This window comes from Diaphorina citri, unplaced genomic scaffold (genome assembly GCF_000475195.1).
Source record: "Diaphorina citri unplaced genomic scaffold, Diaci psyllid genome assembly version 1.1 scaffold339, whole genome shotgun sequence".
Taxonomy (NCBI): Eukaryota; Metazoa; Arthropoda; class Insecta; order Hemiptera; family Psyllidae; genus Diaphorina; species Diaphorina citri.
In genome coordinates, this window is record NW_007377774.1 from 5,726 (window position 1) to 72,204 (window position 66,479).

The 66,479-nt window shown below is 40.1% G+C and overlaps 2 protein-coding genes and 2 long non-coding RNA genes across 4 annotated transcripts; all 4 read right to left on the reverse strand.

Annotated features, from left to right (window-relative positions):
• Positions 1 to 34,272: 34,272 nt before the first annotated feature.
• On the reverse strand, positions 34,273 to 37,414 carry LOC103507739 (4-hydroxy-2-oxoglutarate aldolase, mitochondrial-like). The gene is made up of 6 exons (XM_026822531.1): positions 37,319 to 37,414; positions 36,503 to 36,661; positions 36,031 to 36,127; positions 35,280 to 35,428; positions 34,564 to 34,712; positions 34,273 to 34,408 (listed from the first exon to the last, which is right to left on the reverse strand). The coding sequence occupies exons 1-6, from the start codon at positions 37,322 to 37,324 to the stop codon at positions 34,273 to 34,275; spliced, it is 696 nt and encodes a 231-aa protein (XP_026678332.1). The 5' UTR covers positions 37,325 to 37,414.
• Positions 37,415 to 39,683: 2,269 nt separating this feature from the next.
• On the reverse strand, positions 39,684 to 40,457 carry LOC113466828. Its single transcript, XR_003391111.1, has 2 exons — positions 40,407 to 40,457; positions 39,684 to 39,809 (listed from the first exon to the last, which is right to left on the reverse strand). It is a non-coding gene; the product is annotated as an uncharacterized LOC113466828 (long non-coding RNA).
• Positions 40,458 to 41,381: 924 nt separating this feature from the next.
• On the reverse strand, positions 41,382 to 60,406 carry LOC103507745 (protein split ends-like). The gene is given in 18 exon segments (XM_026822532.1): positions 41,382 to 41,515; positions 41,676 to 41,956; positions 44,303 to 44,532; positions 45,149 to 45,366; positions 45,435 to 45,530; positions 47,168 to 47,310; positions 47,656 to 48,584; positions 48,586 to 49,705; positions 50,083 to 50,113; positions 52,477 to 52,781; positions 52,910 to 52,928; positions 53,404 to 54,131; positions 54,134 to 54,542; positions 54,976 to 55,080; positions 56,418 to 56,564; positions 57,014 to 57,319; positions 58,100 to 58,342; positions 60,288 to 60,406. Coding segments are annotated over 17 exon segments (5,289 nt in total). The 5' UTR covers positions 58,232 to 58,342; positions 60,288 to 60,406; the 3' UTR covers positions 41,382 to 41,425.
• LOC113466827 lies at positions 55,470 to 56,063 on the reverse strand. The gene is made up of 2 exons (XR_003391110.1): positions 55,947 to 56,063; positions 55,470 to 55,608 (listed from the first exon to the last, which is right to left on the reverse strand). It is a non-coding gene; the product is annotated as an uncharacterized LOC113466827 (long non-coding RNA).
• Positions 60,407 to 66,479: the final 6,073 nt, after the last annotated feature.

Sequence of the window (66,479 nt, forward strand, 5' to 3'; positions counted from 1 at the left end):
TCGCCCCGGGCGGGAATTGAACTCGCGGCCTAGCACTTACAAGGCAGACGTGCTACCAACCAAGCTAACTAGGCTGGCAACTAGCAATTTTACTGTTTTTAAAGGGGACTTACTTTGCTTTCCGTGTCCGCTTTAAAGGGGACCAACACCAAGGCAGACGTGCTACCAACCAAGTAAACTAGGCTGGCCTCTATCAAAAAGTAGTGAGTCAATAGACCCGGCGCCGGCGATCCGAAAGAAATACCTAATTAGAAATTCGATGGCTTTTTTTGCCCAATATCTTTAACCTTTTGACCATCTTCAGGCATATCCTGTAGGTACTTGGCACAACTGTACAGTGCCAGGTTTCAGTCTTGGCTTTGTAATCCGACGCTTACGTTACCTAGGGGTCTCAGGTCTCAACCAAGGTGATATCTGAGTGGTTCGGTTATTTTAAACCAGATTGTCCGTTTAGGTATACGGTGTGGTGTGGTGGTTACAAAGTTTTCTACTGTCTACGGCCTGAGTCAATATAGTTTGTACCGTAGCTGGAGATGAAACTTTTGGTTATTGGTGTACAAAATTTGTTACTTTGAAAAAAAGTTCGTCTACAAAATTGGCGCTGAAATGTCCTGGATCGCAAGATGAAGATAAAGAAGAAGAAGAAGAGAAAAAAAGAAGAAGAATCAGCGAAATAAGAAGGCGAACTGTAGAACTAGGTGCCTATATAATAATAATTGTATAACTTATGTGGAGCATCGGGAACCAACAGTGACAAAATCTGGCATACCTTCTGGTATCCGAAGGCCAAGGCCAGATTCAGGTGTTATCAACTAGCTATGAAACATCTGATACATGGGACTATATGAGTCTGTATTGTAGCATGCTCATCCCTTAGTATGCCTCTCATCAGATGGGCGAGAAGAGACACAATACTTCCCATTTAGGTGCTGGGTTAACACGAGAACACCAGAAAGTAACCCCCTCTCATCAGATCGGCGAGAAGAGACGCAATACCTCCCATTTAGGTGCTGGGTCAACACGAGAACACCAGAAAGTAACCCGTTGAACTATTTGCAAATGTAGAGTGCTCAATTTCTTGTCGAAAGTAGGCATCAAACATTCAAACTCCTATGTATTTGCAAATGTAGAGTGCTCAATTTCTTGCCGAAAGTAGGCATCAAACATTCAAACTCGGGACCTTTCGCATTGTAAAAGTTTTGAAACGACTGTTTGCAAGCTCTACAATATTTCTACTTACTACAAACTCTACCATCGGCCCTGCCGAAGACTCCACTTAAATAACATCTACAATTTCAGGAGAAAACTGTTAGCTTGTCGTTCTTGTTCCTCTTTACATTTCAACTTACTACAAACGCTACCATCGGCCCTGCCGAAGACTCCACTTAAATAACATCTAGAATTTCAGGAGAAAACTGTTAGCTTGTCGTTCTTGTTCCTCTTTAGTTGTTGAACTTGTTATTGTTGTTGTTTTTATTGTTGTTCCTAACCTGGTTCTCTTTATATTCCAAACCAAAGATGTTTCGCGTCGGAATGACAACAAGACACTACCGTATTGTTCGTGTTACCACACAGAACACAAAGTACCGTACCACCTTCCCACAGGTCGTTTGCCAGTGTCATTGTCACGGAATTTGATTGTCACCGAGTCTTGTCTTTAGCATGTCTTCAATCTGTAGCATGTCTTTGATGTGAGAGAATGTGTGAATTGGTACCAGAGGTGGTGGAAACTAGGCTGACGATGTTGTCTGCATTCTTCTTTCTCCTTCTTCTTTTAATCTAATAAGTTTAATAGATATAGGTTTACCCCAGTTCTATTTGGGGTCTTCTTCTTCGTGGTTGTCTTCTTCTACTCTTTTATTTTACTGGTCACTCCTCTCCTGAGAGAGAGAGAGTATACCAGATTTTCTCAATTAGGTATAGGTACACGACGGGTGTTCCCATTTATGTTTGAATTGACATGTCAATATCCAGTACTGTGACGTCAGGCTGTCACGGAATTTGATTGTCTCCGAGTCTTGTCTTTAGCATGTCTTTCATCTGTAGCATGTCTTTGATGTGAGAGAATGTGTGAATTGGTACCAGAGGTGGTGGAAACTAGGCTGACGATGTTGTCTGCATTCTTCTTGCTCCTTCTTCTTTTAATCTAATAAGAAGTCTAATAGATAGGTTTACCCCAGTTCTATTTGGGGTCTTCTTCTTCTTCGTGGTTGTCTTCTTCTACTCTTATATTATGCTGGTCACTCCTCTCCCGAGAGAGAGTATACCAGCTTTTCTCAATTAGGTATAGGTATGTGTGTTCCCATTTATGTCTGAATTGACATGTCAATATCATGAGTGATGACGTCATGAGATTCATTTTGTAAATACTTAAATATAATATTGAGATAAATGTTTAGCCTACATGAAAAAAGTATATCGCAAATACCTACATATGTTGACCAACATCCGAGCTCATTTTATCCTTACCTGATCGGTCTCCTAAGATAAGAATAGGACTAAATAAGCCATCATCAAAATGATTAAATAAATAATCCAGCTGGTGAGTAAATGTTGATTATTTCCTTAGGAAACCACAGTCAATCTTGTTGTCGTCAAGAAATCACACAGATCTAAATGTAGTGATAAACCAAAAGTATTGGCCTATAATTAGCAGCACCTCTCCATAAGCCACTGTTCGGATTCTTGCCACCGCTCCTCTCTCTCTCTCTCTCTCTCTCTCTGGATACAGGCCTGCTACATATTATGTATAGGTATACCAATATTATAGAGGTACCTACATAGCTTTATTAGGGTATAGGTACTCGTAGGTACTGGAAGATTGTAAAAATAGCATGTAGGTACCTATGTACTTGGTTGAAGTGTTTCTGTAATGAGTATTTTTCGACAGGTACACCTGATCAGGTCTGTGCTCATCAGGTATGGCTGAAAAGGTCCGTCTGTCAGGTCTACCTGATAGTGTGCGTATGTGTGCTCATTAAGTGTCAGGTATACCTGATCAGGTGTAAATGTCAGGTCTACCTGATAGTGAGTGGTGAGTGGCTAGCCTTATTCCGTCGTCAGTTGGTAATTTCTGATCATATGAGTTTTGATGGTAATCCGTTTGGGGAATTTACTTTGATGTCCGGTTGGCCGACTGTAATTCATTTGACTCTTGTTAGGAAGGTACGTACATAGGTACATGAAATTATTTTGGTTGGATTCCCAATTTCTCAACTTTATCAAAGCGACCATCCTCTCTCATATTTTTTTGGTTGTTTGCTAGAGATTTAACGATATTGTATAACTGCTAAGGTTTTTTAGTGATCCGCCTCCTCACATTAACCTCACCCAGCCTGAGAGGGGCCGGAAAAGCCAACAGTACCCGACGGCCCAGATGGTCAACCATCTGGATATTATAACAGGGCCGTATGTAGAGGGCTAGGTGGCCCCCCTCAGGCATATTTTGGCTCCTAAATGTAGTAATCTTAATACACGTAAGGACCCATGTAATTGGTCATGACACTCATGACCCTAAGGGAACTTATATCCTGAACCAAGTACCAAACTAACCAAACTTGGATGATATTGGACTGTTAGGTACCGAAAAAGTATACCTAAAGAAGGATTTAGCTATAAAAAAATAAGAGTAATGCAATTAAGGCGAAAAATAAAATCAGGAGAACCATTGCATAATGTTGAGCAAAATACTCCGCAAGGTATTCATGGATACTGTTATGTAGACTTTGTAGACCGATTCTGTGGTATTGGTTTCTGGAATGTGGATCTGCAAGAATCCTCTCAAAGAACGTGGTAGGTATTTCCAAAACGGGGAAAAAGTTACGACTCTTTCATAATCTTAATCCAGAAAGATTACTCGATAAAAACAGTGTCTAGTCAGCATAATATACCTAGGTACATAATTATGTATGGCTGGCTAGCTAGCTTCTAAGCACTAAGTCGTGGGTTCGATTCACGGCCGAGGGTGGATCTTGTCTCTTTGCTTTAGAGACTTCTCTTCGAAATAATTCGATCCCTGAAAATAGCATTTACAGAAATGGAAGTTTTTTTTTAATGTTGGATGGTAAAAAAAGACGTAAAAAAAGACGGTAAAAAAAGACTGGAAAGCAGCATCTGGAAAGCAGATGCTGCTTTTCAGAATTCGTGGAGAACCAATGCAACTAATACGTAAGTACGTAACTACTTATACGTATATGCAAGCATGGTGGTTTATTCATAATGTTATTTATTTACTGGCCCTCTGAAATACCTCATGTTTCCTCCTGTGCATGACACTCATGACGGGTCACCGGACCATATGCAGGACATGCTGACATGCTCAACTTCCTTCCGATATACTGGAAAACCTCATATGGCCCCCCCCCCTTATCCCTCTCTCCCTATAGGAAATCCCGTCACAGGTCGCTGACGAAATTCAAGGTACAAAATAATGTGAAGGAACTCTCTGTTTCTATCTCTCTCTCTCTCTCCTACTCTCTTTCCTTCTCTCTCTCTCTCTCTTTCTTTATCTTTCTCTCATCTACCTCTCTTATTCCCTTCCTCTATCTGTCTTTCTGTCTCTTTTCTCTCTCTCTCTCTCTCTCTCTCTCTCTCTCTCTCTCTCTCTCTCTCTCTCTCTCGATTAAGATTATCAGAAGGGATTCTAGTTCTTGGTAGATTAGATACCGATATTTAGGGTGGGTTAAAAGTGGATCGAATGGTAACTTTCTTTTTGGGAAGTTGTGTCAGCAGTCAGCTTACTTTGAATTGAACTCCAAGATTATTTAATTTAGTTTTAGAAGGTGCCTTACCCGTAAACCAGAATGACTTTCTAAATCCTGCGGAAAAGCAAGCCTAATGAATAATGGCGCGTTTTCACTCACTCGGCATTTGCCGATCGACATGATATTTTTCCATTTGTTTAAATGAAAGCATTACCTATAATATGCCTTTTTTTTCTCTCTCTCTCTTTCCTTCTCTCTCTCTTTATCTTTCTCTCTCTCTCTTTATCTTTCTCTCATCTATCTCTCTCTTTCCCTCCCTCTATCTGTCTTTCTGTCTCTTTTCTCTCTCTCTCTCTCTCTCTCTCTTTCTCTCTCTTTCCCTTCCTCTATCTGTCTTTCTGTCTCTTTTCTCTCTCTCTCTTTCTCTCTCTCTCTCTCGCTCTCTATCTCTGTCTCTCTCTCTCTCCTTCCGTCTTCTTGTGTCTGTCTCTCTCACACATTACTCTTCCTCTCTTCCCCTCTCTCTCTATCTCTCTCTCCCACTCACTCACTCAAACTAGCTCTGTCTCTCTCTCTCACTGTCTGTCTAATTATTTGGAATAATTATACTCTGTCATAAATCGTAACTCAGGTAAGTTAGGTTATTCTGAGTCCGTCTTGTTGTGTCTGTCTCTCTCACACATTACTCTTCCTCTCTTCCCCTCTCTCTCTATCTCTCTCTCTCACACTCACTCACTAACTCACTCAAACTAGCTATGTCTCTCTCTCTCACTGTCTGTCTAATTATTTGGAATAATTATACTCTGTCATAAATCGTAACTCAGGTAAGTTAGGTTATTCTGAGTCAGGCACCCATCAGGTAGATCTGAACCAGAACTCTAATAGTCCATGGGCAGACACCGTGACCAGTTGACTTGCACTCGGAGGGTTCTGGGTTCGATGCCCGGATGGTTCGGTTATTTTAAACCAGATTGTCCGTTTAGGTATACGGTGTGGGGGGCGATTGTCGATTCCCCCGATTTCATACCGATTCCCCCGATCGCAAATTTTGAAGCCTCAAGGGTATGCTTCTATTCCCCCGATAGTGGAAAAAAAAGGTATATGTCGATTCCCCCGATGAATAGAAAATTAAAAACGGGGGAATCGAACACCGGAAATAAGACAAAATCAAAAAGTCGGGGGAATTGAATGCTGTCCCGGTGTGGTGTGGTGGTTACAAAGTTTTCTACTGTCTACGGCCTGAGTCGATATAGTTTGTACCGTAGCTGGAGATGAAACTTTTGGTTATTGGTGTACAAAATTTGTTACTTTGAAAAAAAGTTTGTCCACAAAATTGGCGCTGAAATGTCCTGGATTGCAAGATGAAGATAAAGAAGAAGAAGAAGAAGAAGAAGAAGAAGAGAAGAGGAATGTTTGGTTATTGGTGTACAAAATTTGTTACTTTGAAAAAAAAGTTCGTCCACAAAATTGGCGCTGAAATGTCCTGGATTGCAAGATGAAGATAAAGAAGAAGAAGAAGAAGAAGAAGAGAAAAAAAGAAGAAGAATCAGCAAAATAAGAGGGCGAACTGTAGAACGTAGAACTAGGTGCCTATATAATAATAATTGTATAAATTATGTGGAGCATCGGGAACCAACAGTGACAAAATCTGGCATACCTTCTGGGAAGAATCAGCAAAATAAGAAGGCGAACTGTAGAACTAGGTGCCTATATAATAATAATTGTATAAATTATGTGGAGCATCGGGAACCAACAGTGACAAAATCTGGCATACCTTCTGGTAGCCGAAGGCCAAGGCCAGATTCAGGTGTTATCAACTAGCTATGAAACATCTGATACATGGGACTATATGAGTCTGTGTCGTAGCATGCTCATCCCTTAGTATGCCTCTCATCAGGTGGGCGAGAAAAGACACAATGCTTCCCATTTAGGTGCTGGGTCAACAGGAGAACACTAGAAAGTAACCTGTTGAACTATTTGCAAATGTAGAGTGCTCAATTTCTTGTCGAAAGTAGGCATCAAACATTCAAACTCGGGACCTTTCGCATTGTAAAAGTTTTGAAACGACTGTTGGCAAGCTCTACAACATTTCTAACTTACTACAAACGCTACCATCGGCCCTGCCGAAGACTCCACTTAAATAACATCTACAATTTCAGGAGAAAACTGTTAGCTTGTCGTTCTTGTTCCTCTTTAGTTGTTGAACTTGTTATTGTTGTTGTTTTTATTGTTGTTCCTAACCTGGTTCTCTTTATATTCCACACAGATGTTTCACGTCGGAATGACAACAAGACACTACCGTATTGTTCGTGTTACCACACAGAACACAAAGTACCGTACCACCTTCCCACAGGTCGTTTGCCAGTGTCATTGTCACGGAATTTGATTTGTCACCGAGTCTTGTCTTTAGCATGTCTCTCATCTGTAGCATGTCTTTGATGTGAGAGAATGTGTGAATTGGTACCAGAGGTGGTGGAAACTAGGCTGACGATGTTGTCTGCATTCTTCTTGCTCCTTCTTCTTTTAATCTAATAAGTCTAATTGATATAGGTTTACCCCAGTTCTATTTGGGGTCTTCTTCTTCTTCTTCGTGGTTGTCTTCTTCTACTCTTATATTATACTGGTCACTCCTCTCCCGAGAGAGAGTATACCAGCTTTTCTCAATTAGGTATATAGTTATGTATTTGGGGTCGGCACGACGGGGGTTCCCATTCATGTCTGAATTGACATGTCAATATCATGAGTGATGACGTCATGAGATTCTTTTTGTAAATAAATATAATATTGAGATAAACGTTTAACCTACATGAAAAAAGTATATCGCAAATACATAATTATGTTGACCAACATCTGAGCTCAAATCTAAAGTACCTAGGCAATCCAAGCTCATTTTATCCTTACCTGATCGGTCTCCTAAGATAAGAATAGGACTAAATAAGCCATCATCAAAATGATCAAATAAATAATCCAGCTGGTGAGTAAATGTTGATTATTTCCTTAGGAAACCACAGTCAATCTTGTGGTCGTCAAGAAATCACACAGATCATATTCCAAGAGAAAGACATGCTTCAGCCCAGTGACATATGAATCACAGGCAAAACCAGTTCTGAATGCTCTGGTTATTGATTTGAACTGCATTGATATAATTTAATGCTACCTACCTACATTAAATAATGCTACCTCTACCTACAACCTACAGTAAGTGCCTACGTATATTGTGAGCAATGTGAGTATTCATAAAATTTAATGCTATCCACATCACGCGAAGAATTAAGAAGAATGAAAACGGGATTCCGGATTCCGACAATATGGAACTCGGAATAACTGATTTTAAATACGAAAAAGAAGAAGAGAAGAAAGAAGGAGAAGAAGAATAGGTAAGAAGAAGAAGGAGGAGAAATTATTGATTTGAAACTGCATTGACAATAATTTAATGCTACCTACCTACATTAAATAATGCTACCTCTACCTACAACCTACAGTAAGTACCTACGTATATTGTGAGCAATGTGAGTATTCATAAAATAAATGCTATCCCCACGCGAAGAATTAAGAAGAATGCCATATATAATATAAAACGGGATTCCGGATTCCGACAATATAGAACTCGGAATAACTGATTTTAAATACGAAAAAGAAGAAGAGAAGAAAGAAGGAGAAGAAGAATAGGTAAGAAGAAGAAGGAGAAGAAGAAGAAGAAGAATAGAATGAAGAGGAAGGAGAAGAAGAATAAGAAGAAGGAGAAGAAGAAGAAGAAGAAGAAGAAGAATAGAATGAAGAGGAAGAAGAAGAATAAGAAGAAGGAGGAGAAGAAGAATAAGAAGGAGGAGGAGGAGGAGAATAAGAAGAAGAAGAAGAAGAAGAAGAAGAAGAAGAAGAAGAAGAAGAAGAAGAATAATAAGAAGAAGAATAGAATGAAGAGGAAGAAGAAGAATAAGAAGAAGAATAAGAAGAAGAAGGAGGAGAAGAAGAATAGAATGAAGAGGAAGAAGAAGACTAAGAAGAAGGAGGAGAAGAAGAAGAAGAAGAAGAAGAAGAAGAAAAAGAAGAAGAAAAAGAATAAGAAGGAGAAGAAGAAGAAGAAGAAGAAGAAAGCGTAGAAGACGGTTCCTACTTAACAAGATAATTAAACTTAGCACCATTTTCGGGTGTCAATAAACCCACTTCAAATTGAATTGTTCATTTATTTGTTTCAGTTTACAAAAAAATAAAAATAAAATAAACGTGCTCTTATTGTCGGTTAATTTTTCGGGTACCTAATAGGTCCCACATAACCAAAATGGTTTCTATCCACAGACAGAATCGCGATAGAAGTCAGGATAGGATAAGGATTATTCAGGATAGATTAAAGATTATTTAATCCTGAATCGAAGTTTAGTACCAACTAACTTAGTCCAGCTACTCACTATCAGGTAGACCTGACGACAGGTACACCTGATCAGGTCTACCTAATAGTATCTGTGCTCCTCAGGTATGGCTGAAAAGGTCCGTCTGTCAGGTCTACCTGATAGTGTGCGTATGTGTGCTCATTAAGTGTCAGGTATACCTGATCAGGTGACAGGTACACCTGATCAGGTCTACCTAATAGTATCTGTGGTCATCAGGTATGGGCTGAAAAGGTCCGTCTGTCAGGTCTACCTGATAGTGTGCGTATGTGTGCTCATTAAGTGTCAGGTATACCTGATCAGGTGTAAATGTACAAAAAAATAAAAATAAAATAAACTTGCTCTTATTGTCGGTTAATTTGGTTATGTGGGACCTAGTAGGTCCCACATAACCAAAATTGTTTCTATCCACAGACAGAATCGCGATAGAAGTCAGGATAGGATAAGGATTATTCAGGATAGATTAAAGATTATTTAATCCTGAATCGGACTGACCATAGACGCTACCTAATACACAACTTATATCAAAAATTCAATAATGCAATTCACGAAAGCGAAAAAACCACAAGGAAACGAAAGTTTATTACAAATTATCGGAACAATACAAAATAAAATACCTACTCATAAAAAGAGCAAAATCATTGCTCTTACTCGAGGCCAGGCAGAAATTTGTAACAAAAATTCAATAATGCAATTCACGAAAGCGAAAAAACCACAAGGAAACGAAAGTTTATATCAAATTATCGGAACAATACAAAATAAAATACCTACTCATAAAAAGAGCAAAATCATTGCTCTTACTCGAGGCCAGGCAGAAATTTGTAAAGCCCATTCTCTGAATCTGAATTATGTTCTAAACTCAAAACCATGCCATGTTTCTAAATTCTAAGAAAATAAGAACCCATGTAATTGGTCATGACACTCATGACCCTAAGGGAACTTATATCCTGAACCAAGTACCAAAATAACCAAACTTGGATGATATTGGACTGTTACCGAAAAAGTACCTAAAGAAGGATTTAGCTATAAAAAAATAAGAGTAATGCAATTAAGGCGAAAAATAAAAATCATGAGAACCATTGCATAATGTTGAGCAAAATACTCCGTAAGGTATTCATGGATACTGTTATGTAGACTTTGTAGACCGATTATGTGGTATTGGTTTCTGGAATGTGGATCTGCAAGAATCCTCTCAAAGAACGTGGTATTTCCAAAACGAGAAAAAAAGCTAAGACTCTTTCATAATCTTAATCCAGAAAGATTACTCGATAAAAACAGTGTCTAGTCAGCATAATATACCTAGGTACATAATTGTGTATGTATGGCTAGCTTCTAAGCACTAAGTCTTGGGTTCGATTCACGGCCGAGGGTGGATTTTGTCTCTTTGCTAAGACTCTAAGTCTTCTCTTCGAAATAATTCGATCCCTGAAAATAGCATTTACAGAAATGGAAGTTTTTTTTTTAATGTCGGATGGTAAAAAAAAAAAAAAAAAAAAAAGGAAAAAAAGCTAAGACTCTTTCATAATCTTAATCCAGTAAGATTACTCGATAAAAACAGTGTCTAGTCAATAATATACCTAGGTACATAATTATGTATGGCTAGCTTCTAAGCACTAAGTCTTGGGTTCGATTCACGGCCGAGGATGGATTTTGTCTCTTTGCTAAGACTCTCAGTCTTCTCTCCGAAATAATTCGATCCCTGAAAATAGCATTTACAGAAATGGAAGTTTTTTTTTAATGTCGGATGGGAAAAAAAACGTAAAGAGAAAGGTAGATGCTGCTTTCCAGAATTCGTGGAGAACCAATGCAACTAATATACGTAAGTACGTAACTACTTATACGTATATGCAAGTATGGTGGTTTATTCATAATGTTATTTTTTATTTACTGGCCCTCTGAAATACCTCATGTTTCCTCCTGTGCATGACACTCATGACAGGTCACCGGACCATATGCAGGACATGTTGACATGCTTAACTTCCTTCCGGTATACTGGAAAAACTCATATAGTCCCCCCCCCCATAGGTACTGGAAAAGTCAACAGTTCCCGACTGCCCAGATGGTCAACCATCTGGATATCTCACACAACGTTGCTTCAGTGATCCATCGGGAACTGGTGTATGGGTAAGTTTCAGTTTGTGGCGCTCACACCAACACTCAACACTAAAATAAAAACTTACATAGGTTCTCGTTTCTCCACAATTTCCATCTCTGAAGTATAAATAGCACTTCCAAATTCTTGCCCAGCACCTGAGAGCTATGTCTAACTGATGAGTTCAAATAAGAACGAAACGCGTCTTAGGCTGCTCTCAGGTGTTGGCCAAAAGTTCAACCACTGAATCGACCAATCCACGATTCTCAATCGACGCATGGACAAATTCGCCATTAATGACACCAATCTGAAATGATCGATCGAAGAATAAATGGTCCATAGAATCTAGGAAAGACAACCGCGGAATACCTACACACTACCCGGACTGACTCTCAAAATGTCTGAAGAATGAATGGTCTCAGGCTCTCAGGTCTCAGATGATTCATGGATAAGGTATTCCAGACCACTAGTAGGTCAAAGACTTGCGCGGTGTCCAGACGAAACCTGACCATATGAAATGATCGATCGAAGAATAAATGGTCCATAGAATCTAGGAAAGACAACCGCGGAATACCTACACACTACACGGACTGACTCTCAAAATGTCTGAAGAATGAATGGTCTCAGGTCTCAGATGATTCATGGATAAGGTATTCCAGACCACTAGTAGGTCAAAGACTTGCGCGGTGTCCAGACGAAACCTGACCATCCATCAACCTCCAAAGGAAGTGTGGATGACATTTGAACAGTTCATTCATCAAAGTCATCCAGTCCGAACTTGGTAGAATAGAATAAAAGAGATTTTTCATTCATTTCATTGGTATTTATTAGAGTGTATTCATTCATTTCATTGGTATTTATTATTAGTGTGATCGAACATTGAAGAATAGAATCAAATTCTACCGCTTTGGTCTCGTATATGCCTGGTCTTTTCTATCAGTCTAGATTCCTGAAGACTGCCTGGTCAGAGATTAATGAGTTACAGGTGTAACATCTGTAACAATGTTACTCATATCGACCGTAAAATTTGGCGTGCCGTGACCGGACCGGTAATTTAGGGGTAATTTACTATCTCCGCCAACGGCGATAGCACGTTGAGTGCACCGGGTCCGAATGGATCACTGAAGTTACGACTGAAGTGGTTGGTGTCCGGATGGGTGACCATGGCAGTAGCGTGCTTTTGGTTTTTCCCGACCCCACTCGAGCTGGAGAGGTTAATGTGAGGAAGCCTTGATAGGAATCTCATCATTCCGAAAGCGAGGGTTGTTAAGTATCTCACCAGTCTTAACTGTTTCCTATAGGCTAGGCCAGAGAATACTGAATCCGTACAAGTGCCATGTGCCAGAATATGGACAAGAAGTTGGCAACTATCAGTAATCAGAAGTCATAAACGAGTAATAGTTACATGCCAGCTTAGTTAGCTAGGTTGGGAGCGCGTCTGGCCTTGTAAGTACTGGGAAGCGGGTTCGATTCCCTCTCGGGGCAGTTTTTATCCTTTACAGATAATGTTCGTTCTCTGAACGGCTGGCTTTCTCCTATCCTGTTTTAGATATTGTTACTAGAATTTTTTCGCTGGTGTGTTTATGTGTATCTTTTAAATTTCTTTTTCAGGTTATGCAATCGGCGGTACCAATGGGGAGCAACCATTCCTGACGGAAGAGGAGAAGCTGAAAATCATCAGCACACTGCGGCAGGAAACCAAGAAAACCATCATTGCTGCGCTACCTTCCAAGCTAACTAGGCTGGTGGCCAGTATTTTTTCCCCCTTTGAGGCGCTTTAACTCTGGAATATAAGGTCGTTCAAGCTGGCAGTAGATATTTCTTAAACTCTTTATTAACTGATAACTAGATGGTAATATCGAGCCCTAAATCCGGTGATCCTAAATCCGGCCCTACCCTAACCTTTTCAGAAGACCCATAACTTTTGCTTTCATGCATTACGAACATGTAGATCCATGCCACGGGGATTTGAGTGATTCAATAGAAAGTTTCTCTTTTTGAATTCAATATCCAGCTTTATCCTTTATTGAATACATTTTATAATATTCAAAGGTTGGTAGGTGGTGTCTACTTGGTTCTTTCTTGTCTCTTGTGCCAGCTTCAGACTGTCTGACAGACTGACGAAACGTGTGTGGCGGAAAACTTCAGACCGTGATCCCTCAGACGGTCTCGATCTTTTTCTTGATAAGGAGAACCAAAAAGGCAGATATAGTTTGCAGAACTTCAAAGATTCTTTGAAGTTCTGCAAACTCTTCTTTGACTAATTCTTTGAAGTTCTGCAAAATATATCTGCCTTTTTGGTTCTCCTTATCAAGTTGACCCACAGAACTTATATATATAATGACTGCTGAAACCCTCCAAGAGATCGATCTTTTTCCACCACACGTGTTCCAACTGTCTGGTCAGACATATAGCTCTGTCAGACGGTCTGAAACTCTGAACGTGAGTGGCAGAAATTGTGGTCAATAAAAAAAAGTTCAAGGAAAGGAGCCAAGTAAGCCTTTGAAAGTAGCGCGTCTACATCTATCTTTGTAAGAGCTAGTTTGTGGGCTCGATTTTCGCTCGGGGCAGACTTTATCCTAAACAGATAAGGTTCGCTGTCGGAACGGCCGGCTTTCTCCTACCCTGTCTTCTTTCTCCGCTTTTGGGCTGATAAGACCTTAGCAGTTACAGTTCCCTCTATCAACCTCCTAAAAAGGTAACTCTCGAACAAACGGTTGGTCTGATTTTGACGAAATTTGGCAGAAATGTTTAACACAAATCACAAAAGAAATTCACTCGTTATACCTTGGGACGATCAACTGAAGTCAATCCGTTGACTCCCCTAGGGACCGATTCTAGCTAATTGTAGGTAAGTACTGCAGTAGGTATTCATAGGTTATTTGCCTACAAGTTACTAGTCATTTCAAACAAATATACCTAGGCGTAGATACCGCGTAAATATTTTGCCCTACAGAGCAACACGTTGTAAGTAAATTGGTCTCGAGCTCTAGATGTGCATAAGCATTTTTAAGGAAATTTAGCAGAAATGTTTAACACATTAACGAAATTCACTCGTTATATCTTGGGAAGGTTGACCGAACTTAATCCGTTGACTATCCTTGGGACCGATTCGAGCTAATTGTAGGTAGGTATTCATAGGTTATTTGCCTGCAAGTTGCTAGTCATTTCAAACAGATATAGGCGTAGACACCGTGTAAATATTTTGCCCTACAGAGCAACACGTTGTAAGTAAATTGGTCTCGAGCTCTAGATGTGCATAAGCATTATTGTTACGTCACAATACTCAATTTACTCACATTGGTTAGGTTAGGCTGTGCACAAGTTACGACCCAGGCGACATTTTTCTTTCTACATGTAAGTACATATATTTTGACCTCAAATACTTGCTTTCCGTGTCAATGAACCAATAAATGCCATTTATATGATGTGTTCCCAATGTTTTGCCACTTGTATAGTATAGACGTCAAATCATAAATGCTCAAAATCATCATTTGGAACGGATTTAACGTCACTGTATAACTGCAAAGGTTTTTAGTGACTGCGGTTTTACCTCTTAGCCTCCATTCGACGACAAGGTACCCGCCTCCTCACATGAACCTCACTCAGCCTGAGTGGAGCCGAGAAAAGCCAGCAGCATGCACTCCGAATTTATTTAAAAGGGTTGACAGGTATAAGCGTTCCGGGGTACATACGAGTTTGCAATGGTTAGGCTAAAAACAGAGAGGATAAAGCATTGAGCACTTAGAGGGAATTGTTGATAGAGGCAAGTGACGACTTCAAACCGCATACAACTGAGAGCAAAAAGCTCTATTCTCTTTGCTCTCCGATCCTCTCTGTTTTTAGCCTTATTTCTCTGAGAATGTGAAAGGATGCATCTCTAATCTTCAATAGGTATTTAGGTACAGTTGCAGGACTCAACTCAACACCACCGTCAAGTTGTGAAGTGTATTAATATGTGTGTTAGTAGTATGTCCATGTGTGTGTATGTGTTAGTAGTACCTATACATATACATGTAGTTCTAGTATCTAGATTATAACACAAAGGTATCATCTTCGGATCTATTATATTCCCATTCATCACGGATTACACCTGTCATAATATTCTGTCAGCTAAAAAACAAACAACGTGCATTAGATTTGAATCAAGCCTAAGAAGGATATCCATCAGATTCTAAATGAGAAGCCGATGATTCTAAAGGATAACCAGCCAACCATGTACCAGAGGTAAGTCAAAAGTGCAGTTTTGTTAGGTTGGTGTAAGTACATTTCGTTTTCGGAGGAGGTACCTAGTTCAGGAAAGTGCTCCTTTTATCCCTTGGATCTGTTTTTATTAATCTAACAGAGCTAGAGTTGAAAGCCTAAACTCTGGATGAACTGACAATTCTCTGTAAATCTGTGGTAATATCGAGCATAAGTGACCCTATAAATCTATAAGCATTTACAAGGGAACCTTATAAATCCGGCCCTACCCTAACCTTTTCAGAAGACCCATAACTTTTGCTTTCATGCATTACGAACATGTAGATCCATGCCACGGGGATTAAAATGTACCTACTTACACCAACCTAACAAAACTGCACTTTTGACTTACCTCTGGTACTTGGTTGGCTGGTTATCCTTTAGAATCATCGGCTTCTCATTTAGAATCTGATGGATATCCTTCGAAAACACCAGAACACACTCAGAAAACAAGTAAAATCAAAAAATCAAATCAAGAATAATAATAAACTGAATATTAAACAAATTAGGTAGGTACATAGGTACTGATTACCAACTAAAACTTAGTCCAGCCACTCACTATCAGGTAGACCTGACGACAGGTACACCTGATCAGGTCTACCTAATAGTATCTGTGCTCATCAGGTATGGCTGAAAAGGTCCGTCTGTCAGGTCTACCTGATAGTGTGCGTATGTGTGCTCATTAAGTGTCAGGTATACCTGATCAGGTGTAAATGTCAGGTCTACCTGATAGTGAGTGGCTAGCCTTATTCCGTCGTCAGTTGGTAATTTCTGATCATATGAGTTTTGATGGTAATCCGTTTGGGGAATTTACTTTGATGTCCGGTTGGCCGACTGTAATTCATTTGACTCTTGTTAGGAAGGTACATACATGAAATCATTTTGGTTGGATTCCCAATTTCTCAACTATATCAAAGCGACCGTCCTCTCTCATATTTTTTGGTTGTTTGCTAGAGATTTAACGTTATTATTCATTTGACTCTTGTTAGGAAGGTACATACCTACATGACATTATTTTGGTTGGATTCCCAATTTCTCAACTATATCAAAGCGACCATCCTCTCTCATATTTTGTGGTTGTTTGCTAGAGATTTAACGTTATTGTATACCTGCTAAGGTATTTTAGTGACCCGCCTCCTCACATTAACCTCACCCAGCCTGAGAGGGGCCGGAAAAGCCAACAGTACCCGACGGCCCAGATGGTCAACCATCTGGATATCTCACACAACGTTGCTTCAGTGATCCATCGAGAACTGGTGTATGGGTAAGTTTCAGTTTGTGGCGCTCACAACAACACTCAACACTAAAATAAAATCTTACATAGGTTCTCGTTTCTCCACAATTTCCATCTCTGAAGTATAAATAGCACTTCCAAATTCTTGGCCAGCACCTGAGAGCTATGTCTAACTGATGAGTTCAAATAAGAACGAAACGCGTCTTAGGCTGCTCTCAGGTGTTGGCTAAAAGTTCAACCACTGAATCGACCAATCCACGATTCTCAATCGACGCATGGACAAATTCGCCATTAATGACACCAATCTGAAATGACCGAAGAATGAATGGTCCATAGAACCTATGAAAGACAACCACGGAATACCTACACACTACACGGACTGACTCTCAAAATGTCTGAAGAATGAATGGTCTCAGGTCTCAGATCATGCATGGATAAGGTATTCCAGACCACTAGTAGGTCAAAGACTTGCGCGGTGTCCAGACGAAACCTGACCATCCATCAACCTCCAAAGGAAGTGTGGATGACATTTGAACAGTTCATTCATCAAAGTCATCCAGTCCGAACTTGGTAGAATAGAATAAAAGAGATTTTTCATTCATTTCATTGGTATTTATTAGAGTGTACATACATTGAAGAATAGAATCAAATTCTACCGCTTTGGTCTCGTATATGCCTGGTCTTTTCTATCAGTCTAGATTCCTGAAGACTGAATGGATCACTGAAGCAACGTTGTGTGAGATGTCCAGATGGTTGACCATCTGGGCAGTCGGGAACTGTTGGCTTTTCCGGCCCCTCTCAGGCTGGGTGAGGTTAATGTGAGGAGGCGGGTCACTAAAAAACCTTAGCAGTTATACAATAACGTTAAATCTCTAGCAAACAACCAAAAAATATGAGAGAGGACGGTCGCTTTGATATAGTTGAGAAATTGGGAATCCAACCAAAATAATTTCATGTACATAATGTACCTTCCTAACAAGAGTCAAATGAATTACAGTCGGCCAACCGGACATCAAAGTAAATTCCCCAAACGGATTACCATCAAAACTCAATTTCATTACATACATTGAAGAATAGAATCAAATTCTACCGCTTTGGTCTCGTATATGCCTGGTCTTTTCTATCAGTCTAGATTCCTGAAGACTGCCTGGTCAGAGATTAATGAGTTACAGGTGTAACATCTGTAACAATGTTCCTCATATCGACCGTAAAATTTGGCGTGCCGTGACCGGACCGGTAATTTAGGGGTAATTTAATATCTCCGCCAACGGCGATAGCACGTTGAGTGCACCGGTTCCTGGAGGATCACTGAAGTTACGACTGAAATGGTTGGTGTCCGGATGGGTGACCATGGCAGTAACGTGCTTTTGGTTTTTCCCGACCCCACTCGAGCTGGAGAGGTTAATGTGAGGAAGCCTTGATAGGAATCTCATCATTCCGAAAGCGAGGGGTAATTTAGGGGTAATTTACTATCTCCGCCAACGGCGATAGCACGGTGAGTGCACCGGTTCCTGGAGGATCACTGAAGTTACGACTGAAGTGGTTGGTGTCCGGATGGGTGACCATGGCAGTAGCGTGCTTTTGGTTTTTCCCGACCCCCTCAGGCTGGAGAGGTTAATGTGAGGAAGCCTTGATAGGAATCTCATCATTCCGAAAGCGAGAAGACATAAAAAAGACTCTTATAAGAGAAAACCAGCCGTTCCCAGAACGAACCTTATCTATAAGATAAGATACGTGAGCGGGAATCGAACCCGCGAGACTCTTATAGGAGAAAACCAGCCGTTCCCAGAACGAACCTTATCTATAAGATAAGATACGTGAGCGGGAATCGAACCCGCGACCTAAGGGCAAGGATGAGCCAACGTACTATCCTCCAAACAACATAACGTAGGCTGGTTCCAAGTTTAAGTTATACTTATACCGTCTTTTGAACTAGTGAAATTTGTAATAAAATCGACTCAAATCACGTCTACTGCATTCGTTGCTTACACCTAGGTATAGGAGCTTTGGTATGGCACTAACGTTTGTATTAAGTTATACCGTCTTTTGAACTAGTGAACTTTGTAATAAAATCGACTCAAATCACGTCTACTGCATTCGTTGCTTACACCTAGGTATAGGCTAACGTTTGTAGCATTTGTATGTACGAATCTTGCTGTAATCTAGTCTAGGGGTTCCTAAAAGCTCTGATAACGAGGTAAGAGTGGGTACTAAATACTTGAAGAGGTCTATAACTCGACAATCTTGCATGATTTTAACGTTTGTAGCATTTGTATGTAGGAATCTTGCTGTAATCTAGTATAGGGGTTCCTAAAAGCTCTGATAACGAGGTAAGAGTGGGTATACTAAATACTTGAAGAGGTCTATAACTCGACAATCTTGCATGATTTTAGTTTGTCTTTTAGCAAATCCTCTTCTTGCTTGCGTATTGTTAGGTTTGGTATTTGTGGAAATATCTTTCTGAATCGTAAAAAGAGGTAATAAATGAAATTAAATGGTATGTATGTAAGTACAATAAGTACATATTAAGTATAAACACTTGTCAAGTTGTCGCAAATGTCATTTCTCGATAGTCCAACTGGTCTAGATTTTATGACCTGACATAGAATCGAACCACAACTCTACGGATCCAAAGTACTTCCCTAATCACCATACTACTGACGATTCAGAATCTATAAAAGACAAATTGTATTAGCGGACACAAATTATCCGTGGTCCCCCTAGCGTCCGCGATTCCGCGGGCCATCTGGTTCGAACTTTGGATACCCCTGCAAGTACATATTAAGCCTAAACACTTGTCAAGTTGTCGCAAATGTCATTTCTCGATAGTCCAACTGGTCTAGATTTTATGACTTGACATAGAATCGAACCACAACTCTACGGATCCAAAGTACTTCCCTAATCACCGTACTACTGACGATTCAGAATCTATAAAAGACAAATTGTATAAGCGGACACAAATCATCCGTGGTCCCCTTAGCGTCCGCGGACATGGCGATTCCGCGGGCCACCTGGTTTGACCCACACTTTGGATACCCCTGATGCAGTGGGTTTGCAGTATATGAATTGATTTGCCCTATTAACCATCCGCAATGCTGAAAGCGGTTCTTACTGATACCCCTGATGCAGTGGGTTTGCAGTATATGAATTGATTTGCCCTATTAACCATCCGCAATGCTGAAAGCGGTTCTTACTGAAAGGTCAACACGACCTGTGCACTTTGTATTTGAACGCGCCAGAAGTACTGAATCAGTAATCAGCAGAGTTGGTAGGTATTGTGATGGAGTTTGTGTAAGTGACGAATACTAGTGCAAGAGCCAGATGTGGATAGGTACCTTCTAAATTCGTAAATCTACTCTCCCTCTCTCTATCTTTCTCTCGTCTATCTCTCTCTTTCCCTTCCTCTATCTGTCTTTCTGTCTCTTTTCTCTCTCTCTCTCTCTCTCTCTCTCTCTCTCTCTCTCTCTCTCTCTCTCTCTCTCTAACTCCGCGCCGGAAGCGTCCTCTACCACCTAACCCTTAGAACTCCATTATTATGTGGTCAAATTCTCAAATAATCTCATATTATGTGTGTCAGGAAAGATATTTTGAAGAAATATATGTATTAGGGAACTGTAAAGGCTGAAGTCTTATCCTATACTAACAAGCCAGCCATTCCGAGACCGAACCTTATCTGTTTAAGATAAAAAAAAAAAAAAAACGTACTGGTCGGGAATTGAACCCGCGACCTAGAGCTTACAAGATAGATCGGTACTTGCACAGGTCCCTTGGATATTTCAACTTCTTCCAGATATAACTACTCGAATCTGAAGAACGAAACACCATGGAGTACCACACTACAAATCAGTTGTGTAACTCCTTATCACGTATTTTTTGCATTCTAATCCTATGGATAACTTTAAGTGAGTCTCTATACTTATTGGAATTTCATTATTTAAGTAATTCCATTGGCATATATATTGGCACTACTGGCAGCTTGAGATAAAGAACTTGAATCTCTGAAACCAAGAGCTGAGTTCCAGGGCCGACCAAACGGGGGTTTATCTGTGCCCCTGGCCCAGGCTCCTGAAGGGAAATTAGCCCCAGGTAGGCTGTGTCTAGCTCTGTTGAGTCTTACCTACATATCAGGGCCATTTATTTAGGGAAGAACCAGGGGCCGGACCCCCCCTCGGTTTTTTTAGTCCGTCCTTCCTTTATTATTACTAATAATAAAAGGTATAGTGGACGGACTATTGTATTCGCTTCGGTGTCGGTCTGTCTGTCTGTCCGTCTGTCTGTCTGTCAGTCAGTCTGTCCCCATAGAAGGACTTATCCAAACCTGGTCGACCTATATATCAAATTAAAGGTCTTTTTACCAGGATCACGAAAATGGTGGTGCAAATTTTGTCCAGAAAACCATAAAGCCAAAAAACCAAAAAAACCGGTTTTTGGGGGATTTTTTTCACATTTTCTCACACAAATGAGCTCTGATCTCGAAATTTGTCGCGACGACAGACCACATGCGTCTAATGTGGCAGTTGTTTCATTGCTACGAAATAAAAACGGCGGTGAAACACTCATCTTTTAAAATCCAATCCCAAAGGTCTTTTTACCAGGAACACGAAAATGGTAGTGCAAATTGGATAACTTTAAGTGAGTCTCTATACTTATTGGAATTTCATTATTTAAGTAATTCCATTGGCATATATATTGGCACTACTGGCAGCTTGAGATAAAGAACTTGAATCTCTGAAACCAAGAGCTGAGTTCCAGGCCCGACCAAACGGGGGTTTATCTGTGCCCCTGGCCCAGGCTCCTGAAGGGAAATTAGCCCCAGGTAGGCTGTGTCTAGCTCTGTTGAGTCTTACCTACCTACATATCAGGGCCATATTTAGGGAAGAGCCTGGGGCCGGACCCCCCCCCCTCTGTTTTTTTCCTTCTAAATGTAGTGATATACCAAAAGTATTGGCCTATAATTAGCAGCACCTCCCCATAAGCCACTGTTCGGATTCTTGCCACCGCTCCTCTCTCTCTCTCTGGATACAGGCCTGCTACATATTATGTCGGTACCAATATTAGAGGTACCTACATAGCTTTATAGGGTACATAGGTACTCGTAGGTACTGGAAGATTGTAAAAATAGCATGTAGGTACCTATGTACTTGGTTGAAGTGTTTCTGTAATGAGTATTTTTATTAAACTCTTTTATTGCACTTTTTTCACAAAGGTCAGTTTAGAACTTGGAACATCTTTCAAGGTTCGTTATCTCGGATACAAGAGTGGTGTACTTGTAGGTTTGTGCGTTTGTGTTATAACAGGGCCGTATGTAGAGGGCTAGGTGGCCCCCCTCAGGCATATTTTGGCTCCTAAATGTAGTAATCTTAATACACTATTATGACTATTAAGAGCATACCTAAATTAATTAATTTTTTTGTGGATGATGGACATCTTTTTTTTTTTTTTAAGAGGTTTGACAGAGGGAACTGTAACTGCTAGGGCAGCTAGGGTCTTATCGTCCCGAAATCGAAGAGAGAAGGAAGACATGATGGACATCTAACCGGGGTCCCCGACAAGCAAGTATCAAACATAAGACCTTGTTTAGACTGTGGAAGTAAAGGGACTTTTCAGTCGCATTCTGGCCGGACCTATAAATAAGAGGGTAGGTATATTCTATTCTATTCTACTTACCTTCTTCAAGAGTACTCACCAGACTTACCAGTCTATCTAATACTATTCTCACATTTCTAACTATTTTTACATTACTAACATTCTTACTACTGTTTTCAAAGCGGTAAATCAGGCGTTCCCATCCGGCTAACTGTTTTCGTACAACTTACACTTTGATAAGTCATATATTGTGAACTGAATTTCTACTTTGGAGTAATGAACTTTTTAATTACTCATCGCAAGGAGTGAGTTCTCAGTTTTGACCCGAAGATTTTGAATTAAAGTTTTTCTGTTTGTTTGTTTTTTGTTCGTTTTTTTGTTTGTTTGTCTGTCTGTTTGTTTTATCATAACTCTCGAACGGTTTGTCCGATTTTGACGAAATTTGATAGAGATGTTCAACACATAAAGGAAATTCATTGGTTATATTTGGGAAACAATAGGGCCTTTTAAGGAACCTCAGCCCCGTGGAAGTCCTGTTTCTGAGGAATTTTTGCAATTCACTGAAAGCGTAGTGGTCAAGACGCTCGCCTGGTAAACAGGAGGGCGTGGGTTCGATCCCAGCCGAGGCATGGAATTTTATCCTCATTTATTTGTTACAATAGGATAGCTTATAATCCTATATCATTCAATTGATTTAGAGACAGCAGAAACTTCAAAGTAGTTACGATGAAAATACCTACATTATACCTACTTCCTAAACATACTGCATACTGTACCTGCCTTCTATGCAGTTCTGTACCTGTATATGTACCTAATTACCTATACGTACCTACAGGTACACACTTTACAGGTACATAATTATACCAGAGAGGTGATTGGCCTCACACAGGTTGTAAAATACACAAGTTCAACGTGAATAAAACGAGCATTAAATAACATCTGACGGGATAAAATTATGAATTTCCACCGAAGTAAACAGAGCAACAGCCAGCCTAGTTAGCTTAGTTGGTAGTGCGTCTGCCTTGTAAGCGCTAGGCCGCGGGTTCGATTCCCACCCGGGGCGGATTTTATCCTGCTGGGATAATGTTCGTTCTCGGAACGGCTGGCTTTCTCCTATCCTGTCTTCCTTCTCTCTTCGACTTCGGGACGATAAGACCATAGCAGTTACAGTTCCCTCTGTCAAACCTCTTCGAAAAAAAAAAAATCTTCTTAACTGTATTGAGAACTTTGGTATTTGGACATTTCACGGTTCGTTCTCGCTATACATAAATTCAAAAACTGTTCATTTTGAGTAGACTAAGCCCCCCACTCACGATCAGCGATCAGTTTTATCGCATGCAATGATCACATGAGTCTATCGCATGCGATTCAACTCATTGTTAGTGACGGGCTTTAACATTTTTTATCGTCTTTGCCCCTCGCTAAGTTGGTAAGATAAACATCATTAGATAATAAATGCAGAATTTGGTTTATTTTTTATTCAAAGTCTCGTACATGGGGTACCCAGCATGTGTTTATTTTGATAATATCTACATACCTTTATCAAAGTGACCAATAATTATACGACTTATTTTGATAAATTTCAATACTGACCGATTTGACTTTCTCTTTCATTTGTTATTACGGCACAATGGTACTAAAATGTACTCGGATGTCTTCTTGTGTGATGTGTGTGTTTGTAGGTATTTGTATTTTTTGTGTCTGTGTTGTTCTTACCATCACTTGAGCATTATTATTTCACGACACGATATGACGGGGACGTCGGACGATGAGTTCACAGTTCCATTGGTTTGGTATTTCCTTACCATTCAAATGCCAAAAGGTCTCCCTCATTCTGGCTCTGGCTTTCTTTCTTGCGTTCAAGATTCTCTGAAGGAACTCTTCCTTCTAATTTCCTCTCAACCTCTCTTCCACTTAGAGTCAAAACAGAATGGAGCGGAAAGCATAGAGCAGCGAGCAGGCAGAGAGATGTGACATGTGACGACTTCAAACCGCATAGAACTGAGAGCAAAAAGCTTTATGCGGTATGCCTTCCACTTCACTCTGTTTTGAGCCTCACTTAGTCAAAATGCAACATGTAACCCATAACACTTTAATATTACATTGATTCTCCTCTTGGGATCAGGGCTTACAAAGTGGGATTAAAGCGGGATCAGGGCTTACAAAGTGGGATTAAAGCGGGATTGGTACAGATTGATCCGTGCTGGTAAGGCCCGGCCTTAGGTATTATGTAGACTTCTAGTCCCCCTCACAATACGTAGGCAGTGACTATTGTGGTCATCTGTGAAGAAAGTTCCAATGTATACCTGAAGCCTCAAGCCAGCGATATTTAAGTACAGGTTATGTATGAACTTTTGAACACCCATCCAATGAGTAGAAAGCTATAATGAGTTTTACATACGAGGGCATGAAGGAAAGGATAAAGGAAAGAGGCGTCAGATTAGGAGGATATGGAGGGGTACATAGAAAGCCCACTCTGAGGATTAGGTGTAGGGGCAAAGGGTAAGCTCATACGAAAATCGAGGGGTCTGGGGTAGGATGAAAGAAGGTAACGCCAACCCTCCAAATAAGATTGGGGAAAAAAGTGCAGTAAAAGATAACAAAGAAAAAAGAGGAGACGGAGAAAAAGACGAAGAAGAAGAAAAGAAGAAGAAGGAGAAGAAAAGAAGAAGAAGAAGAAGAAGAAGAAGAAGAAGAAGAAGAAGAAGAAGAAGAAGAAGAAGAAATCCAAGGGGTTTTAGTAGGTAGTAGGTATTTCAGAATCAGTATTTTCGAGACACCGGGTAGCACAGTATACGGTGTAGGAGTTGTACTCATGCATTGGTCTTGGTCCATTCATCACTAATACAACACATCACATATGTACATACTATTACTACATACATAATATGTAGGTATAGGTACATACTAAATACATAGGTAGATACACACATAATATGTATGTATATAGGTACTACTAACACACACACACATGGACATTCTACTAACACACATATTAATACACTTCACAACTAGACGGTGGGGTTGAAATATAGATAATAGATCCGAAGATGATACCTTTGTGTTATAATCTAGATACTAGAACTACATCAATGAATATCTACAATTAGGATCCTAAATATGACTCCAATAACTTTTTTTTAAGCTAGCAGCATGCTATTGGCCAGATGGTCACCCATCCGGGTACTAACCACGCGCGGTTTTAGTAGGTAGTAGGTATTTCAGAATCAGTATTTTCGAGACACCGGGTAGCACAGTATACGGTGTAGGAGTTGTACTCATGCATTGGTCTTGGTCCATTCATCACTAATACAACACATCACATATGTACATACTATTACTACATACATAATATGTAGGTATAGGTACATACTAAATACATAGGTAGATACACACATAATATGTATGTATATAGGTACTACTAACACACACACACATGGACATTCTACTAACACACATATTAATACACTTCACAACTAGACGGTGGGGTTGAGTTGAGTCCTGCAACTGTAAATACAGTAAATAGCTAAATACGTAGCTATTTACAGTTGCGACATGTATCCTTTCACGTTCTCAGGTAGGTAACTTAAGGTACTAGGGCTAAAAATAGAGTGGATCGGAGAGCAAAGAGACTAGAGCTTTTTGCTCTCAGTTCTATGCGGATTGAAGTCGTCACTTCCCCCAATCGTTGATTACTCCTAAGTGCTCAAAGGTTTATCCTCTCCTCTACAAACCATCTTCAAAGAGATTGGAGGAATAAAAGGAGAGGACGAGAAGGACCGCGCATATCTTGGATGGACAATATTATGAAGTGGTCCGAACTACCAGCAGAAGAGGGCAATGGAATTTCAACAGGGCAATGGATAGAGAAATTTGGGCCAGAACGACCGCCAACGGCAATAGAGAATATGACATTATGACATATTAAAGAAGAAGAGGATGGAAAAAAAGTCGCCTGGGTCGCAATTCGTGCACAGCCCAACCTAATACCCAAGTGAGTAAATTGAGTATTGTGACGTAACAATAATGCTTATGCACATCTAGAGCTCGAGACCAATTTACTTACAACGTGTTGCTCTGTAGGGCAAAATATTTACGCGGTATCTACGCCTATATCTGTTTGAAATGACTAGCAACTTGCAGGCAAATAACCTATGAATACCTACCTACAATTAGCTCGAATCGGTCCCAAGGATAGTCAACGGATTAAGTTCGGTCAACCTTCCCAAGATATAACGAGTGAATTTCGTTAATGTGTTAAACATTTCTGCTAAATTTCCTTAAATTCAGAATTTCAGACCAACAACCGTTCGTTTGAGAGTTACCTTTTCAGAGGATTGATCGAGTAAATGTCAAGGTTTTATCGTCCCGAAGACAGGATAGGATAAAGTTCGCCCCGGGCGGGAATCAAACCCGCGTCCTAGCGCTTACGGGGCAGACGCGCTACCCTCCAAGCTATAACTACCACAGCTAGCTGAACTCTAGATCTGACCAGACTGCTAGAACGAGATCATGGTCTGAAGTTTTCCGCCACACACCTTCCGTCAGTCTGTCAGACGGTCTGAAGCTGGCACAAGAGACAAGAAAGAACCAAGCACGGGCACGGTTAGTCCAGTGGTAACGCGCTTGCTTGCCATGCAGAAGGTCCCGGGTTCGAATCCCACCATCGACAAAAATTTGTACTGCAATCTTGTAAGGAAATTAATGAATTGGGTAGGTACTCATAAGAGTAGGTAATCAACTAATCACCAAAAGACACTAAGTATAATTTAAAAATTGTAATTCTAATTAAAAATATCGCATTTATTAATTAAAACTTTGATATTGTAGGATTCTTAGTACCAAGTATAACCCGAAATCTTGAGTTAAAATTTCACGTTAGATCAGGCAAACCTAACTCTCTAGGTAGGTACCCGTTTAGTAATTTCAAAAGCCTTCCAAAGGCGGGAGAAAAAAAAATGATAAAGTAGAAAGCCACACAATCACTGAAAGCACATGTTTATTTCACGTTGAAAAACCAATCCAAGAATTAAGCACGTCCTGAACAGAACTGATGGGTGTAAACCCCCCCAAAAAAAAAAAAAAAAATATTAAAAATTAAACAAAAACAACCAATTGGTCACCTTCTTAAAAGCTTCCGCGCAACCAAAGAATTTTTGAAATTAATTATTCAAAAAATAATTATTTTGAAAAAAAGAAAAAAATCGTTTTTTTTTTTTCACCCACGTTGGTTTTACGTTCTAATCTCGTACGTAGCTTTCAGTAAACTGGCATGGCTCGCATCTGGCATATTCTGGCATCCAGTTGTGGAGAGCGAAGGGTACCTAATCACCTGAACACAGGTAAATGTCTGGTCTGAAACGCGAGTTGGTAGGACCGGCATCTCCACTATTCGTACGTTTTGGTACATAGCGGAGTTGCGGTTCAGAGCACATTGCAATAATTAATTTTTGTAATAATTATAATGTACATATATAATAGGTATCTTATATCATTTAGTTATTCATAGAAATATTTCAAATAAGTAAGTACTCAATGTCAAAAGTCTCAGTTAAGAAATAATGGGTAATCAGAACAAAAGTTCTTGAATTTTTTTCAAGTACCGTAGGTATAGGAGTTTTAGCGTCTCCACCATTTGTACAAAACCACTTCGCTTCATTTTCCTCTTCCTCCTTCTGAGTTCTGATTCACCTTCTTCTTTACCTCATTTTTCTCGTTTTTTCTCTTTCTTCTTCCCTCCTCCTCCTCCTTGTTCTTCTTTTTCTCTTTGTTCTTCTTTCTTCCTTCTTGCATCTTCTTCTTTTTCTCCTTCTCCACCTCCTTCTCTTTCACCTCCTTCTTCCTTTTCTCCTCCTCCTTTTTTCCCTAAATCTTCAGTAAACACAGAACTAGCTGTCAAATACAATAGGATAGCTTATATTCCTATATCATTCAATTGATTTAGAGACAGCAGAAACTTCAAAGTAGTTACGATGAAAATACCTACATTATACCTACTTCCTAAACATACTGCATACTGTACCTGCCTTCTATGCAGTTCTGTACCTGTATATGTACCTAATTACCTATAGCCTTATTTCTCTGAGAATGTGAAAGGATGCATCTCTAATCTTCAATAGGTATTTAGGTACAGTTGCAGGACTCAACTCAACACCACCGTCAAGTTGTGAAGTGTATTAATATGTGTGTTAGTAGTATGTCCATGTGTGTGTATGTGTTAGTAGTACCTATACATATACATAGGAATATGTGTATGTATTTATAGTACCTATGTACAATTGTACATACATATGATCTGTGTTGTATTAGAGATGAATGGACCAAGACCAATGCATGAGTACCAACTCCTACACTATACTCTGCTACCCGGTGTGTCGAAAATACTTCTGATACTGAAATACTTTCTGGTTTCTTTTAAACTCATTACTCTAATTAGCTTTCTACTCATTATACCTACATACGAGTGCATGGTCATAAAATACCTAATCAGCTCGCAGTGACATAGGATTTAAATAGACAACACCCCTTTTGGCTACCCAGATAAAAGCCAACCAGCCAGCCTAGTCAGCCTGGGGGGTAGCGCGTATGCCTTGTAAGTGCTGGGTCACGGGTTCGAATCCCGCGGGTACGAATTTTATCCTGAAGGGATAAGATTCGTCCTCGGAACGGCTGGATTTCTCCTATCCTGTCTTCCTTCTCTCAATCTCTCCTCGCTTTCGGGACGATAAGACCTTAGACGTTACTGTTCCCTCTCTATCAAACCTCTACAAAAAAAAAAAAAAAAATCATACCTCTGTCAAGCCTCTTCGAAAAAAAAAAAAAAAATTCTTCTTAACTGTATTGAGAACTTTGGTATTTGGACATTTCACGGTTCGTTCTCGCTATACATAAATTCAAAAACTGTTCATTTTGAGTAGACTAAGCCCCCTAGCTCCCACTCAGGATCAGTTTTATCGCATGCAATGATCACATGAGTCCATCGCATGCGGTACAACTCATTGTTAGTGACGGGCTTTAACATTATTTATCGTCTTTGCCCCTCGCTAAGTTGGTAAGATAAACATCATCAGATAATAAATGCAGAATTTGGTTTATTCTTTATTCAAAGTCTGGTCCATGGGGTACCCAGCATGTGTTTATTTTGATAATATCTACATACCTTTATCAAAGTGACCAATAATTATACGACTTATTTTGATAAATATATGTATATCTTCTACATAGTAAAAACAAAGTGAGGTATAGATATAGGTATAGGAATAATGAAATATATTTTTATTAGAGTGCGCTAAACCGGTGTCTACACGTAGTTGACGGACGTCGCGTCAATCGACGGTCGACTGTAAAAAAAGTTCATCTTTTTTTTTGACATCTATCGACGGCCATCGACTATAATGTGGACACAGCTTTACATTATGTAGGTCGGTAGGTAGCTATCTGTGAACCTTATTTGCATGACTCTAATTATTCGACCATGTTACAAACTTTTGAAATATGTACGTACCTATCTATATCTTCCAACTTTGAGCACTTTGCCGCCTATGTTTTTTTCGAAAAAAAAAAAATCTTCTTAACTGTATTGAGAACTTTGGTATTTGGACATTTCACGGTTCGTTCTCGCTATACATAAATTCAAAAACTGTTCATTTTGAGGAGGCTTACTGGGATTAAAGCAGGGTTGCTACCTATAGCATAGCTTGTTCCGTGGTAAGTCCCGGCCTTAGATATTATGTTGGACTTGCAGTCCCCCTCACAATACGTAGGCAGTGACTATTGTGGTCATCTGTGAAGAAAGTTCCAATGTGACATCACAACTCAGCTTAGATACCTATATACCTACATTATAATGGAGTAGGTACCCAAAACAAAAATCATTATGACTATACATAGGTGTAAAGTTAAATGATGGAAATTATGTGCCTGATAGGTAGGTATTAACTTGAGGAAATCTTATATTATAAGAACGAGATCCATTCACTCATTCACTTTTCACATTTCATAGTTCACACACTGATCGCTCTATCTCTAGAACCACAACACCTAGAAAGCTGAAATTTGGTAGGAATATTCCTTTTCTCACTTCCCAAACCGAACCCATCCGATTCTGATGATCCCACAACCAAACTCAAAATGGCACTCGGCCTGTCCAAAGGCGCCGAAAATGGACCCCAAGTCGAAAACTGTGCCGATCACGGGGCCCGTTCTGAAAATGGGTCCCATGTCTTCAAGACACGCACTTACACCAACTCGAACAAACTTGGTGAAAAATTCAAGAGTGTGTCCGATTATAATAGTAAAAAGAAGGAGCAAACACTCGAAAAAACAGAAGGTAAGTCCCGAGAATACCTAGTAAAAAAAAAGTGTTTCACCGCCGCGTCGTTTTATTTCGTAGCACTGAGACAACTGCTACATTAGACGTGTGTGGTCTGTGTCGTAGCATGCCCATCCCGTAGTATGCTTCTCATCAGATGGGCAAGAAGAGACATAATTCCCATTTAGGTGCTGGGTCAACACGAGAACACCAGACAGTAACCCGTTGAAATACTTTCAATCGAAAAAGGAGTACAAATTTTTGTCGATAGTGGGAATCGAACCTGGAACCTTCAGCATGGCAAAAGGTCTACATACGTCTCATCTGTTTCAGGATCGGCCTTCCATTGCTATTTATCGGCCAGGCATGGGCAAGTTCAGCAAGCAACGAATCAAGGATAAGTCAGGGGGTGGTACCGACCCTGATTCCGTTTCACATTCCCACAGCCCCTCACCCACCAATATGAGTAAGGTGCCTAGCTAGATCTCAAGATCACTAATGTTAAGTATCGTCCATTATGTTTGCTATTTGGATGGGTGGCCTTTGGGAATCTCTTTATAGAAAGAGGCCTTTAGCACTCAGTGGAAAAGAAACCGACTCAACGGTTGCTGATGGTTCGCCTTTTTGCTAACCTACAGTATTGAACTTTTCATTTACAAGCAAAAGATGACCTTGTTAGTCCTTTTTCAGCCCTATCCCAAAGTAAAGGGGCTTTTCAGCCCTATCCCGAAAGTACCTAGGAACAATTGAGGAGCTGGGTGCAAAAAGGGCAATAAATGAAAATCATCAAACTGAGATATTTAACTTTAAAGTTTTCAATTTTTCATCAAAATAGCCCTATCCAGAAAGTACCTAGGAACAATTGAGGAGCTGGGTGCAAAAAGGGCAATAAATGAAAATCATCAAACTGAGATATTTAACTTTAAAGTTTTAGCCCTATCCCGAAAGTACCTAGGAATAATTTCCCTTTTCAGCCCTATCCCGAAAGTACCTAGGAATAATTCAGTCTCCTTCATATCTTTCAGAAAAATAACACGGCTATTAATGTTTCAATAAAAATTGTTTTTATTTTAAGGTATATAGAGGTAAAAATAAAGAGGGGAAAAAACAAAGGTAAATAAATTTAATAGCAATAAATTTAAAATAGGCATTTGCAAATATACAGGGACCATGTTTAAGCCTAACCAATAAAAAAGGAGTTTCAACTAAGATTTTTTCTTCGAAAAACAAAGATTTTTACCAGGTAATGAATGTTTGTTGTATGTTCAGGAGTGAAGTTATTGTGGGAAAAGATTAGGTTCCCAGAATAATGAGCTAAAACAGGGGCTATACAGTAAACTCCCTATCGTGAAGGAACGTCTACAACAGCGCAAACACTTATACGTTCCGTTTCGACTAGGTTGTTTCATAAAAGCACGCTTCCGATTCTGGTCGGAAACATGCATAATATGCATGCTTTTATGAAACAACCTAGTCCGATCGAAGAGGGGACGTATAAGGTTCGTCGCACATTTGAAGCGTAGGCGCGCGACTTTTAGAGAGTATCATTTTCGTAGGTTAGTTTTTTCAAGTCTAAAGTCGCGCAATAGATCCGTTGCGCTTACTTGGGTGATATTGCAAGTCATGGAGCAGGAAAAATAAGGACCAACGGAATTTTTCTTTTTCTTCTACGACTTCTAGATCCCGGATAAATCGATTTTAAAAAAAATACCGGTAAATCGTGAACTTTGACGTCACGGCATACGCTCCCGTAGGCGATGACGTCATAATTTATGACTCCCGCTTCGTTTTGTCTGATAAATCGGCAGTCTATGAATTTCCATGCCTGCTGTTGAATACATTGCATTTTTTGATGATTGGAGGTCTAATTTTATTTTCATACATGTCATGTCCATGATTGGAGGTTCATGTATTTGAAATTTTCGTGATTTTATATTTGTTTGAAAAATGATTTTTGAACCGAAGTATACATTATACAGAGTATACAGCCTTAAATTAACAATTCAGAAAACGCGCATGATAATTATACATTTAAATGTAAACCATACATTGTAGATTGTACGTCTTCTTGGACATCAATAAATAATTATCTACGCTCTACCCACATAAAGGTTAGAAATAAATCAAACAAACTAAGTTTCATCACTTTCTATTTTTGTCTTATCAAAAGGTGAGGCTAGCTCTTTATCACAGGTTATTGTTGATTAGGCGTGTCGAAAATGCAATTTTCTCCAAACTACATTGAAACACGACTATGTGTATTGTACACTTAGCATCATAAACTATGAATAATCTAAATTCTTCTCAAGTTACCTCAGAGATATTGTACTTCTCAGAAAGAAAACAAATAAATGTGATTATAATATGATCACGATTTTTTTTCCTGGATTTTTCCCAACTTTTTACGTAGGAATCGACCTTTTATTAGTAATATTCAACTCCTCCATTACGCTTCCCAAGTGCGACGATACTAAAGGTAGAAACACACTACTATCACGTTACGTCACGTGAACTCATGGGGAGTCAGAAAGATGTAGTTCAAAATTTACCCATAATATTGCAGGTTATTTCGTTGATAATAGTGTAGCTTTCCTGAACGAAATTACCCACGATATTATGGGATATCATGCTCAACATTATACATCTTTTTGACTACCCATGAGCTCACGTGACGTGACGTGAGAGTAGTGTGTTACTAAATAAAGTTTGCACACTGCTTGAGACACCACGTAGACGTGAAATTACTGAAATAGATAAGAATAGTCTGAGCATTTTATGATGTATCAAATGTTCATTGTTAACTTAACCTGCTTATTTACATTAAAAAGTTGCTCATTCATTAAAGTTCCGTTTGACCTAACGCTGCTTTGCTATCTCAATTGGAATAATTCACCAACCTCAGGGTGTAGTGGTTAGCGCGGTGGCCGCGGTGGACTTCGGACCTAAAGGTTGGTGTTTCGATTCCAAATCGTCACGAAATTTATCGAGGTAGGTATATCAATCGAGGGAAGAACACTTTTGACAAGCACTCCATACTCAACATTTTTTTTTTTTTTTTTTTTTTTTTTTTTTAAGAAAATACAGTGAGTACGAGTAGTAGAAAGGAGGTGCCTATATCTAGTAAAAATAAAGTGAGATATAAATATAGGTAAAGAGGAATAGGTAGTAAAATTTATTTTTATGAGGGTGTGCTAAAGTTGAGTCCACAGTCTACACATGGTCGACGGCCGTAGAGCGACGATCGACTGGAAAAAAGTTCAATTTTTTCACATCGATCGATGATGGCCATCGACTATGTGAGGATCTGCGAACCTTTGCATGACTCTAATTATTCGACCATGTTACAAACTTTTGAAACATGTACGTATCTCTCTTCCAACTTTGAGCACTTTGCCGCCTATGTTTTTTTTTATATATATCACAAACCTCTCTGTCCTCTCTCTCTCTCTCTCTCTCTCTCTCTCTCTCTCCCACTCTCTCTCTCTCTCTCTTTCTCTCTGATTTAAAAAGGAACAAAGATAAAGATAAAGCCGTTCCTTAAAAAACCTTCGCAGCTTCGCACTGAGCAACAAACGCTGAAGCTGAAGCAAATATTTTCTTGATGGAAATCGGTTGATTTCTTCTTTTTTTTTACAAGAAAGTTTTGTTTTTCTTCCTTTTTATAGTTTCCGGATTCTCCTAAAGCTCTTCCACCCAACCACTGGTCAAATGGTTTGACTTCACAGGAATCCAGCTTCGGTGAGAACTTGCTTGATTTTCTCGGCACCTCCTGGTTTGAGAGCGGCCGGCAGTGGCCTTCTGGATCGGCCTCCATAATAGCCGTACAACTCCATAGCGGCCCTCACCCCCGGTACACTGAGCAACAAACACTGAAGCAAATATTTTCTTGATGGAAATCGGTTGATTTTTTTTTTTTTTTACAAGAAAGTTTTGGTTTTCTTCCTTTTTATAGTTTCAGGATTCTCCTAAAGCTCTTCCACCCAACCACTGGTCAAATGGTTTGACTTTACAGGAATCCAGCTTCGGTGAGGACTTGTTTGATTTTCTCGGCGCCTCCTGGTTTGAGAGCGGCCGGCAGTGGCCTTCTGGATCGGCCTCCATAATAGCCGTACAACTCCATAGCGGCCCTCACCCCCGGTACCCCCATCTCTTTCATGAGCTGCAACAATGGCAACATTGGAATTGGAGAAATTATAAACAATAGAATATACCTTGTTTATCCTGCTGGGATAGGACTGAAAAGTCCCTTTTCCCCCGCAGTCTAACCAAGGTCTTATATTATATTTGATACATTATGGGGGTTACATTTTACAACAATGGGTAGGTAATCTTATTTTCTTTCATGGATGTTAAAAAAAAAAGAAATGAAAGAAAATTATATCAATAAAGAGGTGCTCTATCAAACTATCAGAGCCAGCCTAGTTAGCTAGGTTGGTAGCGCGTCTGTCTTGTAAGCGCTAGGTCGCGGGTTCTATTTCCGCCCGGAACGGATTTTATCCTCATTACCTATGTATAATGTTCGTTCTCGGAAAGGCCATGGAATTCTCTTATCCTGTCTTCCTTCTCTCATCGATTTCGGGACGATAAGACCATAGCAGTTACGTACAGCTCCCTCTGTCAAACCTCTTGAATTAATGGAATTTTATTATTGCTGATTTGCTAACATTGAAAACTTACAAAAGGCAATCCATCCCAAATTTCTACACGTGAGTGTAGTTTACTGAACCAATACATTTCTTACCGTGACGTCAGGTTTGACAAGTCGGTGTTGCAGTTTCATAGCCTCCTCCCATTTGCCTGCCTTTGCCAAGTCGTACAACTCGCAGATAGGGCCGCCCAGAACCGCTGACAGGGCGTTGATACCCCCAGCACAACCTGAAAAACGTTGAGATAGTTTTATTAATAAGGCTGGTTGTTGTTGTTGTTGTAGCGGCTTTAGCTTTCGCGGAATGGTAATGGCAGATTGTCGTCTTCTTTCGTCGTTTGCGGTTGGGCGTCCTAATTTTAAAAGTGATTATCATCAAAGGGTAGATACCAAAGCTTGGAAAACTCGAACAGCATTCGATTCCCCGAAATTTATCGTCTCCATTTCTGGTGTTTTTGTTGTTTGACGGTCTCCAGCCAGGTTAAGCTGGCTCGTCCTGAACCACATGCTTGAATGTGCAATCAACCATTATGAAGACTTGGGCTTTTTCTTTTAAAGCCATGTAAACCCCTATTTCTGGTGTTCAATAGTCCAGATGAAATGTTTGGACCAAGGACCTTACGTTCTATTCCCTTGATGCTGTATTCAAGTAGGTAGAAATCTTGAATATGTCAACACTGGCGTCCAAAAAGATTCCCAGGTAAGTTAATTAGTCAGTATTGTATTTTCTCCAAGACCGAAATCTTACTAAACGCCGCGCCAGTAGTGTTTGTCTACTGGCCCCGTGTAATCCAGCTAAAGGCTCTGATAAATAGGACTCTTCGGTACGTACCGACTAGAAGTCCGGATAGCAGATATCCTGCAGAACCGGCAAACACGCTGAAGTTCAAGTCTTTAGTCTGATTTGCCATGTTAGCTAACTTGATGTTCTGAAATGAAGAAATAAACAGAAAATAAGTATGTCAAATTAAATAAATTGGACCTAATGCGAACATAAAATATGTCAAATTAAATACCTTGAAGTAGGTAGCTGAAATTTGGAATCGAATGGATTATAAATTTGTGATCGAAAGAGAATTTGCCCTTGGGATGGGCCAAATGGTGTGGATCTACCTTTAGGCCAATCGCGTTGGAAAATTATGTACGTATATAGAGAATCTCTTTCTCTATCATTTTCATAAGTTTGGTTTTTAGGCGCACTACGTGCTACTATGTAGAAGCCGCGCGACCGTACCATGTGCCACGGGCCTTACAGGGAAGGAACTTATGACTTAGAGATAAAGTATGCATATTTTCTCACTTACATCTGTATCTTTGACGCCTCGAATGTTCTCATGATGGGCCAGTTTCACCAAAGTGTCCACACTGATGTCGATATTAGTGACGAATGTGTTGTTGTAAATGATGACTGGAATGGGGCTGTTGTCCGCCACACTAATAAAATGCTCGTAAATGAGATCCTCCTGTAACAGAATCAAATAGTTCTCATTACGGGTTCGATTCTCGGCGGGGTCGAAGTTTTTTGGGCTCCGTGCTTGGAGTTCGGGGTGCACTCAACCTCGTGAGGACAATTGAGTAGCTACTTTAATCGAGTACCGACCAGTGGCGGCATTACCAGTGTAAAAAAATTCTTGAAAGATGAAAAATGATTGCAAATGAAGCACTTAGTAATGCTGTGATATCCACAAAAAGTTGTGAAAGGCTCTGCTTTAACGCAAATATGTTCACGATTACTTCCCATTGCTTTTTTTAAGAGGTTTGACAGAGGGAACTGTAACTGCTATGGTCTTATCGTCCCGAAATCGAAGAGAGAAGGAACACAGGATAGGAAGAAAGCCAGCCGTTCCGAGAACGAACATTATCCCATCAGGATTAAATCCGCCTCGGGCAGGAATCGAACCCGCGGCCTAGTGCTTACAAGGCAGACGCACTACCAACTAAGCTAACTAGGCTGGCTTCCCATTGCTTAGTACAGGGAACTGTATTAACGGCGGTCAAACCCAGGTAGTATCTAATACCTAACTTAGCTTAACTCTATACACAAAAAGTCCACTCTGAGGCTTTGGTATAGGGGCAACTGCCCAAAAGATGGGTTAAGCTTACACGAATCATCTACATACCGTCATTTTCTTCTGAAAATAGTATGGGCATAGAATAAGGGCGGCATTGGCTCCGGCCTTAGCTGCTTTTTGAGTGAGATCTATTGTAGCTCGAGTAGCTGTAAACAAAACAGACCAAGTCAAATTTAATACAGCCCTGCCGTTTACCAAACACGCACACCGTTGCTTATCTTCAGAGAACCATTGGGAAATGGTGCATTCAAAGTGCTATCGCCGAATGCTGGGTAAAACCCCCCGCCACTAAAGACCTTAGCAATTATACAATGACGTCAAACCTCTATGAACACAAAGCTAATCCGATTCTAGTGTTGTCTGTAATGTTTTTTGAACTCATAATAGGTACCTACCAGTGGCGTAGCGTGTATGTATGGCGTGTATGGCGGCCATACAAATCAAAAGTTCACTCTAATGCCTATAAAATATATTAATGACATGTACTGTGATGGGACTTGGTAGACCTGTGCATGAGCGCTACACGCCCTACACTTGAATTTAGACCACGCTACGCCACTGGTACCTACTCACTAGTATGTTTTTGTGGCTTCAAAAGATCAGCCTTCAACAGAATGGAGGGATTCCCTTTAGGAGTTTAGGTACTTAGGTAGTAGGTAGTCACTAGGTAGGTATACCTATTGGAGAAAAATAAATTGAGAAGACGGGTGGTCAATTTTAATTTTACAACAAATATAATCATTAATTTATTTCAAATATTAAATTAATATGACATATACAAAAAAATTAAACAATTTTGAATACATAATAGTGCACAAATACATTCATATATTAGGTTAGGTATATCTTTCTAACTACCTAGATCAAATCTATGATACAAAAGAGTAAACACCTAAAAGCATAGGTTTGCAACGTATAAAATGGCATTCAATGGACCTACTTATGTATGTTCAAAATTCAGTTAATTTTGTAACTGAACCACTTTTTTTTTCTTTCTTTTTTTCATTTTTTCGTCCAAAAAAAACACCCTTCATAGGGTTTGATTTCAAGCAGACAAAATTAAAGCTCTGATCGTAAAACATTTAAAATTAAACGTAAATTAAAATGGTATTACATAGAAATACAACATCTAAAGTAGACATATTAGTTATTGAAAAATACATTACTTTCCTTCCTATAGAATAGATAGAAACAATCAATAGTAATTTATAGATGAGCAGCCCAAAGTCTGGTTGCAAGTTGTTGTAAAACTGGAGAAAAGCTGGAACTTTTCTTGAATGGTCTAAATAATGATTTGTGCTGAAGCTGAGTACTAGGTAAGTAGGTACACCCCGTAAACATTAAATTTGAGAACGAGAAGGAAAGGAGAATTATTTTATTGGTATACCCTGTTCAAAAAAAATAAAACAATTAAAGCCCATTTGGAGTATTAAAAAAGTTGCCAAAGTTGTTCAGCGTGTTTTATTATTGGCGGCGCGGCGCTTCGAACTCTTGGCGTTCGCATGCCTACCGGCACACTTGATACAAAAACCTAGTTAGGTTAACTAGCTTTGGATTCCTGTATAGGTACTTTTAAATATAGAGTACCTATATTAGACATTAGAGTATCTACCTAAATAGCATTATTCATTTATACGTATACCTATTTTATACGTACCTAGTCTAAATACATCAAATCACGTATACCTACAGACTATAAAATACAAATAACACATATTTTACATAATGCAAGAATAAATAATATGTACAGTTTACAGTATTACATCAAGATTTTTAATTTATATATCACAGTCATATGTTTATACATTTAAAAATAAAAAATCCATCCTTGAAAAATGCCCATCCCTGAAGGAATTTGGGCTAAGAAATCTAACATTCCTAGATTGGTTTAAAAGAACACCCAAACGGTAGGTTACTTAGTTGGTGTGGTTAACTTTCTTTTGGGCCAAATTTTATACTTTAAGCTCCTAATTTGATATTAAACCTTAGTTTTGGGTCTAATTGTAAGATTTTCTTTTGAACTATTTCGTTTATTCCTAGTTTAAAATTTGTTTTTGATTCCTTTGCCGCTTGTTTTCTCTTCTTCACCGTTTGAATTTTTTATCTCTTGGCATGTGTATCTAATTTCGTTTTATGTATGTACTCGTATACCGCTTGGATTTCTTTTTGGTGGCATGATGTATTTCTTTTTGGAGGCATGATTCACAGCTTGGTTTTGGCGGTAACAATAATAAAATAATTTTGATTTAGTACGAAACTAATTAGTTTTACAATATAATTCAAAAGGCACCGGCACTTAACAAGGAAGTTAATAAGAATTAAATCAACTTATTTTCCGATTTGGACACTTGGTTAATTTTACAATATATTATTTAAAAGGTACCGGCACTTTTTAATAGATGATATACTTACCTTTTGATGTGGATACTTGGACGGCCCGGAGTAAACTGAGATTTTAAATTAAACTGAACTCAAGATCGGCAGATGAGAAATTAATATCGAGTCATTTGATATCACAGTTATTATTACTGTTACTGTCCTGCAGTTTAATCTCTACTGAAGTCTTAACTCTACTGTACTTTTTTTTAAGAGGTCTGACAGAGGGAACTGTAACTGCTAAGGTCTTATCGTCCCGAAATCGAAGAGAGAAGGAAGACAGGATAGGAGAACGTTTTCAACGTAAATCACAGCTTGTGTTTTCTCTTCCTGGATGATATTCAGGAGATATTTTTTTAACCCGTACTTTCTTCTGGAAAAAGAGGGGAAAAATGTAAAGGAGAGTTGCAAAATCCTGGATTTTCTTTAGGCCATTGGGATCCATGTATTCCATGTGATGTGACGGGAAGTGAGGGCAATTGAGGGCTATGTATGTTCGATAAACGAATGAGCACAAATTATGTGGATTTAGAATTTAGGGCCGGGCAGCACGTTCGTGCGCCTCCCGCACGCTTGATTGTACTATCCTCACAAGTTGTTGCTTTTTCTGAAGTTTATAAAAAAAGTCAACAAAAATTAATATCGAGTCATTTGATAAATATCACAGTTCTTATTACTGTCACTGTCCTGCAGTTTAATCTCTACTGAAGTCTTAACTCTACTGCACTGTAATCTCTACTGAAGTCAGTATAATCTTAACCTCTTAACTAGACCTACTGTGGTCTTAACTATACTGTGGTCAAAACTATACTGGTCTTAGTGGACACTGGAGCTAAGTGAACAATAGTAGACACCCCAGAGACGAGAATGTTACATAACCGTTCAGGGGCGATTATGAGTAGGGTTTGATAGAGCGAACAATTGAGGTAAAGTCAACAAGAAAGATGTAAATAGGTACATAATAATCAGAGAGTGCCCAGTCTACAGCACCGGCCCATGCTACAGTTTTTTTTCTTCTTATTCTTATTCTTTCAGAGAACCATCTAGAATAAAATTAAGCCCTGCCCCGCCAAGTCAAGAAAGTTTGACCGCGTATAATTTATTATACTGAGAAGCTCGAACGTATGGGCTGGTGCTCCAGACGGATAACGTGTTAGCCAGAATTCCAATAGCATAATACCTGCCATTCACGCTCAGACCATCTGTCAGACCGCGGTCCCACAGACATAGGTCTGTCAGACATTTTTAACTCGGAGGTGCTGGGTTCTAATTCCGGCCAGAGCGGAAATTTTCTAGAATTAAGCCCCGCCCCGCCAAGTCAAGAAAGTTTGACCGCGTATAATTTATTATACCGAGAAACTCGAACGTATGGGCTGGTGCTCCAGACGGATAACGTGTTAGCCAGAGTTCCAATAGCATAATACCTGCCATTCACGCTCAGACGGTCTGACAGACCGCGGTCCCACAGACATAGGTCTGTCAGACCTTTTTAACTCGGAGGTGCTGGGTTCTAATTCCGGCCAGAGCGGAAATTTTCTAAGCAGACTTTTCCGTTTTTGGATAGGCATGGACGTTGAAGAATGTGCCTTGAAGTAATGCGAAAACGATACCGAAGATACCATCTATAAATAGAAAGTAAAAAAAAAACAGCTGTTCCGAGAACGAACAATACCCATCGGGATGAAATCCGCCCCGTACGGGAATCGAACCCGCGGCCTAGCGCTTAGAAGGCAGACGCGCCTGTCAAACGGTCTAAACGTGAGTGGCTGGCCGAACAACTCACTTTCTGAGTTTCTTCCGGGAGCGATGATGTGCCTCAAGACCCTGCGAGAGAGATTTCAACGTGGCGGGCTCTACTTCAGACAGGGGCTCATTGGACATCCCAAACCATTTGACCCACACCCGGCCCTGGGTGGGCGCCGGCGAAATGAGCTTGCCCGGCCACGACGGGTAGCCCTTGAAGTTTCTTCCGTGAGCGATGATGTGCCTCAAGACCCTGCGAGAGAGATTTCAACGTGGCGGGCTCTACTTCCGACAGGGGCTCGTTGGACATCCCAAACCATTTGACCCACACCCGGCCCTGGGTGGGCGCCGGCGAAATGAGCTTGCCCGGCCACGACGGGTAGCCCTTGACGGAGCCCCAGACCAGATCCCCTTCGGCCAGGCCTAACAGTTTGGTGGTGGTGGCGACGGCGGAATCATCGTCCGAATCGGCGGAATGGTCCGAGTCAGATCCTGGTGACGGCCAAAGAAGAACGTGGGGGTTTTGGAGGGTGTTGATTTTTTTTTTTTTTTTTTTTTTTTTTTTTTTTTTTTGAGTGTTTCAACACCCTTCATAGGGTTTGATTTCAAGCAGACAAAATTAAAGCTCTGATCGTAAAACATTTTTTAAAATTAAACGTAAATTAAAATGGTATTACATAGAAATACAACATCTAAAGTAGACATATTAGTTATTGAAAAATACATTACTTTCCTTCCTATAGAATAGATAGAAACAATCAATAGTAATTTATAGATGAGCAGCCCAAAGTCTGGTTGCAAGTTGTTGTAAAACTGGAGAAAAGCTGGAACTTTTCTTGAATGGTCTAAATAATGATTTGTGCTGAAGCTGAGTACTAGGTAAGTAGGTACACCCCGTAAACATTAAATTTGAGAACGAGAAGGAAAGGAGAATTATTTTATTGGTATACCCTGTTCAAAAAAAATAAAACAATTAAAGCCCATTTGGAGTATTAAAAAAGTTGCCAAAGTTGTTCAGCGTGTTTTATTATTGGCGGCGCGGCGCTTCGAACTCTTGGCGTTCGCATGCCTACCGGCACACTTGATACAAAAACCTAGTTAGGTTAACTAGCTTTGGATTCCTGTATAGGTACTTTTAAATATAGAGTACCTATATTAGACATTAGAGTATCTACCTAAATAGCATTATTCATTTATACGTATACCTATTTTATACGTACCTAGTCTAAATACATCAAATCACGTATACCTACAGACTATAAAATACAAATAACACATATTTTACATAATGCAAGAATAAATAATATGTACAGTTTACAGTATTACATCAAGATTTTTAATTTATATATCACAGTCATATGTTTATACATTTAAAAAATATCTTTCTAACTACCTACGTCAAATCTATGATACAAAAGAGTAAACACCTAAAAGCATAGGTTTGCAACGTATAAAATGGCATTCAATGGACCTACTTATGTATGTTTAGGTATATCTTTCTAACTACCTAGATCAAATCTATGATACAAAAGAGTAAACACCTAAAAGCATAGGTTTGCAACGTATAAAATGGCATTCAATGGACCTACTTATGTATGTTCAAAATTCAGTTAATTTTGTAACTGAACCACTTTTTTTTCATTTTTGCGTCCTAAAAAAACACCCTTCATAGGGTTTGATTTCAAGCAGACAAAATTAAAGCTCTGATCGTAAAACATTTAAAATTAAACGTAAATTAAAATGGTATTACATAGAAATACAACATCGAAAGTAGACATATTAATTATTGAAAAATACATTACTTTCCTTCCTATAGGATAGATAGAAACAATCAATAGTAATTTATAGATGAGCAGCCCAAAGGCTGGTTGCAAGTTGTTGTAAAACTGTAGAAAAGCTGTAACTTTTCTTGAATGGTCTAAATAATGATTTGTGCTGGAGCTGAGTATACTAGGTAAGTAGGTACACCCCGTAAACATTAAATTTGAAAACTAGAAGGAAAGGAGAATTATTTTATTGGTATACCCTGTTCAAAAAAATAAAACAATTAAAGCCCATTTGGAGTATTAAAAAAGGTGCCAAAGTTGTTCAGCGTGTTTTAATATTGGCGGCGCGGCGCTTCGAACTCTTGGCGTTCGCATGCCTACCGGCACACTTGATACACAAACCTATAGTTAGGTTAACTAGCTTTAGATTTCTGTATAGGTACTTTTAAATATAGAGTATATTAGACTTTAGAATACCTACCTAAATAGCATTATTCATTTATACGTATACCTATTTTATAAGTACCTAGTCTAAATACATCAAATCACGTATACCTACAGACTAAAATACAAATAACACATATTTTACATAGTGCAAGAATAAATAATATGTACAGTTTACAGTATTACATCAAGATTTTTAATTTATATATCACAGTCATATGTTTATACATTTAAAAATAAAAAATCCATCCTTGAAAAATGCCCATCCCTGAAGGAATTTGGGCTAAGAAATCTAACATTCCTAGATTGGTTTAAAAGAACACCCAAACGGTAGGTTACTTAGTTGGTGTGGTTAACTTTCTTTTGGGCCAAATTTTATACTTTAAGCTCCTAATTAAGGAGCCCCGCCAAGTCAAGAAAGTTTGAAACCTTAGTTTTGGGTCTAATTGTAAGCTTTTCATTTGAACTATTTCATTTATTCCTAGTTTAAAATTTGTTTTTTTATTTATTTATTCCTTTGCCGCTTGGTTTCTCTTTTTCACCGTTTGAATTTTTTATCTCTTGGCATGTGTATCTAATTTCGTTTTATGTATGTATACCGCTTGGATTTCTTTTTGGCGGCATGATGGATTTCTTTTTGGAGGCATGATTCACAGCTTGGTTTTGGCGGCTCAATTCACCGTTTAGATTTGCCACCACTGGCCGCCACGGCCGGCGGCAAAGGCCGGGACTGTTGAGGTGTTTCGCTCATGCGGTCCAGTTCCGCCATTGCCTCCTGTATGGCGTTCTCCAGCTGGGTGTTCAGTTTTCGGCTTCTGAAAAATGACGGCCGGCGGCAAAGGCCGGGACTGTTGTGGTGTTTCGCTCATGCGGTCCAGTTCCGCCATTGCCTCCTGTATGGCGTTCTCCAGCTGGGTGTTCAGTTTTCGGCTTCTGAAAAATGGCGCCCCCAAAAAGGGAAATATGTTAGTTTTCAATGGGAAAAAGTTTTTGTTTACTTATTTCAATACACACACAGCACACACTGGGTAAAACAATTCAAAAAGTTTGTGACAAGGACGAAAAACAAATTGGGGAAATGATGATTTTAATTGTTGTGTTGTTTTCAACGTAAATCACAGCTTGTGTTTTCTCTTCCTGGATGATATTCAGGACATATTTTTTCAACCCGTAGGTTAATAACCTACTTCTGGAAAAAGAGGGAAAAATGTAAAGGAGAGTTGCAAAATCCTGGATTTTCTTTAGGCCATTGGTATCCATGTGATGACGGGAAGTGAGGGCAATTGAGGGCTTTGTATGTTCGATAAAATAAACGAATGAGCACAAATTATGTGGATTTAGAATTTAGGGCCGGGCAGCACGTTCGTTTCAGATTTGGATTTTTCACAACTTTTTACGTAGGAATCGACCTTTTATTAATAATATTTACCCAACTGCATTGAATTGAAAATAGGTACCTGCCTACGAGTAGGTCCATCTATGTACATATACAGGCGAGGGTCTTGACCAGGTAGGTCAAGACTCATTAATTTGCCAAATCGATAGCGACTTACCTTTCAAAGGCACCTTCTCCCATTTGGACACGTTGAATTTGAACTTCTCAAAGTCGATTTCTTCGTCTTCTCGGAACGGTGTGGGGAGGGCGGAAAACACCCCGGTCAGGTCCAGTTGGGTGGAAGAGCTGAGAGACATGGTCTGGATGGAGAGGGTACGGGACGTGACCTTGAGACAGAGACGGGACACGGGACCTAGCATGGTACGGGACAGCTGGAAACAAGCGTGAATAGTCTTTAATTGAAAGAAAAGTATTTGTAGATACATAGATACCTACGTACCAACACATTAGGTTCCTCCTTATCTTGAATGGAGAGGGTACGGGACGTGACCTTGAGACAGAGACGGGACACGGGACCGAACATGGTACGGGACAGCTGTGGAAGCAAGCGTGAATAGTCTTTAATTGAAAGAAAAGTATTTGTAGATACATAGATACCTACGTACCAACACATTAGGTTCCTCCTTATCTTGCCAAATAACTTTATATTAGATACCTATCTCCTATCTACCGTTAAAGAAAAATAAGTCGACAGGTAGATATTACGTAACAAAATGATTTAACAATAATAAAATAATTTTGATTTAGTAGTATGAAACTAATTAGTTTTACAATATAAATATAATTCAAAAGGCACCGGCACTTAACAAGGAAGTTAATAAGAATTAAATCAACTTATTTTCCCATTTGGATACTTGGTTAATTTTACAATACATTATTTAAAAGGTACCGGCACTTGTTAATAGATGATTTAATACTTACCTTTTGATGTGGATACTTGGACGGCCCGAAGTAAACTGAGATTTAAATTAAACTGAACTCAAGATCGGCAGATGAGAAATTAATATCGAGTCATTTGATATCACAGTTCTTATTACTGTCACTGTCCTGCAGTTTAATCTCTACTGAAGTCTTAACTCTACTGTACTTTTTACTTTCTATTATTTTTTAAGAGGTCTGACAGAGGGAACTGTAACTGCTAAGGTCTTATCGTCCCGAAATCGAAGAGAGAAGGAAGACAGGATAGGAGAATATTGAACAAGATAAATCAAAGTGGCGAGAGCACTTTTGCCAGCCTAGTTAGCTTAGTTGGTAGTGCGTCTGCCTTGTAAGCGCTAGGCCTCGGGTTCGATTCCCGCCCGGGGCGGATTTTATCCTGATGGGATAATGTTCGTTCTCGGACCGGCTGGCTTTCTCCTATTGGTTCGATTCCCGCCCGGGGCGGATTTTATCCTGATGGGATAATGTTCGTTCTCGGAACGGCTGGCTTTCTCCTATCCCTCTCTTCCTTCTCTCTTCGATTTCGGGACGATAAGACCATAGCAGTTACAGTTCCCTCTGTTAAACCTCTTTAAAAAAATTCCTTCTCTCTTGATTTTGGGACGATAAGACCATAGCAGTTACAGTTCCCTCTGTCAAACCTCTTAACAAAAAAATACATGTGTTTTTTTTTCGGGACGATAAGACCATAGCAGTTACAGTTCCCTCATTCAAAACCTCTTAAAAAAAGAGCACTTTCATCAAGAGGTTTGACAGAGGGAACTGTAACTACGGAGGTCTTATCGTTACGAAATCAAAGAGAGAAGGAAGACAGGATAGGAGAAATTCGGCCGTTCCGAGAACGAACCTTATCCGTTCAGGATAAAATCCCGAAATGAAAGAGGGAAGGAAATGTCCTCCTTCCAATTCGAGAACGAACCTCATTTGTTGAGAACCTTTTCCTGGCCCCATTCAGGGTGGATGAGGTTGATTCGAGGAGACGGGTAGCTTGTCACCGAATGGTGGATGAAACCTCGGTCACTAAGAACCTCGAAAAATTAGTGTGTGATAAAGTTAGCCCTGGGAAGGAATTTAACCCACCTCAGCGCTTACAAAGCAGGCGCGCTACCCTCCAAGTTAACCTGGCTTGTATTGTTCTTTTCAAAGAGAGGATCTCACTATATACTTATTTTTCTTCTATCTTTCTTCTCTCCAACAGTATTGTGGCTTCATTATTTTGTTGTTAGAACTTACAGGTTTGCTATGATGATGTTTAGACTGCGACTGATGGTGATGATGACTGTGGGAGCGATGATGATGTGAATGATGGTGACTTCTGCCATAACTACGATGTGTAGGCGGACTACTGGATGATTCGACAAAGTCTTTAGAGGAACCTGGTGTGGGGGGAGAGAAAAGTCCTGTGAGTAAATTGAAAGGATTGAAACTCGTTTGATTAATGCTCCTAAAAGGGGGAAAACTGACGGAAATTGGTAATTCTTATGAAGTGAGGGTTCAAGGGCTGATCACTTTTTTCCAACCAAACTATACCAAGTTATATTAGTTATATAGCAAATATTTTGCTTAGTACAAAGAAGGCCATTTCACAAAGGACTCACTCCGAATTTTCTCACCCAGTCTTTACTCCTCAAATGGGAGAGAGGATCTAACAAAAGAGTGTAAGGTCCCGCGTGGAATAGGGCTCTGGTCTTATACCTACGTATCAGGCAAAATGTACTTACTCTTGACGAAGGTTGTTGTAGAGGAAGAAGGAGGCACACCGGAAGGTTTGGGCGTTACAAAGCCGTCACTGTCTGGATTCACATCGGACCAATCTGTGTTGCTCGAGGATACCAAATGCACCGACGTCGAGGTAGGGGAGGGGTGGTTATCATCAGGCAAGAGAGGGGAGGGAGGTACCTCCAGTGAGTGACAAGGGGAAGGTGCCCCTCCCGCTTCTATAGGACTTAGCGTGGTGGTGTCAGGGGGACTGGAGGTGTAGACACTGCTTGGAGCAGTGGAGGAGATGGTATACACACTGTTAGTAGCACTGGACGAGATTGTTGTGTAAACGCTGGAGGTTCCGGATGGGTTGGATGTGTAAACGTTAGAACCGCTGGATGAGGGTGTGAAGTTGCTTTGACCGATGGAAGAGCTAGTGAACACGTTACCACTGGAGGTTGATGTGTAGAGATTACTACTTAAACTAGAGGTGGAGGGTGTCTGAGACACATAGATTGTGATAGGAGATGCTTGTATCATCTGATTGGAGCTGCTTGTCTGGGTAGGATTGACGCTTGTCTGTGTTGACATGTTGAGACGATTCTGCAGTTGCTGTAGCTGTTGTGTGGTCTGTAGTTGTTGACTTTGTTGTAGCTGTTGTAGTTGTTGTTGCTGCAGTTGTTGACTATTCTGCTGAAGTTGTTGTAGCTGCTGTTGTGTGATTTGTTGGATCTGCTGTTGTTGGGCTTGTTGTAGTAGTTTCGTCTTGTCTTGTTGTTGTATCTGTTGTTGAGGTGCTGTAGAGAGGATGAGGTTGCCACTATTAGTCTTGTCGCTGGTCAGGATAAAATTTCCACTGGTTAGGATTTGCTTGGATTCGTTAGGACTTGTGATGATGAAGCTTTGTCCTGAGGTTTTGCTATCACTTGTGTTCAGGATAAAGTGGGTTTGACTTATTCTGCTGAAGTTGTTGTAGCTGCTGGTGTGTGATTTGTTGGATCTGCTGTTGTTGGGCTTGTTGTAGTAGTTTCGTCTTGTCTTGTTGTTGAGGTGCTGTAGAGAGAATGAGATTGCCACTATTAGTCTTGTCGCTGGTCAGAATAAAGTTTCCACTGGTTAGGATTTGCTTGGATTCGTTAGGACTTGTGATGATGAAGCTTTGTCCTGAGGTTTTGCTATCACTTGTGTTCAGGATAAAGTGGGTTTGACTACCAGGACTCTTGGCTTCAGACTTGGGACTCAGAATATAGTTGGTGCTCCCTTGCTGCTTATCCGATGTGGTGATTATAAAGTTCTGTGTCTTGCTGCTGGCATCGTTTATAATAAAGTTTGGTGTTTTGCTGCCAGTTTCATTGATGATAAAGTTCTGACTTGTTTGTTCCTGGTTGGCTTGTTGCAGTAGACTCATCTGTTGTTGTATCAAGGCGTTCTGCTGGAGTACAGCTGTATTTTGGTTATTAGAGGCTGTGCTTGTGTTGTTTGATTGCTGTGATGTGATAGGTATCAATGTCTGTCCACACTGAATGTATTCTTGTTGTGTTTGTCTCTGACTGGTAGGTGAGGTGAATGAGATCTGTTGATTGTTAGGACTCAGGTTAGTAATGATTGGACTCAGCTGACCCTGCAGTTGACTCGTGAACGGATTGTTGACAATCAACTGGTTCTGAGAGTTCGTGGTGATGAATTGTCCTTGTGCTGCACTCGTGTTGGGTCGGGCATTCCCGCCAGCGTTCGGGGATCGGATGACCATACTGTTAGGACTGGTTAGTATACTCTGTCCACCAAACATGCCTGAGGTCTGCACTGGTGTGAGGACATTCAGTTGTACCGCGTCCTGTAGGAGTGTAGCAGTACCATCCTGAGACATGACTGCCATTCCCCCTAGACCCGCAGGTACGAGGAACTGTTGTATTGTAGGAAACTGCTGGACAAGGTTCAGTGGTTGGATAGCGGTTGCTATGAGTTGATTGTTGAAGTTACCCTTGTTCGGGAGAATCAATGTTTGTAACATGGGTTGTGCAAAGCTCTGCTGTGGTTGTACAACCACTGTGCCTGTACCACTCGAGGACCCTTTTTATCCTGACCAGCGACAAGACTAATAGTGGCAACCTCATCCTCTCTACAGCACCTCAACAACAGATACAACAACAAGACAAGACGAAACTACTACAACAAGCCCAACAACAGCAGACCCCTCGCCCCCCATAAATACGGCCCTGCCGTATACCAAACACGCACACCGTTGCTTATCTTCAGTGAACCATTGGGCAATGGTGCATTCAAAGTGCTATCGCCGAATGCTGGGTAAAACCCCCCGGCACTAAAGACCTTAGCAGCTATACAATGACGTCAAACCTCTATCAACACAAAGCTAATTCTAGTGTTGTGTGTAATGTTTCTAGTGTTGTCTGTAATGTTTTTTGAACTCATAATAGGTACCTACTCACTAGTATGTTTTTGTGGCTTCAAAAGCTCAGCCTTCAACAGAATGGATGAGTTCCCTTTAGGAGTTTAGGTACTTAGGTAGTCACTAGGTAGGTATACCTATGGGAGAAAAATAAATTGAGAAGACGGGTGGTCAATTTTGATTTTACAACAAATATAATCATTAATTTATTTCAAATATTAAATTAATATGACATATACAAAAAAATTAAACAATTAGCCTTCAACAGAATGGAGGAGTTCCCTTTAGGAGTTCAGGTACTTAGGTTGTCACTAGGTAGGTATACCTATGGGGGAAAAATAAATTAGTATTAGTATTAGTGCTTTATTTAGACTGTCGAATTAGGACATGTAGTCCCATTATCTCAACAGTTTAATATTTCAGCCTTCAACAGAATGGAGGGATTCCCTTTAGGAGTTTAGGTACTTAGGTAGTAGGTAGTCACTAGGTAGGTATACCTATTGGAGAAAAATAAATTGAGAAGATGGGTGGTCAATTTTGATTTTACAACAAATATAATCATTAATTTATTTCAAATATTAAATTAATATGACATATACAAAAAAATTAAACACGCCACATTTTCGCTGGAGTTTAAACCAGATCCTCAAATTTGTCCTCACGAGGCTGAGCTCACCCCAAACTAGCTCCCTAATTTTGACATTTTTTTACATGTTTAATCAAGGATAAGTGTTTTGATCTGATAAGGGTTTCAATCTCAAAATATGGCACCTTATATTTCAATTTATTGTTCCATTCCTCCAAATTTGAGAAGTCTCGAGACTTTATGAGATTCGAATTTTGACTTTTTCAAGGGTTCTAATCTCCATACCAGTTATGGAAATTTGTGCCTCTCCTATTTGATTGGGTGGAACGGCTCTTGAGCGTTCTGCTAAAGTAGGTACCTCTCTCAGAAAAAATGGGCCTTTCGAAAGCAAAATGATGGCACCCTAAAACTAAACAGTAATGAGTAATCTCTGTCAACAAACTGATCCAGGCAGACACACAATCTTCACCACAAGTGCCCAAAACAGAAAAATAAAAATGCCCCAAAAAAGCAAGGCCGTGCACCACCAAAAAAACAACTGACCACTACACCATAATTACCCACATTGTACCAGAAGTTAGTCATCTAAATAAAGGCTGAAGGGTGAATTCTAGTAAAAGCTTTGCACTGTGCAGTAGCTATAATAGCTATAGTGAAAAGATGGGAGAAAAAAGTGAGAGAAAATTGGACGTTTTTGGCCCCTTTTTAAAGGTAGCTATTTTAATTGTTGCTATAAAAATATAATGTGCGTTTAATTCTAGCGCATACACCCGAAGCGAAGGTGTATGTGTGAAAAAGCAAAAATAGAAATGATAAAAGTACATTGTACCAGAAGTTAGTCAACTAAATAAAGGCTGAAGGGTGAATTCTAGTAAAAGCTTTGCACTGTGCAGTAGCTATAATAGCTATAGTGAAAAGCTGGGAGAAAAAAGTGAGAGAAAATTGGACGTTTTTGGCCCCTTTTTAAAGGTAGCTATTTTAATTGTTGTTATAAAAATATAATGTGCGTTTAATTCTAGCGCATACACCCGAAGCGAAGGTGTATGTGTGAAAAAGCAAAAATAGAAATTATAAAAGGTGCTGGTCATGTGGAGACAATAAAAGTTTTAGCGAAAATTAACGAATAAATAAAATTATATGCCTTTGCAAAGTTAATATAAAGAATAATATTTTAGAATATACAAACATATGTACAAAGTAGGTAAATAAATAAGTTGCAAGGGTTTTGCACTGTGCAGTAGCTAATAGCTATAATGAAAAGCTGGGAGAAAAAAAAGTGAGAGAAAATTGGACGTTTTTGGCCCCTTTTTGTAGGTAGCTATTTTAATTGTTGTTATAAAAATATAATGTGCGTTTAATTCTAGGGCATACACCCGAAGCGAAGGTGTATGTGTGAAAAAGCAAAAATAGAAATGATAAAAGGTGCTGGTAATGTGGAGACAACAAAAGTTTTAGCGAAAATTAACGAATAAATAAAATTTTATGCCTTTGCAAAGTTAATATAAAGAATAATATTTTAGAATATACAAACATATGTACAAAGTAGGTAAATAAATAAGTTGCAAGGGTTAAAAAGCAAATGGGGTTAAACATAGGAGATCTGGCCCGGAGATAAAAATTCAAAAGGAACCCAAAGACACAAAAATATATGTATATATGAAAAACAATGCGATAAACAAATAATTATTGACAAATAATAATCATAAAGGAACCAATGAACAAAAAAAGTGAGAGACACAGCATGCGAATCAAAAGGAACCCAAAGACACAAAAATATATGTATATAAAAAAACAATGCGATAAACAAATAATTATTGACAAATAATAATCATAAAGGAACCAATGAACAAAAAAAGTGAGAGACAGGGAAGTATTGGACCTGCCTGCTAGTACAGAGGTGATTGTATTAGAGCTCACTGTATGTCCACTTGCTATCGGCATACTCCTGGCTTGTCGCTCTGGGGATTTACCTCCTGGTGAGGATGGGGTGGAGTAGGGTTGCGGACTATTATTACTATTCATAGAGGAGGTACTTCTCGGACTACTAGCATCAGGAGCTACTAGTATACCCCCTGGTGATCTGTTACTCGTACTAACAGTTCCTCCTTGTATAGGACCTTTCAACTCAGCATGCGGTGGAAAACAAGGTGGACCTGTGAAACAACAACTTTTATTTACATAAGCAGATATTGACAGTGAATATAAATAAGAGTTAGAAAGCTGGTGCTAGTTAGTAGAAGGTAAAACGATTGCTAGGTAGCTATAATTTTGTATGGTTAACATATAAGTTGCTGATTGAGCTTTTCCCAAAACAAGGTGGACCTGTGAAACAACAACTTTTATTTACATAAGCAGATATTGACAGTGAATATAAATAAGAGTTAGTGCTGGTGCTAGTTAGTAGAAGGTAAAACGATTGCTAGGTAGCTATAATTTTGTATGGTTAACATATAAGTTGCTGATTGAGCTTTTCCTTTCCTTTCTAATGTAGGCATGCGAGTGGCAACCCTATCAACAGCCAAGCTAAATGACGTTTTCTAGCATGCCACATTTTCGCTGGAGTTCAAACAAGATCCTCAAAGTCGTCCTCACGAGGCTGAGCTCACCCCAAACTAGCTCCCTAATTTTGACATTTTTTTACGTGTTTAATCAAGGATAAGTGTTCTGATCTGATAAGGGTTTCAATCTCAAAATATGGCACCCTAAATTTCAATTTATTGTTCCATTCCTCCAAATTTGAGAAGTCTCGAGACTTTATGAGATTCGAATTTTGACTTTTTCAAGGGTTCTAATCGCATGCGGTGTTTTTATTCTCTCCACCGTAGACTCCGAGGTTTCATTCCGAACACTACTGTCCGGGGTTCTCGCTTGCGATGTACTTGTTTCAGTTTGATACCGCCTTGATATTCGATGGAGGTTCTTATTCTCCAACATATCACTGGATACGCGTATATCACATTGTTTGGAGATGGTGCTGTTGAGAAGTGCTGTCTGCTGCGCCAAGTACCCGCTAGGATCGTCCATGAACGAAGGATACGAGGGTGGGTTCGGGTCTTGTCGTGCAAGTTCGGTGGACTGTTTCTTATTCGGCGACTTAGCTGTCTTGGTTCTCTTTTTAGTGACAGGAATAGGTTCTGGCACTGGGTTATACCCAGCAGGACTGATGGTGTTCTGTACATTGCTAGGGTGTAGTGGGGGGACTCTCTCATAAGGACTAGGTGGGGTGGGATTGCTCGGTGTGGTAGGGCGACTGTTCTGCTGCCAGGGTGGGGTAGGGCGTTGGGTGGGCTGTACAGCTTGCACATTGGTCTGTGGCTGCTCAGGTGTCTGGCGTTGGTAATTAAACACGGGTTGGGGTTGTGGCACATGGTAGGTGTTTGATAACCCAGCAGGGGTTGTTTGTATCCCTGGTGGAATAGAAGACCCCGTGCTTTGGTTGGTATTGTTTTGGTATGGACTATCACAGATTGGCTCATAGTTGCACGCAGCGTCAGGTGGGTAGCTACCCTAGGTTGTGGCACATGGTAAGTGTTTGATAACCCAGCAGGGGTTGTTTGTATCCCTGGTGGGATAGAGGACCCCGTGCTTTGGTTGGTATTGTTTTGGTATGGACTATCACAGATTGGCTCATAGTTGCACGCAGCGTCAGGTGGGTAGCTACCCTGCGTTACATGGGGTGGGAATGACTCGTATGGTGTACGGGGAGGGTAGGTCGGCTGCCGGTAATGTTGTTGTTGAGGAAGCACACTTAGCTTCTGGTCTTGCACATTGCTCGCTTGATTAGGGAACTTGGTGTAATGTGGTGGTTCACTTGTCACCTGGTTGCTGGATTGATTCTGAGGTTCTGTCTGGTATTGATCTGCGGATTGCTGACTAGGATGAGACTGGTTCTGGCGTTGGTATTGTTGCTGCATCTGAAAACGCACATGGTAATTCCTCATTAGAAACAATTCGTATTTTAGGTGATAATAAATAATGTTCTTTTTCAAAGAGGTTTCATAGAGAGAACTGCAACTGCTAAGGTCTTATCGTCTCAAAATCGAAGAGAAAAGGAAAGCAGGATAGGAGAAACCCAGCCGTTTCGAGAACGAACATTATCCGTTTGGACAAAATCCACCCCAGGCGGGAATCGAACCCGCGGCCTAGCGCTCACAAGGCAAGGGCTACCAACCAAGCTTAGGCTGGCTCCTGAAGTCTTAAGTGATTATCAACTACCAAGAGTGGATTCTAGAATTAACTCCGGGGCATTCCCCCCACATAATATCTACAATTTAATTGGGTGGCATTGTCAAGGAAAGGAACAACCGACATTTGTTCAATCCCATCAGAAAAGTTACAGTCCCTTACCTGTTGCATTTGAGCGAGCTGAGCTTGCATCTGCATCTGCTGTTGCACTTGCAGCTGCTGACTGGACTGCTGACCGAGCTGTTGCATCTGCAACTGCTGTTGCAAGTGCACAAAGTATCACCACAGAAGTTAACCTCTATGTTGCTTACACCACAGCAAGGGTCCTCGAGTGGTACAGGCACAGTGGTTGTACAACCACAGCAGAGCTTTGCACAACCCATGTTACAAACATTGATTCTCCCGAACAAGGGTAACTGAAAGTATCACCACAGAAGTTAACCTCTATGTTGCTTACACCACAGCAAGGGTCCTCCAGTGGTACAGGCACAGTGGTTGTACAACCACAGCAGAGCTTTGCACAACCCATGTTACAAACATTGATTCTCCCGAACAAGGGTAACTGAGAGGATTTCACTATTTACTTATTTTTCTTCCATCTTTCTTCTCTCCAACAGTATTGTGGCTTCATTATTTTGTTGTTAGGACTTACAGGTTTGCTATGATGATGTTTAGACTGCGACTGATGGTGATGATGACTGTGGGAGCGATGATGATGTGAATGATGGTGACTTCTGCCATAACTACGATGTGTAGGCGGACTACTGGATGATTCGACAAAGTCTTTAGAGGAACCTGGTGTGGGGGGAGAGAAAAGTCCTGTGAGTAAATTGAAAGGATTGAAACTCGTTTTGATTAATGCTCCTAAAAGGGGGAAAACTGACGGAAATTGGTAATTCTTATGAAGTGAGGGCTCAAGGGCTGATCACTTTTTTTCCAACCAAACTATACCAAGTTATATAGCAAATATTTTGATTAGTACAAAGAAGGCCATTTCACAAAGGACTCACTCCGAATTTTCTCACCCACTCTTTACTCCTCAAATGGGAGGGAGGATCTAACAAAAGAGTGTAAAGTCCTGCGTGGAATAGGGCTCTGGTCTTATACCTACGTATCAGGCAAAATGTACTTACTCTTGACGAAGGTTGTTGTAGAGGAAGAAGGAGGCACACCGGAAGGTTTGGGCGTTACAAAGCCGTCACTGTCTGGATTCACATCGGACCAATCTGTGTTGCTCGAGGATACCAAATGCACCGAGAAGAAGGAGGAACACCGGAAGGTTTGGGCGTTACAAAGCCGTCACTGTCTGGATTCACATCGGACCAATCTGTGTTGCTCGAGGATACCAAATGCACCGACGTCGAGGTAGGGGAGGGGTGGTTATCATCAGGCAAGAGAGGGGAGGGAGGTACCTCCAGTGAGTGACAAGGGGAAGGTGCCCCTCCCGCTTCTATAGGACTTAGCGTGGTGGTGTCAGGGGGACTGGAGGTGTAGACACTGCTTGGAGCAGTGGAGGAGATGGTATACACACTGTTAGTAGCACTGGACGAGATTGTTGTGTAAACGCTGGAGGTTCCGGATGGGTTGGATGTGTAAACGTGCAAGTGCACGGGCTGTTGGGACAGGTTTTGCTGCAGAGGGTTGGCGTGGTCCGAAGATATTTGCTGAAGAGGCTGCTGACTGGGAAGTCCCTGCTGATGCATCTGTTGATTTTGGACTGCCTGTTGTTGTTGTTGCTGCATTTGTTGAGCCTGCAATAGAATAGAACGAAGTGAGCATATCTTCTTTATTTAATTAATTTTTTTCTTTTTTACTTATTTTTATTTATTTTACAAAAAAGTATATCTTTATCTTCTTTATATTAACGGAATATTATTTGAAAGTTATTTTAAAACCAAATTATACATAAAAGACAGCTTTGACCGCAAGAATCATGGCTTAAAATTGAAAAATCCGCTGGTTTAAATGTTGGATCTACCTATAGGTACTAGCAAACAACTAATAATTTATTGTTAACACTGACCGAATGCCTGCAACTCAGTCATTCTAGGATACTGAATTTCAAAAACAGTCATGTGAACTGCCCTTCGTTATGTATCACATTGAATGCACCAGATCTCGTCTGATCACTGAAGTTAAGCAACGTCGAGCGTTGATAGTACTTGGATGGGTGACCCTTCGATAATAACACAATACCTACCAGTTGTGCCTGAACAGCCTGCATCTGGGCCTGCTGCATGGCTTGCATCTGCATTTGCATTTGCTGATTTTGTTCCTGCTCCATCTCTTGCTGACTTGAGGCCATTTGCAAGCCCTGACTCGACGCCACTTGCAAACCCTGACTTGACGCCATTTGCAAGCCCTGTGACGAAGGTATATGAGTCTGAGATTCCTCTCCCTGCTGACTGGGATTGGCTTCCTTTGCGCAAGCGTACATCTCCGGCCCCATCATGGGAGGCGTCCCTTGGTATATCCTTTGCTGACTCAACTGTTGCTGCTGACTCAACTGTAGAATAGAATTGTTTATTTGTATATAATGCCCAAGGGCTTCATACAAAGGTCACTTAAAACTAAAAATTAAAGAAATTTACTATCTAAATCTTCATCGTTTAGAAATTCATTGCAATGAAAATAGGCCTGTCTTATAAAAAAAAACTTTTGATTACATTTTTAGCGTGTAATGCTTAGGCTTTGGACATCTCTGGGCAGTTTATTATAGAACTTAAAGCATAGAAATCTGGGGCCATTTTGTTTTTTGTCAACCGTGTAAAATTTGCTCTAAAGTCATTCTTGGCTCTTGTATTATGTTGATGAACATCATTCCCGCTCTGCCATTCTTCCGCATTTTGTTTTGCATGTATTGAACATTGATAAAGGTAAAGGCAAGGGAACATCAGAATCTTTTGTTCGATGAAAACGTGTTTACATGAGTCTCTGTACCCCAGACCATGGCCTTCCTCTGCAAACCAATTGTCCTATCTTTGATGGCCGTGTGACCCCAAGCCAAAAGAGCATAACTTAGGTGGGACTATTACATAATTATTATTACACAATTCGATCAAATCTTTATTTACAGAAATATACCTATATAAAAGAGCATAACTTAGGTGGGACTATTACATAATTATTACTACACAATTCGATCAAATCTTTATTTACAGAAATATACCTATATACAAGTTGGAAAAAAAAAATTGAGAAATAATAAAATAAATAAAGTTTGATCAAGGGACTCAACGAAAGCAGAATAAGTCGTTCTTAAAACCGTGGCAGAAACAGTGGTTACCTGTTGCGGCATTTGGGACTGTTGCTGACTCAACTGTTGAGGCATCTGAGACTGCTGGTAACGGAATATTCTCTGCTGCTCCAACTGCTGCTGCATAAATTGTTGCTGAGGTGTCATCATGCGGGGGAACATTCTCGGTCCGGCTGATTGCTGACTGATCACAGGTGGGTCTGCTGAAGGAGGGACGGAGGGGGTGGGCAGAACGGGAGGGGGAGGCTGTTGAGGCGCTGAATCATTCCATGGCTGGAGAGAGAAGAGATGTTAGTATAGATTGGAAGGGTTTATTTTGACTTGAGTCAGCATTTTTTACAACGAGACGAGACGAGAAAATAAGAAGCTGGCTCGAAAGATCGAAAGGAAAAAAAAAAGATCATATTTTTTAAGAGGTTTGATAGAGGAACGGAACGGCTGGCTTTCTCCTATCCTGTCTTCGTTCTCTCTTCGATTTCGGGACGAAGCAGTTACAGTTCCCTCTGTCAAACCTCTGATAGAGGGAACTGTAACAACTAACAAAGGAGGTCTTATCGAAGAGAGCTTTAGGACAGGATAGAAGAAAGCAAGACGTTCCGGAAACTAACATTATCCATTCAGGATAAAATCCGGCTCGGGCAGGAATTGAACCCGCGACCTAGTGCTTACAAGGCAGACGCGCTAACAACCAAGCTGACTAGGCTGGCTAAAATAAAGAACTTTTCGGTAAGTCGGATAAGTTAGGTATGTTCTCTTAATCCAGGGGAAAATTGAAATGAAACCTTGTGAAGTCGCATCTTCAAGACATTGATCGGGGTAGGTACTTACCTAGTCGCTTCGGATCTAGAGGATTCTCGGGATCGAATCCCAGCATGGTCATGTGTTTCCTCTTGTGGTTGCACAATTTGTTGAACTCCCCGACCGACGAATCTTGGAAATCCACCGGGGACCAGGGCTTGCTGGCGACCTGTGAAACAGAAAAACAGATGGCGAATGAGTGAAACAGTAAGGCAACGCAGAGTTGAAGCCGATCGGGGTAGGTACTTACCTAGTCGCTTCGGATCTAGAGGGTTCTCGGGATCGAATCCCAGCATGGTCATGTGTTTCCTCTTGTGGTTGCACAATTTGTTGAACTCCCCGACCGACGAATCTTGGAAATCCACCGGGGACCAGGGCTTGCTGGCGACCTGTGAAACAGAAAAACAGATGGCGAATGAGTGAAACAGTAAGGCAACGCAGAGTTGAAGCGCCTAGAAGGAACATTAATATTCAACACATCAATGTGTGATTTTAATTGGCACCACAAAATAGAACAAAATATTTTGAAAACGATCAGAAGAGTCTGTAAAGGAGTGTCCAAACATAGTTGACCTGCCGTCGATCGACGAGATACACCTACCTTGTCAGGGTAGTGTGGACGGTTCAGTCGACATCGATTTTTGGGAGGAGGGGATTATCAATAGCAGCTCAAAAATGAGTATTTTCAAGTTGGGGGAAAAAGTTTTGGTACATTTTTTATCGTTTTTTTCCTGCACATATTTCCTTAGTAGTCATCATGGCAATTAGAAAGAAGTTATCCCATTTTGAACACCTTAAGATAGTAACACACTATTATCACGTCACGTGACGGAACGTAACGTGATAATAGTGTAGCTATCCTGAACAAAATTTACCCACAATAATATGGGAAACCTTTGAACTACATCTTTCTGACTCCCCATGACTTCACGTGACGTGATGGTAGTGTGTTTCTACCTTTAAGTGATTAAAAGCCTCTTCTTCACTAAAATTGAGGGTAATCAACAGAACAGCTTGCACATTGGTCTCTCAGAACAATGAGCACTCAATTTTTTCTCTCAAATCTTACTTCGGATGTCACTTGAAACCGATAAGATGGATGGATTGCGAAAAATAGGGGGAAAAAAAATCAAAATCAAAATCTATAGCCGTGGTCTTTGAAAAGTATAGGTACGTAGATTTTAGGCCATCAAATCAATGAATATTCAAAATCTCGCGGATTTCGCCTGATTTCTAGGTAGGTACTACACTACTACAGTTACCTATCCTAGGTACTATGATTGGATTGCTGTTGTTGTTTGCCTGTTTTTTTTTTTTTTTTTTTACCAGGGAAATTTCTGACTGATTTAAAGCTAGGTGGGCTTAAACCTTCCTCAGCTTTGGTTCATTAAAATCTACCAAAATAATAATAGGCTCTTACTGCAGCTACTACAGGTGGTGAGGCATCTTTGGGCACGCGGGGTTTCCGGGGCCCCGAACTGTTGGAATAGGCCCCACCGTACACTTTTCTCTTTTTCCGGAAATCTGGACCATCTGAGAAAGAGAAGAAAAGCAAAGAGAAGTTACATTTTAGAATTCAAAAGAGATACCCTCAAGAAGTAACGATAGACATTTTCCCCCTTCGTCTTCACTGTTTGGGATTAGGGACACAGTGGTCAATTGGACATACGACATACAAGTCACTGTGGAAATCAAGAAAGTCCGAATCAAAGTAAGTAGGTACATAATAGCCTCGGTTGGAAATCAAACCCGCGACCTAACGCTTTCAGGTCAGATGCGTTACCCTCCCAGCCTAGTTGGCTGGCCGGCCAATAGGTACCTACAATAACTAGGGGTGAAATTTATTGGTCATGAAAAATACTTTGTTAATCAAAATACCTTGAAATGGATACCCATCAATAACTAGGTAGGTAAGTACCTACCTATGTAGACTAAGCATGGACGGAATACCTACATAAAAGTAGTACCTGATATGTAGGTATATGCACATTAGAATCATTAGATCGAAATTAGACAAGTATGCTTATTCAACCTCTGGTAACCTAGGCTAAGGGGAAAGGTATCCTGATATGCCATAAAATGCGATCAAGTAGTCGACTGCATTTCTAAAACATATTCGTGCTGAATATGAAATATCATTCATGGCAATCATAATTATCTTTCAAAATGATTAGAACACCTTATCGAGATTGCAATCACAAAAAAAAAACTAAGTTGAATATAAAATCTGCTAACCACTCTCCGAACTGCATTTAGAATCCATAAACATTTTGAATGCTGTCAGAACGGGAATAAACATTTCGTGTGGAGTGGAGGCAATGAACGAGGCAAGAACATCAAGAGGAAGTTTAATAGAGGGAAGAGAGGAGTTGTAATTAGGAAAATATTAATATTAAAAGGTCGATTCCTACGTAAAAAGTTGTGAAAAATCCAAATCTTAGGTCAAAATTCAAAAAAGTAACTTTTATAAGGTCGAAAATTGAATTTTTAATTGCCGTTCTAATGAAAAAGTTCAAAGAGTTGTGACGTCAGATTTCACGTCAAAATGCGCAGAAACGGGCTTAGCTCAATCCTCAATTCCTCATTACTTGAAAGGTACTGTGAAAGCTCTCGGTAAAGTGGAAAGAAAGTCATTAAAATGAATATACAACAATGGAGGAGTTGCAATTGGGAAAATATTTTTAATAAAAGGTTGATTCCTACGTAAAAAGTTGTGAAAAATCTAAATCTGAGGTCAAAACTCCGAAAAAGTAAACTTAAAAAGTCGAAAATTCAATTTTTAATTGCCGTTCTAATGAAAAAGTTCAAAGAGTTGTGACGTCAGATTTCACGTCAAAGTATGTATTTGGTATTATTCAGCTCAGTCCAAGTTCACGCCTTATGTCGAGTATATCAGATCCTGTATTGGATTTTATTTATTTATTGGGTCTTATTTACTGTTTTTATTTATGTTTGAAGGCAATTTTCCTGCAGGAATTTTTCTTATTTGGCATTAGGCATGTGCAATTGTGCATGTAGCAAGGTATTTGGTCGTGAAAAATGGCACAAATTTCGACTGTTACCATTATTATTTGTTTTGACTATTTGGCATACTTCTCCAAGATCGTTATCGTGGTCTTTAGCCTCTAGTCCTTTTTACCTTGAATTGGCTAGGCACCCTATGTTGTACAAAAATACGTTAGATCTTGTAATGCTAAGTCATTTGGACCGATTGTTATACTTTCTCATTACAAAAAGTACTCGTATACGTTCCCTAATCTCTCTACAATCATAGTGTAATAGAAAGTAAAAGGAACAATGAAGAAAGACGGTAAGTATGGGGGGAGTTGCTTGAAATTTCATACCCTCTTATCTGCCTTGCTCTACCTCTTCCGGGCTTAGCTCAATCCTCAATTCCTCATTACTTGAAAGGTACTGTGAAAGCTCTCGGTAAAGTGGAAAGAAAGTCATTAAAATGAATATACAACAATGGAGGAGTTGCAATTGGGAAAATATTTTTAATAAAAGGTTGATTCCTACGTAAAAAGTTGTGAAAAATCTAAATCTGAGGTCAAAACTCCGAAAAAGTAAACTTAAAAAGTCGAAAATTCAATTTTTAATTGCCGTTCTAATGAAAAAGTTCAAAGAGTTGTGACGTCAGATTTCACGTCAAAATGCGCAGAAACGCTTGCGCACAAACAAACGAAGCGGGAGTCATGAATTATGACGTCATCGCCTACGGGAGCGTATGCCGTGACGTCAAACTTCACGATTTACCGGTATGTTTTAAATCGATTTATCTCGGTATCTAGAAGTCGTAGAAGAAAAAGAAAAATTCCGTTGGTCCTCATTTTTCCTGCTCTATGACTTTGAAACATCACCCAAGTAAGCGCAACTGATCTATTGTCAATGGATCACAGAAGTTAAGCAACGTTGCCGGTTCGCTTGGATGGGTGACCATGTGGGTAATCACCTGGCTGCTGGCTTTTCGCGGTCCCTCTCGGGCTGGATGAGGTTAATCTGAAGAGGCGTTTAGCTTGTTACCGGATGGAGGGTACCGACACCAAAGACCTTTGCGGTTACTTATAGGTAGGTACCTACCTTCAGTCCCGCTAAAACCATTTTTTTCTTTTTTTTTTTTTTTTTTTAGAGATTTGACAGAGGGAACTGAGGTCTTATCGTCCCGAAATTGGAGAGAGAAGGAAGACAGGATAGGAGAAAGCCAGCCTTTCCGAGAACGAGCATTATCCGTTTGGGATAAAATCCGCTAAGGCCGGAATCGAACCCGCAGCCTAGCGCTTATAAGGCAGACGAGCTACCCTCCAAGCTAACTGGCTTTTCGATGTTTAATCCGGAGCCTCCACATACAAACGCGTTATCTTCTTGTTATGAAATGGGGTTTATCTATATGGATGCGACCCTTATGACTGAACAGGATGGCCTGGCTTGTTAACACGTTCTTATGTTTACGAGTCGGATCATTAGACATTTCAAAGTGAAGTGACGTCATCATTATCAAAGTACCTATTAGACAGCGAAGTAGGTAATTATTTTGTACCAAGTGGTACCTACCTACCAATTTGAAAGTACCTAAAGCTAAAGAGTACTTATTTTTTGGTAGCAAAGTAACAAGTAACTATTTGGTAGCATATACCAGGGGAACCTGCGGAATAATGAGACTGTTTTTGAAATCCATTTTCCTCTAAGACCATAGTATTTTTTGGTAAAAGTAAACCGAAAAACACTGAAGGAAAGTTTGAAGAGAGAAGGAAGACAGGATAGAAGGAAGCCAGCCGTTCCGAGGTACATACCTCAGGATAAAATCCGCCCCGGGCGGGAATCGAACCCACGGCCTAGCGCTTATAAGGCAGACGCGATACCAACCAAGCTAACTAGCCTGGCGAAAAATATCACTATTATCAAGTACCTATATGAATATTATCGACCTTCCAGACTTCATCATTCTCCTCCCCCATTCTCCTACCATAACGTCATACAGCTAAGATATCACCAGAAAGCAATAAACCATCTCCACATCTCCTGATAATCTATCTGAATCCTGAAATATCAGAATCCATAGCGAAGATCAATGATGCATAGAGCCACTTTATAATGGCAGAGAGCGACGACATTAGAGAAAAATGATATCTGGAGTGGTGTATAGTTTCCATATAGTCAAGCTTATTAGTTTATTTTCAATCGTAGAGGTACGTACGGGGTGTTCTTTAGGTTTTGATAGAGGGAATTTTAACTACTTAGGTTTTATCGTCCCGAAATCGAAGCGAAACCTCGTCTGTTTAGGGTAAAGTTTTCCCCGGACGGGAATCGAACCCACGTTATGCCTCCTTATATCGTCCTTTAGCTTGCATAGATCTTACTCTTGAGAAAAGCCCCATGGAAGCCAGCCCAGTTATAGCTTTGAGAGGGCTGCCTTGTAAGCGATAGGTCACGGGTTCGATTACCGCCGCCGGGGCCGATTTTTTTCCTAAACAGATAAGGTTCGTTCTCGGAACGGCTGGCTTTCTCTTATCCTGTTTTCCTTGTCTCTTCACTTTTGAAACGATGAGACTCTCGTTGTTATACATAGTTCCCCTACTTCCCTCTATTCAGTTCTCAAAAAAAGCCCATCCTGTAGATATGTAACAACAAATGTCTCCAAGACAGTAATGGGAAACGTCTGCACTTTCTCCTCCTCCTCCCCCTTCTTCTTTTTCTTCTTCTTCTCCTCCTCTCCCTCCTCCTCCTCTTCTTTCGTCTTCTCCTTCATCTTCTTCTTCCGCCTCTTGTTCTTCTCCTTCTCCCTCTTCTTCTCGTAATCCTCCTCCTTCTTCTCCTCTTTCTTCTTCATTCTCCTCCATCCTCTTCTTCTTCTCCTCTTCCTCCTTCTCTTTCTTTCTCATCTTTCTCCTTCACCTTCTTCTCCTCCTCCTCTTCCTCCTTCTTTTCCTCCTTATCATTGTTCTCCTTCTCCTTCCTCCTCCTTTTTCTTCGTCTTTTTCTCCTCCCTCTTCTATTTTTCTCCTCCTCTTCCTCCTCCTCCTTTTTCGTCTTCTCCTTCATCTTCTTCTTCCGCCTCTTGTTCTTTTGCTTCTTCTCCCTCTTCTTCTCGTAATCCTCCTCCTTCTTCTCCTCTTTCTTCTTCATTCTCCTCCATCCTCTTTTTCTCCTCCTCCTTCTCCTTCTTTCTCATCTTTCTCCTTCATCTTCTTCTCCTCCTCCTCTTCCTCCTCCTCCTCTTTCGTCTTCTCCTTCATCTTCTTCTTCTTCTGCCTCTTGTTCTTCTGCTTCTTCTCCTTCTCCCTCTTCTTCTCGTGATCCTCCTCCTTCTTCTCCTCTTTCTTCTTCATTCTCCTCCATCCTCTTCTTCTTCCCCTCTTCCTCCTTCTCCTCCTCCTCATTGTTCTCCTTCTCCTTCCTCCTCCTTTTTCTTCGTATTTTTCCCCTCCCTCTTCTATTTCCTCCACCTCCTCTTCCTTTTTCATATTTTTTTTTCTTTCAAAAAAAGCTTCAAATAAAATAGATAGCTGCCTTCGGGGGACTTTTTGCTCGTCTCAAAGATTTTTTCCCTCCCGATCCCGATATGAAATATTTCCTGCAATTTGTTACGCCCTTCGAACCCATAAAAACCGGTCGTAAAATATCTACAAGTCATCACTTTATGTGTTTTTTCATACTTTGCCTGATGTATAATATTTGAATATTACCAACATGTTATTGTTCCTTTTCGAATTTAATATTTGAATACGCGCTGATCCGTGCTGAATTATGTCTATGGAAAATCTGACACATCCACTATAGTCCATTACATCAGGTTCTGTGAACTGTATAGAAGTTGTAGGACCCGCTCAAAAAGGGGCCCTTCTTGGGGCTTTTTGAGGACCGATTCAGGTCCATATTGTCCTCTCCCTCTTCTCCTTCTCCTCCTCTTCCTCTTTTTCCTTTTATTCAAAAAGGAGGTTTCATAGAAGGAACTGTAACCGCTAACGCTTTTTTACATATCCATGCTTTTTTTACCTAATATCCATATTTTTTTTTTTTTTTTTTTTTTCTAAATTCCCTCCTTTTTTTTTTTAAATTCCATTGTTTTTTTTCCCAATTTTTTTTTTTTTTTTTACCTAATATCCATCCTTTTTTTATCTAATATCCATGCTTTTTTTACCTAATATCCATGTTTTTTTTTACCTAATATCCATGCTTTTTTTAAAGAGGTTTTATAGAAGGAACTGTAACCGCTTTGATCTTATCGTCCCGAAAACGAAGAGAGAAGGAAGACAGGTTAGGAGAAAGTCAGCCGTTTCGACAACCAACCTTATCTGATGAGGATAAAATCCGTCACGGGCAGGATTCGAACTCACGACCCGAGACTTGGCACGTACAGGGCAGACTCTTCCTCTTTATTCTCCACATCTTATTTCCATTCCCCCTTTTCGTCTTCTCCTTCTCTTCCTTCTTCTTTTCGTCCCCTCCTCCTTCTTTTACTCCTTTCTCTCTTTCTTCTTCTTCTGTTCCTCCTTCTCCACCACCACTTTCGCATTCACGTTTCAATCAATGGTTTGCGTAATAAATATTCAATTAACTTTGCCCGAGGAGAAAACCGTCCCCTCCCTCAGTCTCATTTCCCTTGCTTTTTTTT

What these genes read in the sequence shown, in the direction of transcription:
- LOC103507739 (XM_026822531.1), bottom strand. An exon ending in GAGGCGTCAAAGATACAGAT is followed by an intron (nt 36,128 to 36,502) that starts GTAAGTGAGAAA and finishes TCTTCATTTCAG; the next exon opens with AACATCAAGTTAGCTAACAT. An exon ending in TCACGGTAAGAAATGTATTG is followed by an intron (nt 34,713 to 35,279) that starts GTTCAGTAAACT and finishes CCATTGTTGCAG; the next exon opens with CTCATGAAAGAGATGGGGGT.